We start from the raw sequence: 72,089 nt of genomic DNA, 5'->3' as shown, positions 1-72,089 counted from the left end.
TTTCAGACTGTACCACCTGACACATACAGTGTTCTCTGTTGCACTGTTTTGTCATATAAAATATTTGTATAAATACATGCACTGACCATTACACAATGTTAGCCCCTCCCATATTCTATGTTTGTGACAGACATGTAACCTGGAGTGGGATATATTGTGGCTAGGATCATGTATGTACCATACCATCAGAGTGTGTCTCTATATCAGCAAGTGACCTCAGCATTTACTGATTAGAGACTAAATTGCAGCTGCATGTAAGAGATGGCAGGCAGTACTCACTGCATTAGTGTGACACAGATATGGCTAGAGTAATCCTGCATTCTTCAAGCACTGCTAAGACAGATGCTGGAGTACTATGGAGGTGTCAGAGAGGAGAATATAATAAGGAATGGTGATGTCACAAAATACACGATGTACAGTATTGTAGTTGTATAGCCTATACTGAAGCTTGCCCACAGCTCTTCAGAATTGATGTCAGTTTGTGAAACCTCTGAGGAGTGTCAGAGTGGTGATTAGTTTCACTGTTGCTTATGTTATGTGACTACTCATGCTTGTTGAGTAAGGTATTCCCAGTGTTATTGACCCTTTTCATAGAAAGTCCAAGAGGACCACCAATAAAAATATGTTACATCCACACAGTGTAGGATAACATACAGACTTACACAGTAATGTCTGTGTACAGAAATCCTGTTAGGCATATATGGTTAAATTCACTTAAAATGTGTGGATACAAATACTGGCACACAGTGTACCATGTGACCCAGACTTCTGTTGTGCTCCTTTCCACAGCCTACTACTACTCAACAAATCTAGCATCTCATAAATGACATACTAGGAACTGGTGGGCCTTGTAGACATGTACGATATAAGGATCTTATTAGACCTCCTGTGCCTCGGCCATGCTTATATTTATAGCCTGGAAAATTTTTATAAGTATATAATTAGCTATAAGCATTATTTATTTTATTGATGATTTAATATTTATTTGTAAAGGTGTCATAGAATCTCTGGAATTATTTATAAGGTAATTGAGTAATTCTAGATTCATTTTAATTTTAAAGGGGGCATTTTTGAGAATAGAGTACATTTATTATTAATTGATAATATAGGTAAAATATGGAAACACGGGTATATAGAAAGCACATAGCTACTATGGGTTTTAGGTGGTAGTAGTTGTCATCCCTCTCATCTATTGACTGCTTTCCATAAGGGGAAGTTATGAGAATTAGGAAGTTGTGTAGTAATTAAGATACATTTTTTTGTATGAGGCTAGCCACACAATAAAAATGTTCCTTGATATGGGTTATAATCACAATGTGTGATTCATATATTAAAGTTCCGAGTATGAATAAGAATGAATTAAAAATAAAAGTTAAAGATGGTGAGTTAAAAGGAAGAAAATGATTAATAATAAAGAGTTATCTTTTGTTACTGAATGTAATAGTTACTGAATATAAGATCATAAGTGAAAAATAGTTGAAGCTATTTAGGGAACATTGGACATTCTTAAGAAGAGATGATTTTTTTAGTAAGAACTTATCCCCTTATTTTAGGGTTTCTTACATGAAAGGGAGATGTATCTATGATATGCTGATACATAGTCATTTTGTAAGACTGGTTGATAAATTTCCATAACATTTTTTTTTTTTCACAAAAGGGTACATCCCCCTGTGGTGCAAGCAGTCTTTGTAAATGTGTAGCTAATATATTTCCATTCATTAATTGTAGAAAATTTAGTACACACAAGACATAAAGTCATAGCAGTGAGGGTGTTATTTATGCCTTAAAATGCCCTTGTAATTTTTTTCTGTATTGGAGAGATGGCAAGAATGTTTCAGGTTAGATTCCAAGAACATGTCAAGATAGTAAGAACAAGACAATGGAAAGCTCACTTATTGTCCATTTTGTAAAGTATCATTGTAGTCAAGTTAGGGGTTTACGTGCTACTGTTCTGGAAAATGTTAATGTTGCTGAAAGAGATGATAAAAGTTTAAAAGGGATGCTATCATATAAGGAATCAGTCTACATTTTAAAGTTTGGGACTTTCATTCCATTTGGACTTAGTGCTGAATATAATTTGGAAATTAATTGTTTAATTAAGCAATTGAATTGTAATTGATTTATTATATATATATATATATATATATATATATATATAGAGAGAGAGAGAGAGAGAGAGACATAGACATGTTTTTCTTTGTTAGAACTCCTCTGAAGACTCTTTGTCAACTCACCAGATGGTTAATCAAGTGCTTACAGGTTTATTGTTTTGTTATTGTTTTCAAATATTTGATTTAATGCCAGCCCATTCCTCACACAGTCACTATAATGTTGTGATATAGATGTTTATTCACACTATCTGCCATATAACTTGCCCCACTCTGATCAGTGATAGTGTGGATCTGATGGAGGCATTTGTACAATTTACTTGTATGCAGCCTAGACAGTATGCTCAGTACACTGCACATGGATATTAGGTCCTATATATCTATTCATGCATTGCACAAACGTTTGAGTCACATACCAGAAATTGCATGTCATAAGTCAAAAATACACAGTAGACCACATTTTGGCTCCCCATTATAATTATTAACTTTGAATTATATCTGCTTTGTGGACAATTTGGAAATTGCACCACCAGAAACAATACATACATTAACACTGTTGTATCGTAGTCATGTGGTATTCAGTTTCGGAAGTTGTCTGCAAAAGTATATAAATCTATCTGTTTAGGTTTTTATACTTTAAGACAACCTTCTGTGCATCATTCGCATATTAATATAGTTTTACAAAAGGAAAAAAAAGATGCTGCCTGGAAAGTGATGCAGTCTGTGAAATTCTGTTCATAAAAAGGCTCCAGAAAAAACACCAAACTTAACATATCACAGGAATAAGTTTTTATACAGTAGGTCATATATTTTTATACAGTAGGTCGTATGTAGTGCTGTAGCACAGACCGAAGTATTAGTTATTAAGTAATTAAGTTAAACATTTAATGTCAAGGTTTGCATTTTGGTAAACTGTCATCAGCATTACTGCCCTAGCCCATCCTCAAATCCAAAAACCACTGTCTTTCAGCTGTCTGTAGAATATGGCAGGAGAAGCATTATACAATAAAAGGTTATTGGTATTCCAAAACTTGCACCCTGATTGGACAGTTCAGCAGTGTGCCTGTTATAAATCAAATATATACCAATAGAAAAATGTCCATCCACTGAACAACTGACCAGCCAGACTTTCTATTGGTGTATGTTGGGAATCAATGAAAAATATGAGAAAAATCAAGTATGTTCTGCAAAACTAAAGAACGGAAAACACTTGATTTTTCTCATATTTTGTTTTTTAAACAAAGAAAAAAGAAAACAATGTTGATTCTCTTTTCTTCATTGCTTCTCCTGTACTGCACTGATGTGCTCTGCATACAAGGGCATGCAAGTCCCATATGCATGCACAAATACATCAGCCTACAGAAGGCAATGCGGAAGAAGATTGAAGTACCATTACAAAAAGACATTATTTGAGACAGGGAAGCAATGTCTTCCTTAAATAATGTCATTGTATAATAGCAATACTCAACAACTCGGTGTGGGTGTATCATGATTTACCCATAGTTGGCTTTGTTTAATGACTTGGGCTATGTCCTCATGATCAAACCACACCAACCATGGGTGAATCTTGATATACCCACACCCCGATGTGGATTATTACTTAATGATACACTGATGAGGTTTTTACCTTTCACTGAACTGCGCCACACTGCACTCCACCCAGGAGAGAAATCTAATATATTCAAGTAATGAGTTTGATAGTTACACCAGATCACAGATAATTATTACTGGTGAAATATCAGTGTCATGGAAGTCCCATTTGAAAGAATGTCAATGGACATTGTAGGTTTGCCTATAAAAGGAAGTACGGGCCATCATTATATCCTAGTTATCACTGGTCATGCAAGAAAACTTCTTGAGACAGTACCCCTATGAAGAGTTAATACAAACTCCATACCAAAAGAACTAGAACAACTTTTGTTTTGGAGTAAGAATTTTCAGATCAAGGCACGCCATTCACTCTCAAAATAAAGCATGAACTTTGACATTTTTTAACTGAAACAGCCAAGGACATCTGTATACTATCCTTGAAAAGATGTTCTATTTGAAGTACTTTAATAAACTTTTAAAGTTTGTGTGACAAAAGGACATAACACTTATTAGAAGAAACTGGGGCAATTTGCTTCTATATCTTCTCTTTGATGTAAGAGAAGTACCATTAGGTGGATTCACACCATTTTAACTGCTATATGCCAGGCATGTTTGTGGCATGCTATATATAGCAAAAGAAACACAGAGGAGGAAATACTCCCTTTAAAAGTATGACATAGCTATTTAATGACGTGAAGGACAAGTTAAGAAGTATAGTGTCTGTAATAAAAAAACATGGAGAGAAAGCACAGAAACAAAACAGAAAGCGTATACCAAAAATGTTTGTCTCTGAAAATGTAAACCTAGGGATAAACTATTTGTGTTAGTACCAATTGCGCTAAAGACAAGCTCCTTGCAAAGTGATAAGGACATTTTGAAGTTCTAAAAAAAAGCAAGTGAAGTGAATTATAAAGGGGGACAACCAAGAAAAAGGAAATCAGACCAGTTATACCACATTAATGTTCTAAAGCCTTGATGAGAAATTGAAGTTTCTGTTGTAAATAGTTTGCAGAGGAAGTTAAGGCCCTCACAGCATGTCCTGAAGTCAAAACAGATGTGGCAAAGAAATTGTGAATGCAGAGAAAGTAAATTTGAAACTGCACCATTTACCAACATCTCAATATCAAGCAATTAAGAAAAAGTTACAGAGAGTGCTCAAAAGTTGGTCACAGAAGACTCCCAAAGAGGAATAGCTCCATTGTATTGGTCACCAAGCCTAGTATATCTTTAAGGTTTTGTTATAACTCCAGAAAATTAAACAACACATCTAAATCTGATTCATAAACCCATGCACCAAGTGGGCGAAGTGACTGAAAAGTGGGCAAGGCTAGGTTTCTGTCCACTTTAGATCTAACCAAAGCGTACTGGTAAATTCGATTAGCCCCAGAAACTAAAGAAAATGCTTTTTCCACACCAGAGGGACTCCTTCATTACAGAGAGACTGCAGAGAACACCGACAGTATTCCAGAGTCTGATGGATAACATTTTTAGATTCCACACCAGATCTTCAGCAGCCTACCTGAATGATGTATGTTTTCTGAAGACTGGGAAAGCCATCTACCTAAAGTTAATATTGTGTTAGATTCCCTCTTTCAAAAAGAGTTAACTGCTAACCCTGTTCAAGATGGGTATAGCATAAGCTGGCTATGTGGACTATGTAATAGACCAAAAGGGTAGTGAAACCATAGGCCAAGGAAACTGAAGTAGTTCAAAACTGACCCCACCAACCACTAAGAAGCAGGTTAAGGTTTTTCTATGCTTGGCTAGCTTATAATAACTGTATCCTTATTTTTGCTATTATTGCTTGTCCCATGATTGTCCTAGCCAAGGATAAGGCTTCCCTGAAAGTTAGGTGGACAGATGATGCAGAACAAACCTTTAAGCAACTTAAAGATATGCTGTTTTCAAAAGCAATGCTAATTGTTCCAGACCTTTTCAAGCAATTCAGAGTGCTTGCAGCTAGTGCTGAGGGGGGCATATGCGCATTTTTATCTCAGATTATAGATGTTAATAAACTTTCCTTTTATTAAATAAGTTGAAAACTCAGTAATACTAAGAAAAGTTATTCACCCATAGAAAGAGCTTGCCTTGTTATAAAGTGGGCCCTCACTACACTACAGTACTATTTAGTGGGTAGGGAATGTGTGTTAATTATTGACCAAACTCCTTTAAACTGGTTTTGTCATCAGAAGGCTTGTGACTCAAAACTAGTCAAATGGTTTTGACTCACCATTTTTATAATTTTAATATCCAGCAACCTCTAAGCCACAGTTACTTGAAAGTGGATGGACTATGTTGGTCTTATGTCTCATCCTATGATGCTAGAACCACTGGGTGGGTCTACTCTGAGGAAGGTCATGGCATAGTGGTTCTGAGCCTGGAAAGCACAGTGCTCATTAGTAAATTTTCATGACAGCTAACAGGGAGCAGCTGCCTCTAGCTGTATATCATGACCACAACCTCTTGAGGGAGTTATATTCCTGACCTCTGTGCCTTCAGAGGGTTATGAAAGGAATTTCCAAGGAGGTATATGTGAAAGATGAAGGCAAGGTATCACTGAAACCTCAGAAAGAGATAGATGTTGCTAAAGGGATTACTTTTGCCTCTATAGTAAAGCCTATTAAAGGTAAATTACTGTCATTGGTGGTTACTGATTGTTTTTTGTCTAGCTATGTAAGAACAAATAAAAACAGGATATTCAAATAAGAAGAAACACCAAAATTGTGTTAAGTTATTAATGTGCAAGAAAGCAGTTTTTTGTTCAACCCACCAGCCCCCATAAATAAACTTCAGCTTAATACTGGAAAGTTGTTTCCTCTGACTGTTTTGTGTCTACAAGCACAACAAATATATACAACAGGTTAAACAGATGAAATAAGTTTTACTTTTTTATATAAATTTTACATGTCTAGGCATTCTAAATAAATTGCCACATACTTAAAGCGTATTGTCACACTGGTAAATAACAAATCTTTAGTGAAAGGAGTAATATCCCTACTGTTAAAGTAGCAACATGTAAAATGTTTGATGCAAAAATGTGTTATTGTTGCAATTGATTTTGCTCATAAGGATGACCCCTTGAACATTTTCTTGAAGCTGAAAATTCTTGACATGACATCATGAAAGACTGAACCCATAATGCCTCACTACCTACATTAGTGTATTATGTACTATGTTTCCATGCTAAGTGCAGCAACAAGGGAATCTTTTATCCTATAAATACAAGTTGTCAGCTATGTGTCACAGTTGTAGCACCCTACACTGATGATTAAAACATGATGATTTATTAGTGAAACCATAGTGTAAATAAGTAGCTGTTCATCTAAATATGCATAATGGCATTTGATTGCCCAGATGTGGTTATAAGGAAAAAATGAGTTGACTCTGAAACTAAAACTTCAAGAACATGTCATAATCTTTGTTTTTTCTTTAAACTACTTGGAGCTTTAACATCAAGAGTATACCCAAAAATTAAATTAACTGCAAAATAGAGATAGAGTGGTTGTTTGGAGTTTGCATAAGTTTTTCTGAATGATAATGGTTGGTACTGGTATGAGAGAGAAGGGGGTAGTGTTATTTTGGGCCTTAGGGGTTTGTGGTGGGTTGTGAGTGTTTGTACTGTTTATGAGTTTAAGTATAGAGGTGGTAAAGTATTTGTTGAAGTTGGTGGCTATGTCTGAGTTTATACTGTCTATGCTGGGGGGGTTCTTACCAAGCTGGAGGATGTTGTTCTCTGCAGCCCAAAATTTTTGAGGGTTGGAGTTATGTTTACTTTGTAGGGAGATGTAGTGATGTTGCTTGTCAATCCTAATTTTTTTTGCCTTATTTCGTAGCTCAATGTAGATTTGCCTAGTTGTGGTATCTTGTGTTGTTACCAGATTTTCCAGGCATTGTCCCTGACTTTAAGTCTCTAGTGGATTTTTGTAGCCAGGGGCAGGATTACTATGTATCTTAATTGTTTTGATTGGGGCTAGGTTGCTGATGATGTTTAGAAATGTGGTGATAAAGTATTCAACTGCATTGTCAAGTGGGAGGTATTTGATGGGAGACCAGTTACAGGCTTTAAGGGCTTCTAAGAAATGAGCTGTGGGGAAGTTTTTCTGGGATTGGGTTTATAGTGTGGAGGGAGGGTTATTAGGTTTTAGTTTATGTCTAAGGATAAATGTGGGGTTGTGGTCACTGAGATAGTCAGGCAGTGTACCACACTGATGGGCAGTATTGGGTTGATTTGTGAGGATTCAGTCTAATATGGATTCTCTTTTGGAAGACTTATCAATGCGAGTAGGTGTATGTATGAGTTGGGTGAAGTTATAAAGGTTAATATGACTGGTAGGTGTTAGAGAGTATATAGAGTTCCAGTCAATATTGATGTCATCGAAGTCTATGGTTTCATGGGGAAAGGATTGGGAAGCCCAGTGTAAGATGGATTCCAGGATGGTTAGATTGTCAATTGGGGGTATGTAAATTCTGAGTATGTTTATATGCTTATGTTGGTTAAGGTGGAGTTTATCAAAAATTATTTCTGCATTTTTGGAGTCTGGGGAATTATATTGTTGAAGTTGAAGTTTTAAGCTGGTTTTGTAAAGTAGGGCAATACCACCACCTCTTTTGTTGGTTCTATCAGCGCTCAGAATGTTGTATCCAGGTGGGGTTATTTGGTTATCTTTGATATGTGCTTTAAGCCATGTCTCTGTAATGAGGATTAGATCAGAGTTATAGATGGAGATAGTGGAGTGAAGGTGGTCAGTTTTATTCATGATACTGTGAATATTTAAGTTAAGGATTAAAAAGTCAGTGGATTTATGTTTAAATGGGAGCTGGGAATTATGGATGTTTGTTGAAGTTGTTACTGAGCCAGGATTGGGCTGGATATCACTGCTTAGTAATAATTGGGCTGCTATGGTAGTGACTGGTAATAACACACTAAATAGCTATAGAATTACATACAAAAAAAACTATAAAAAGCAAGGAAAATATAATGCTTTATTAGACTACAAATATTTGAAGTTATACCATAAGTAATATGACAAAGACAAAAATGCCATTATGTAAGTACTAAATTCTGATATTTATATTAAAAATACAGTCATTCCCTTCAGCTTTATTTGTGAGAATGAATACTTTTTACAGTGGCAAAAAGCATTGAACAGAATGAGTTTACTGCTGCACTTAGAAGAGAACTGATGGCGTTTTGTTGTCCTTGACATTTTGAGGTATACCATTGTTAGGGTGTAGAATTTGAGACTAGGTTGTTGTTTGGATGTAGAGTCAAGGTAAATGGGTGTGGTGAGTTAAGTGGTGGATTGTTTGTAGGTGAATGGGGTTGGTCATAGGTGATTAGGAGGAAGAGTAGTGGAATGGGAAAGGGTTGGGGATTGTGGGTCATAGTAATGGGTGAGTGTGTGGTGATAAGAGGTTCTGATGGAGGCTATGAAGAGACCTGTAGATAGACAGACATTTGGGGAGTAAGGTGCAGTTGGTAGTGGAGGCATGGAGACATAATTGGAATAGTAGTGGTTTAAAACAGGGACTTATGTAATGGAGAGATATGTTGGGTGATTGGATGTGGAGGTAGAGTAGGATGAAAGAATAGTAAAGTGGGATGTACTGGGGATAAGAGTAAGTGGTAGATGGGTGAGTGATTAGCAAATTTTGTTGTGGTGTGGCTTAGAGAGTGTAGTGGGGGGAGTTATACTGAGAGTGGGGATTGGATGTTGGGTGTGGTTCTGGGGGCATGTGAATTGGGGTATGGATAAATGTATAAGTGGCTGGGGTGGGTGGGGAATTGGGGCAGGGTAGAGGAGTGGAGTGAGCCCAAGTGAGGATGAACGGAGTGGGGCTGAACCCACCAGGACCATTGGCACCCAAAACAATCAGTCCTGTTGAGGGAGACAACCAGGTGAGTTGGTTAAATCAATGACCAGCTCAAAGCTTAGGGAATTAGGTAGGTATTTTGTGCTCTTTTACTGAGCTTATTGTTTAATTGACCATTGTTCTGTTCAATTTAGTAGCTGTGGTCCAATTGAAGAGTGGTCTGGGAAGGGGAAGAGCAGGCAGAAAGGGTGGCATGGTTAGCATTGTTTCAGCAGTATCAGCAGTTTGGTTGTGATACCTGGGTATCTGCTGTCACCTACTGGTGAAATAATAGTACTTCAATACACTGGGGTTTCAAGTTAGGATAGTAGGCTGGAGCAAGTGGGATGTCTTACGAGTGTGCTCTCCTGTCCCTATTATACTACACAAACTTAGTCAATTAACGGGTTTTATTAGCATTCAGCTAGTAGAGCTGCAGTTAATGAAAACAGCACATGCACTGCCCTAAAACTGATGGTCCTGGACTGGCTAGGAGCTATTCAAGTGGTTGAGATGATTGTGTGTGGAGTAAGGACACTTGCTGACTGTTTGTGCAGGAGAGGGAGGCCGCTGCACCTTAGGGATTAGCTGTAAAACACAAGGGGTTAGGTTCATAGGTAGGTACTAGGCTATCAGCCCAAGGGCCTATGTAAGCCTAACCAACAAAGTTTCTTGGCTTACACCACCCAAGAAAGTAATTTTCCTGTGCCACTGTCGAGCAGAGACAAAGAAGTGATCCCCAGGGTGTATTTCCTATTTCCCATCCACTCATCAAGATTTTTCTTGAAGAGTGCTAATGAAGAACTTTGCTTGACATAGATGGGTAGCCTGTTCCAGAGTATGGGAAGTCTCTGGGATGGAAATCTATCCCTTCAGCATGTCCTGTTTATTGTGGTGACAAGGTTTAGGTCCCTAGAGCATGTAGCTTGGAGGGATTGGAATTTCTTTAGGTGTAGCATGTCCAACAGCTCTGGGTTTGGCATAGCTTTATATGTTAGGCAGAGATCACCTCAGAGTAGGCGATATGCTACGGAGTAAAGCTGGAGCTTTTTGAGGCGGTCAGTGTAGAGCATTTGTTTGAGGCCAGTAATCCTCTTTGTGAGGTACTTCTGTGGCCTTTCCAGCTGCTGCAGATGTCTTGTGAGGTACATTCCAAGGGCATTGTTCTCTATAATGGGTCTAATGAGTGTCGAGTAGAGGGGAACGATGACCTCTTTTTTCCTGGATGAGAACCCTTTTATGATGAGGTGTGCCATGTAGAAGGACTTCCTGACTACTGTGGTGATGTGACTATCAAAGGAGAGACTACTGTCCACCTGGGTCCCAAGGTCTCTTATCATGCATTCAGTGTTAAGTAGATTGCTGCCTATGTGGTAGTTCATGGGTACAGAGTTTTTACCAAAGGGGATGACACTGCACTTTTTGGCACTGAGCTTGAGGCCATGGATCTGACACCAGGCATCTGTCTCAGCGAGGCCATTCTGTAGGATGTCCACATCATTTGGGGACTTGACTATGGCTCCTAGTTTGCAGTCATCTGCAAACTTTGTTAGCAAGAGGCCTTCTGTGTTAGCCTGTACTTCAGAGAAGTAGATACCAAACAGGAGAGTTCCCAGGAAGGAACCCTGTGTTACTCCATTTGTCACTGCTGTGAGGTCAGATTTGGAGTCTGCAACTTTTACAGTGTGGGTTCTCTCAGTGAGCCAGTTGGCAACCCATCTTGTGACATAGGGATTTATACCTAGTTTAGTGAGTTTAGCTATAATTCCAGAATGAGGGATGGTGTCGAAAGCCTTGGCGAGGTCAAGATAGGCTGTTTGAACCACCTTACCCTCATCTACGGCTTTGGTGACTGCCTCAAAGAAGTCACTCAGGTTCAGGAGGCATGATCTGCCTTTCACAAACTCGAACTGGGTGGTATCCAGAGTTTGTAGGTTACCAATGTCTTTGTTTATGAGTTCCATGATGATACGTTCCATGGCCTTGCAGACCAAGCTTGTCAGGCTAATAGGTTGATAGTTCCTGGGATCAGTGTTGGCTCCCCTTTTGTGGAGTGGGATAACTGTTGCTGTGTGCCATTCGGTGGGCACAAAGCCTGATGTGAGGCTATTATTGAATATGGTGCTTAAGTGGGGAGCCAGTTCTTTCTGAAGTTCATGTAAAACGCAGCCTGGGATGTTGTCTGGTCCCATGGATGCTGTGTTTTTGGCTTTAGAGAGTGCAGCTTTTACCTGCGCAGTTGTGATTACAGGGAATCTGCATTCTTCCTGTATAGATATGGGCCCTTTAGGGGGTGAGAGTGGGGTAAAGTTAGCACTGAACCTATCTGCCAAGATGCTGGCAATATCAGTTGGCTCTGTAATTTTCTTGCCTTTGTGCTGTAACTCAGAGCAGATCTGGGTGTTGCCATTGAGATTCTTGACATAGCTATAGAATGCTTTGTGGTTGTCCTTGGAATTAGTGCCAATTTTGTTTTCATAGCTAGCTTTGGAGGATCTTATAAGGGATCTCAGCTTCATACTGAGGCTGACCAGGGAGCTCCTCCACTCATGAGATTTTACTCTCTTTTGCAACAGTTTCTTCCTTCTGTTGTACAGTTTGCTTATGGCAGGGGACCACCAGATTGGCTTCCTTTTTTAGGAGGATAGCATCTTGGTTCTGTTTGGGATAGCATGATCCATGCACTTGTGTAAGTGCTTATAGAGTGCATTTGTGTAGGATTCAGCAGTTCTAACTGTATTGTATTGTCCATTTGCATGGGTGTCATTAAGTTCACCAATTCTGTCTTAAGAAGCATGAAGTTGGCTTTGGAGAATTTTTTTACTGTGGTTTCCTTAATGGGGGGTGGGGGCGGAATGTGGATATCAAGGATGCTTAGCTTATGGTCGGATCAGACCAACGAGGAGTTGACTTCAGGTGTTGGTAATGACTAGGTCTAGGATATTGTTGCCCCTAGTGGGGGTGTGGATAAGTTGATCCAGGGCATTGGAGTTTATGAATTCCTGAAAGTGTTGAGTTAAGGAGTTGGTACACAAGTAGTTTTCCCAGTTAATGGTGGGGTTGTTGAAGTCGCCCATTATTAGGGTGTTTGGTTGAACCCTAATATTTTCCAGTACATCAAGAAAATAGGAGTGGGAATCCTGGGGCATGGCAGGGGATCTGTAGCAAGCTACAATTTGGATTGCAGTTTTGCCCAGAGTTAGTTGCACTTGGATAACCTCGGATGCATTATGCTGAGCAACTAGCCTGGAGGTGTGGATATCCTTAATGAATATGGACACACCTCCGCCTTTGGTGTTTTGGTCCAGGTTATATGGCTGAAAAGTGTGGTATGAGTTATAGCCTGGTAGTGCAGGGTTGCCCTCTGGAGCCTTGAACCAGGTCTCAGTCACTGCACAGATATCGATGTTCTCCATTTTAAGGAGTGCCTCGAGTGAGTGCATTTTGAGATTTAGACTTCTAGCATTGAGTAGCATTACCCTCAGTTTTTGCTTGTCTGTTTCTGTTATGGTGGTGAATTTGTTATTTGAACCTTGCCTAAAAAAGGCACTGTAGGGGCAGCAAGAGCCTTAGCCAGTATCCGGAATCCCAGGGGTGACAGGTGCAGGCCATCTGTGGCAAAGCATCGTGGTCTGTCAACCATGTCATCCCAAACAGACAGATACTGGATCCCCTTAGAATGACACCAGAAGCTTAGCCAATTGTTGAAGTCAATCATTTTGTCCTTGTACTGTGGTATCATTCTGGGCAATGGCATAATGATACCGCCTGGGCTACAGGATTGGAGAGCTCTTCCATGTCTCTTTTCATGTAGTCCAGGGAGGTACGTCCCAGGTCATTCACATGAACATGGACAATGGCAGAGTCATATTTGTACTTGTTGTGGAGTGACCTGAGTGCATGGGTTATGTGGCGGATCCTGGCACCCGACATGCAGCTGATAGTAACCTTCTCCTTGTTTAGCCTGGTGAGTGGGACATCAGTGTGCCTGACTATAGAGTCACCTATGTCTAGTGTGTTGGGTACATTGTTTTGCCTTATTGGCTGTGCTTGTGTGACACACTGAGTCTGTGGGCTGTGTGTCATTTGGGTTGTGTTGGGGGATGGAGGTTGCTTGCGTTTCTGCTTTGGAGATCTATGTTGCTTAGACAGATTATTACTGAGAGCCTCCGCAAATGATTTTGTGTCACTATGTGTGGATTTTGGTGGTGCAGATTTAGTGAGACTATGTGATGAGTGTGGTGTGGTGTAAATGTTTACCTTCTCCTCATGACTGTCAAGTTCAGTCTTGGTTGGAGAGAGCTTTACCTCCAGTTTGGCTAGATAAGTGCATCTCTCACAGGTTGTAGTGTTGGCTGGTAGAAGGAGAGGGTTGTCTGTGTACATGAGGCAATTTCTACATTGCCTCAAGATGCCCAGATTCATCAGATAGACAGGAAAGAACACTGGGAGCTGACCCTTGGACATGCCTGAATAAAAAAATATTTTCCTCTAGATAAGTGAGGAAAGTGAGTACAAGAGCTGTTTTTCTCTAAGCAAGTGAGAAAAGTAAGTACAAAAACTGTTTTCCTCTAGGTAATGTGGAAGATTGAGTGCTATAGTACTTAGTAGCTTATTTAGTGCTTACAAGTTCTGAACAAGTTCTGAGCATGAATAAGCAAATCTAAATGCTAAAACTAAGAATCTGTATCTGCACTTGATGAGTTACAGGACAGAAACAAGTGCAAATGCAGGCTTTCAAATCAGAAAGTTGAGAGAGATGGAAGAGATTGCCCAAACGGCCAATAACTACAATTTCTGGGCCAGAACCACTCCTTATGTGATAGACAGGTTACCTAGTGCTTACCACTTCCACTGATAAGCTAGAAGGCTTCCCTCCAACACAGAAAGGCTTGGGGGGCTCAGAAGCTTACATACAGTCCTGGATACAGCAAATCTGTATCTGGAACACTAGTTACAGAAAAGGTAGGAAACAGGCTTACATTTTTTTTTTACAGAAAAATATATAAAAAACTGTAGTAAAAACAGTTCACATGCAGTGCAAGCTAGCACACTTAAGTATGTAGCAATATTAGACCAAACACAGTTTAAAAAATGCAATTAAATTAAAAAGGAATAAAAGCAAGTGCAGAAAGAGTTTATTAGGTAGAATGTGGTAAAGAGATGGGACTGGGGGAGTGTCCCAGATCAAATCTACAGTGGGGCGGGCAACTGCAAAAGCCACCAAATTTAAACTTCAAACCAAAAATAGGGAGCATGGGTGAGACAAAACAGTTTCAACAGAGATGCCAAAAAATATACTCAGCTCTGTATATTTGAAGATCAGTCTCTCAGAACAGTGAGACAGCAGTTTAAACAGAGATCTAAGCAACAATTAACAAACTCTATAACCAAAAAAAGTATACTCAGCTCTGTATATTTGCAGATTGGTTCCAGCAATTAAATGCATGCTGTTACTAACAGGGTCAAATTAAGAAGTGATCCTTTAGATAACACACAAGCTGTAAAAAAAAAAAACAGTTAACTGAAGACATGGCAGAAAATGGGGGGGGTTTCAACAGAGAGAGATCTAAGCAACAATTAACAAACTCTATAACCAAAAAATATATACTCAGCTCTGTATATTTGCAGATAGTCTGGAAGGCAGTCTCTCAGAACTACAGCAGAGGATATTAGTAATGACACAAACTACTTTACATGGAAAAAACAAGTGTCGGAACTAGGCTAGTTCTAAAGGAAACCAGAAAGCAAGAGACTGGATTACATAGGTCTTAAATCAGTGGATCTGTTAACCAGTACGTTAATTTCTTATGCCCGGTTTCTTAAGTAACAACAAATACTGCTATGCACTGGGGTTTCAGACAGGTTTACAATGCATATAACAACCTAGCCGCTGAAACTCAAGTGTATGCCTTCTGTAGTGTGAGACTAGCACAGCAAGTAATTCTAGACCTCTCACACGAGTTTACAATGTATCTTACTGCTTAATTGCTGTTCATATGGGATTATGCCATTTACAGGTGGAGGCTAATTTAAACACTCTACCTGTCTACTACAGTTATTCAGTACAGAAACACATAAGAAGGCTAGGCTAATTCAAACACTCTGGTGGTCTACTAAAGTTGTTCAATACTGCAACACACAAGAAGGCTAGGCATTATATTTCTCAAACACATTACAAATATGTACTACTAGTTTGCATAGTGTTTCAGCCTTGCTAACAAAGCTACAGCTATTTATGCTAAGCATGTATAATATGCAGGGCACAATAAACATGAGATACAATTGTCAACTAAAGAAATATCATGTTGTGCAGCATGGCACAGATAGTGAATATTTCAACACATGTATGGGGATTATAATGCAGGGCTCCCCCAGATGTATCTAGGCACCAGAACCACAACTTGAGTGGCCCAAACACATGTTCTATGATACTTCCTGTTTGAGCGTGTGCCTCATTATAGTGGTCTTCAGTTGGTGTGTGTGTGTGTGTGTGTGTGTGTGTGTGTGTGTGTGTGTGTGTGTGTGTGTGTGTGTGTGTGTGTGTGTGTGTGTGCATTCTGATGGGTGTCATCAGTCACAGTTCCACTGCATAACCTGCATCCCCCAGTAAATGGCCCTGTCGGATAAACCCCTAGTAAACATCTCATACAGTTAGGAGTTGTGCCAGATATGTGAGTCATGGTTACTGCTTGGATTGTTGGCACACACATTCAGGATGATTTCATTAGTGTTGCACACAACCTGGCAGTTACTAGAGTGGTAGCCCTTTCTATTAATGTACACCCTTCCATGTTCCCTGGGTGGTGCTTTGATTTCTACATGTGTACAGTCTTATGGCACCCAGGACATCAGGGTAGTGTGCTACAGGATAGAACTTCTGCATAGTTCTGGTTCTGTCCTCAGGTATACAGGGAAAATGTATGCACTCACTGGCATATTGCAGCATAGCATTCAGGAATTGATGGAGAATCCTGGATGCTGATGCCTGTGGTAGCCTCAGCATGTCCCCTTTTGACTTTGGAAGATTCCTGTAGCTAATTCCTGTAGCTAAAATTCTAAGTGCTACACATACCTTAGTCTCCACTGGTACCAGTTCCCCTTGGTTTGCCCTTGCTCTCAGTTGAGGATGACAGATCTTGCAGAGTTCGTGCAATTTGACTATGTACCCTGTAACACTTTATAACTTCCACTTCATGCAGACTATGAATGGTTAAATGAGGTCTAAAAACCCTTCTCCTTCTTAACCATGATCTATTAGCACCAGCATAGACATGGGCCTGCAGTACACACACATGAAAAAGAGCAACAGTAGCCCCTAACATTCTTTCTGTGTAACCACCTTTCCATGGTTGTATTCCAATGGTTTTTAGAATTCGTAGGGAAAACCAGCACTGAGTCTACTTGTTTGCTTTATAACTTGCTGAATAGCCCCTCCATCTTGGGTTGGTTGATCAGCACACAGTTCAACTGCTTATGCTGTAATTACCATGCCACAATGTTTACCATGCTTGCGTGGTTCTACACAGAGTGTAGAGCTGCTTACTGAATACAAAATGGTGTGCTATTGTGTGCAAGATGTGCCACAAAGTGTACATGGTTTTAGTGGCCTGTGTAGGCTTTACTGAATCTGCACCCTGATCTTACTAACTGAAGCAGAGGGTGCTTAAGACTTGTTAAGATCGTGTCTCACACTTCAGAAGCACTTAACTGATTTATCTTTTTCTGGATATTGAAGTGTTATCTCTGTGCTCCATGTACTACACAGCAATTTAATAATTTCATATATATTTCCAGTTGTATAGTGGGTGTACATACTACCGGTCCTCTTTTGTATGCACAAACGTCAGTCTGAACAGTGTAAAGGCATTCTCCAATACACTGATCTAATGCATGCCTCACTTCCTGTATAATGGTATGTGTTTAATATCTGTGTCTAAGCACTCTGCATAAAATGGTTGTATAATACATGGAAAAAACATATGAAAACAACAGAGGCCTTCTGTTGTTTTAAGTGTTGTGTATACACAGGAATATGAGTTGCTCTAGCTGCCAGAAAAGTTTGCACTTCACGTCCCCATTTTTAAATTATAAACAACTGCCTTCAGAACACCAAGTGTGCCTTTCACAGATTTCTGCTTTACCCAACATTGGTAATAACACGCTAAATAGCTATAGAATTACATACAAAAAAACTATAAAAAGCAAGGAAAATATAATGCTTTATTAGACTACAAATATTTGAAGTTATACCATAAGTAATATGACAAAGACAAAAATGCCATTATTTAAGTACTAAATTCTGATATTTATATTAAAAATACAGTCATTCCCTTCAGCTTTATTTGTGAGAATGAATACTTTTTACAGTGGCAAAAAGCATTGAACAGGATGAGTTTACTGCTGCACTTAGAAGAGAACTGATGGCATTTTGTTGTCCTTGACATTTTGTCCTTTCTAGTCATTTTGCATTCTATCACCCTTTATTAAAGCATTTATTGCACATCTGTCCTCGAGTTGTGGTACTCTTTTTTTTTTTTATGAAAGTCTTGCTCACAGTTTCGCCGTTTTTTTTTTTTCTAGCTGATACTGTTGTTACTGCCAAGAATTCTTTGAGCACTCTGGTCTTTTTTATTCTTTCTGTGAAGGAGACAAAACAGTGCAAGTTAAAAATTTGTTACACACATCTTGTTTAAAAAAAATCCCATTCCCGTAGGTTGTTAGAAGTTTCACTGTGTACAGTATGTGTAGATTGCTTAAACAATAAGTGTTGCCATTTCAGTATGGAATCAATGACAACATTAATTAAAGGCACATCACTGTGTATTTAAAATTAGAGAAGAATATTATGTCGTATTCTAAAGTAATATTAAAGAAATGTTATATGGAAGACAATATTCTACTTTTTTACAAGCTCTGCTGCTCTTGATATCCTGCCACAAACTGGAGTTTTCTTGAGTAACTAACAGCAGTTAAAATAGTATAATGAACAAAAATGTTGTTTGGTTTTCACATTTTTTATGTCAACCTGTTGGTATAGAGGAAAGATTCCATTTTGTTGTGGAAGACTCAGAACCTGGTTGTAGCCCAAGGTTAGATTGGAAGAAGGGTATTGCAGCATTTGATATTTTTCTCTTCCTTGATTTATAATGCTAATAACACATGCTGCATGCGTGCTCTGAGATGAGCACTAGAGTGAAAAGCAGAACGTGGTCTTCACCATACCTGGCATGCATGTAAGCATGCTTCTCACAGTGACATCATAGCATGGGCATGCCCACTGGCAGTTTGGTACAGGAAGTGAATGCTGTGAGCTGCTAGTGAGCTTTTTCATGTAGTTCTCCTTTTAATTTCTTCAGTTTTTACTTGCAAACTGGTTGATGGTAAACAAGTCACTGAACTAGATGGTGTTCGTGGATCACTCCAGAGAAGGGGCACTTAGGTCTATCAGGATTACCTGGTTAATAAAAATTAAAAAAAAAGGAATGTAGCTGTTTCTTCTTGTGTCCATTTCAAGGGTAAAGCATTAAAGAATAAAAATCACCAAAGATAACAAGAGTGTGGCAACACCTAGCAGTTCGTAAGGTCAACATTCACTCTCCTTCAGGTGGGATTCAAATGAGTCACATAAGAGGATCGTAAGGGATGTTTGATAGCAAAACTAAGCACCTGATGTTAGCATTTCTAGAGGCTAAAAACAATTCAACAAAAAACGTCTTGATGCACAACTAATGCAAATTATAAACGGTATCTTTTATAATGTATGTAACAAACATTTTATTGATATGATCCAGAAACTGGATCCTCTTCATAATTATTATAATTAAGGTTAGCTTTGTATGCAATTCAGCCATATTGAGGGATTCACATATTTTGAATACAGAAAAATTAATGAGATGAAAATGGAAATACACTTCAAACAATCCCAACATGACAAAAACTAACAACTTTGAATTATTTTTCAGTACCCTTAAGGACTGCATTACTAATTACATCCTAATCAATACAAATATGGTGAGGGATTCAAGAATAAACCATAATAATGGTCCCATAAAATAAACTATACAGAAAAAAAAAAAAAAGAAAAAGTTACCTCCAAGTATAAAGCATTTCTCTGTATGGCCACTATAAAGTCACGCTTAATATATAAAAAAAAACTTTCAAAAACAATTAATGAAACTATGGCCTCCTGCCAGTTCTAGACTCTGTCAGTTAGCATAAGAGATTATGACTGTAAGCTGCTTCTGGGGTTTGAGCTTGTTAGCCTCTAGTCACTTACTGTGTGACTCTGTTTAGGCCACTTAATCAGACAGTGCCATCAAGTTACTCCTTGTGTCCAGTGGGCTTACCTAGTTAACAAAAAAAACAAACAAACAAAAAAACATTAAAGATAACAATAAATCTTTTCCAGGATCTAATACCCTTGATTTCAATGGGGCAGTATAGTCTGAATTCCAGTATATTGCCAATATCCATCTGCAAGTAAATTTAGTGCAAATTTTAGTAGACCAATAAGTACAGTTATTATCCCTGCTACAGCATCCATATTGTGATCTTCCTTAGAACACCCAGGACCAGACTCAGGTAGATTTAGCTTACGTTAAAAACACCAGAACCATGGCCCTGGACAGTTTTGTTGGCTGCTTTCCCAGCAGTACTGAACAGAATCACACAGATCCACTGTACATCCTCCTGAACCAAAGCATCACCAATGGTTTTGATCCATGACAGCAGGCCACTGTTCTCATCCACTACAGTGGAGCCGCAGCTGATCCAGGAATCTATGGATCGATTCATCAACCTAAACAGCATTATTGACAAACTTATGGAGATGAAACACATGCAACAAATTCAGAAGCATATTGGTAAGTTACTTCTCCTAGACATGTATCGCTATGGGTTGGTTAAGGGAAGGTTATAATGACTAAACCTGATCTCCTTCTTCATGAGCTTTACATATAGTCTAGACAAGGAACTACAGATACTTACAGCTTGCTAAAGCATTCAGTGCTTTTCTCCCACATACATAAAGATCATAAATAAACACAAAGAGCTCAGAGTTAATACTTATTTGAAGCAGTAGGTAGCCAGATGCCTCTAGAAATAATCAAAGTATGGTAGCCCCTTGGTCACACCAGTAAAAGTTACCATCAGGGTATTGCAAGATTCATAAGTCAGTCCTCTAGTTTCCGACATCTTTTTCTCAGATGCATGGGTTGGTACAGCAAACTGAATGACCAAGTTGGTTGATGATGCAAATAAGGAATGATTGTGAAAGAGGCTGAACATCCTACACAGTAATCAATAAGGTCGGAGTATGTTATGGGTATGGAAGACAGTTTTTGGAACAGAACTTCCTCAAAAAGAAAAAAAAAAGAGTATGCAAATGTAAACAGAAAGACAGCCAAGGTAAGCAACTAGTGAGGAAATGGATTTTGAGAACAAATAGGCCACTCTGATTGTTGACAGTTTGCACATGATCATTAAACTAGGAAAAAGTGTTTTAATGAATTCCACCATGACTTTTAGTAATTTTTTACTGAGAAGTGCAACTTTATACTGTTACAAAGTAAGTTTAAATTTGTTTTTTCCTAACTAAAATGTGTGTTAAATTACTTTTGGGAGCTGGGCAAGTATTTAAAGTGCTTTTGGCTGTGTTTTTTGGTGGAAAATCTATCTTTTTAATTCTTAACAATTTCACTGACTACTGCTGTTAGACTTTCCCGAGCTTCAGGCATAATATTCAACTTCACTGTGGAACAACCTACTGGTTCCTTTGTCCAGTTACAAAAGACGACAGTTTCCAAGCAGCCCCTTCAGCAGGCTACAAATCTGCCTCAGCCACAGATGGGTGACTCTGTTGCAGCCAGTTCTGGTTTCTCAGGCAATTCACCTTTTTCTTTGGCTCCCTCTGGTGTAGTCCCTACAGCCACTATAGACTGGGGTTAGACATGTCATCTGTGGCTGTTGAAGTACCCTTCAGGACAAGGAAGAACCACTCATCAGTCTCAGGGGAAGAAGCAGGGAGGAACTATCTGCTTAGCCAACTGAGATGCCTGTCACCAAGGAGTATTTGCACGGATTTGCCTGTCAGATGTCAGAAACTCCTGTCAAAAAGAAAAAGATTAGACATATTCATCCCCCCTGTCTCTTTTACTTTGGAGAGGAGTGATTTATTGGGCTTGGCTCAGGGTTTATTTCAGGCTCTTGACCCATCCAGTTCTGGTATTAATAGTAAGAGAAAAATTCTTCACTGTCTGAAGGTTTTCAGGTTTTTGTAGAAGAAAATTACTGTGAGAGGGCAATTTATGTGCTCTGTCTTTGGGTAGTTGATTATGGCTCTGAGAAGAGTGTTTCTTCTGCTAGTCCCTTAGAGTGTTTTTTAAACCATATCCAGAATTAATAAGTTGTTTCAGTAGAAACATAATGGTATTCCATTGTCTTTACAGAAATATTATGGATTATTATAACTGGAATTTCCTGAACCTATTCCAGTTCCTCCTGTTGTTCTAGCATTGGAAAATGTTTTTATTATAGCCTGTGACTTGCCTGATAGCCAGCCTGCTGACCATAAGAAAGCAGATAGATCGCATAAAGTTTCTCAGTCTTATAAATATTTATTTTCTAACTCCAGATCTGACCAAGGAGTGATTTCCTTGTGAACTCTGCTATTGCTAAACATCTGACAAATGCTAATCCCTCTCCCTCTTATTAGGATGGGAAAGCCTTTGAAAGATTTGGTAAAACGTGTATTCTTCTGCAACATGTATTTTTAGAAGTCTTAATTGTCAAGTTCATGCATTAAAGTTTGTGGTTGCATCTTTTGAGAATATGAGGAACATTCTAGCTTATTTTCCCTCTTCAGAGGAAAACTCATCTTTGTATAATCTTATTGGTTCTGTGTCTCAAGTGACTAAACACTTTTTAAAATATGCTTATGATTCAGCTGATCCTTCTTCCTGAGCTGACATTGCTGGAATGTTATACGACTTTTTGTTCGCTTGCATGCAAAAAAACGAATTGAGGATGAGAAAGCTGAAATTTAAAATTCTCCTTTGGACAAAAAGGGTATGTTTGGATCATCTGCTGAGGAGGTCCTGAAAAAACTTGATGAGAGGAAAGCGGAGACCAGGTTTCTAAGATTTTTCTGCCTTCTTTCTCCAAATTTCTTGCTGACAAACAGACTTTAAAAAAAACAGTAGCAAGGAGGCTCCAGAAAAAAAGCAGCTGCTCTTCAGAAATGAAGATAGTTCACCAGGTATGAATGACTATTCACAGAATGTCTTCCCCTTCTTACCCTGGCAAGCCTTTAAATCTTCCACAATATCTGGCTCTCAATTTCTCTCTTTGGCAACAGATATTCTAAGACAAATGGGTTCTGAGAATGATTCACAGGGAATCTCTCCCTCCTTGTCAGGGATTTCTCCTCATCCACCAGATCTAATTTCTTTTTTCTCTCCTGTCATTCAGTATCTGCTAATTCAGGGGAGTGATAGAAGCTGTCCCTCCTTCTTGAATAGAGAAAGGTTTTTATTAAAAAAATGTTTCTAGTAACAAAGAAAGAAACTTCATTGAGACCAGTTTTAGATTCTTTTTTTCTAAAGCAGTTTGTGAAAAGTTCCACATTTCTTAGGTTATTAGGTTTCATGGCATCCATGATTCTCATGATTCCTCTGGTCAGACTCCACATGAGTAAAGTTAAAATGGTACCTAAACTCTATATGGTCCCAACACCATTAGCCCATGACATTCCAAATCGTGTTTTGGGGATTTATAAAAATGGAACTCCTTTTGTGAGTGGACCATTTTTATCTGAATCCAGGTCTCCCATTTTTTCCTCTAACTACAGCACAATCTGTAATTAAAGATGCCTCGGACTTTGATTAGAGAGCAGTGTCTATGCAAGTAAAAGTCCAGGGTCTATGGAATAAAAAGGGCAGGCCAAAATACATAATTGTCAAAGCAATGGCAGTAATACATGCCCTCCAGTCTATGACTCATCTATGGTCCCCAGGATCATTACAAGTGATTACAGACAACACCACAGTAGTGTGGTACATAAACAAACAGGGTGGAATCAGAGCTTAACCTCTATGCAGACTAACTATGGCAGCCGGAGATATAACTTTTTGGGACAGTCTCACTCTACATGTATCCTACATCCCATCAAATGAATTGTTTTGTGGCAGACTTTCTGAGGAGGACCAGAACAGACCCTCACAAATGGAATTTGAATGGATGGGGGGTCTTCTAGGAATCCAGCTGTGGGGAATGCCTCAGATAGATCTCTTTGCTTCCATTTAAAGCAAACAATTGGCAAAATTCTGCTCCAAGACTCCTTGCAGGAAGGCCTGGAAAACAGATGCACATTAATTTCCTCGGACAGGAGTGCTTCTTTATCCTTTGCCAACCTTTCCACTGATATCCAGGGTCATTCTGAACATTCAGAAAAAATCTCCAAAGATAATTGTTGTGAATTCCTTTTTGGCCCAGGCAACAATTTTCTCCTTTCTTTTGGAAATGCCCAAGGACAATTACCTCAAGCTTCCCCAGAGACTGAACCTACTCACACGGGACAGGCATTGTTTCATACACCCCAACTTGAAACAACTTTAAATAACTGCCTGGATGGCAGAGCTTTAATTTCTTTCAGACACATATTTTCTCAGGATGTGCAGCAAATATTAAAGGAGGCAAAGATATCTGCTACTAGAAAATCATATATCAGCAAATGGAAAATATTTTCTAGTTGGTGCCAAGATAAGATGAATGACTCTTTTAAGGTTACTATTTCTCTGGTTCTGCAATATCTATGTGAGCTATTGTCCTCTGGCCTTTCTTATTCTTCTGTCAAGGTACACTTGTCAGCCATTTCAGCATGTCTGCCAATGGACCTTCCCCCATTTCAATGCATTGTCATGTAAAAATATTTTTGAAACAGGTGTTGCATACCAGGCGTCCTAGAAAACAGATGGCTCCTCCCTGGCATATTAACCTGTTTCAGAAAAATTAACACTTGCTCCAGTTGAACCAACTCATTAGGCTGATTTCAGGTTCTTAACATGGAAAAACAATGGTATTAATGGTTTTGATTTCTGCAAGAAGAGTGTATGAGTTGCACTTCTTATGGTGGGCCAGCCTTATCTCATTTCACACAAATATAGGGTTGCTTTGAGAATTAATCCTTCATTTATGGTTAAAGTGGTACCTTAGTTTACTTTAGCCAAGCTATCCATTTCCCTAAAAATGAGGAGGAGAGGATTCTCCATACTCTGGGTGTCCATAGACAGTTTGTTTACTATCTTGACAGGACTAAAACTTTCAGAAAATTTGAGCAGGTATCCTGGTAAGAAAAAGGAACAAACTGTGTCAAAGCAGATTATCTTCAAATGGTTGTCTTATGCTATTACCTTTTGTGATTCTCACTAAAATAAAGCTATTCTAGGTATGGTCAAGTCTCATTCTACCAGGGCCTTGGCTTTATCTGTGGAATTTTGGAAAGGGATTGATTCTATAAGTATTCTAGAAGCAGCAACTTGGTCCTTTGAACATACCTTTATAAAAAGCACTACAAACTGCATTCTTTCTCTAAATCTAGAGCAGGCTTTGCAAGGATGATTCTACAAGTGCTTCTGGACCCTCATCCTTCCACCACCTTCTCCTCCTCCCAGTCAATATAAGCTATGGTAGTCTGCCTACATAGGTAAGGCCACAGCATCAGTAATTAAATGATGAACATAGTATAGTAATTAAATGATGAACATAGTATACTTTTGTAAGTAAATGTACCATAACAGTAGATGTTCGAATGATAGCTGCTGCATTAGCCACTCCATTTCTCCCTCCAGCCCCCTTATTTTTGCATATTTTTATTGCCAGGGTGGGGACTTTAATTTTTATTTTCCTAGCACTGACATCTTTGAGGGCTGTAGCCTCCCTGTCTCAGTTGTCATAAAAGATCTGAAGGCCTTTCCATCCAAACCATTGCTTTTTCAGCTCTGGTAATTCTCATAATGGTTTGGGCTTGTAGAAGGTTCTAATAAACTTTAGAAGCTGATCGACTATTATTTACTTGGCAGAATATAATCCATACAGATAAGGCAACTGCAGCAGTGATAATTTGAACATCTACTGTTATGGTAAGTTTAATTCCACCATTATACTTTCGCCAAGCTTCCTGCAGGCCACTAGAACAAAAGCTGGACATAAATTATGTTCTTGTAGCCATGTAACTAAACAAAGCAATGCTGAGTATCACAAAGGTGAAATATTGATAAGACATTTATTTGCAAGTGTTCTTAGAAAACTATATTAGAATCCTCTTGCCAGCAAGATTCTCAATGAAAATTTAAAGTTTCTGTAGAATGCCATTAAAACAAAATGAAACATTATCTGTCTCATGTCTTTCTGTGATAAGGATGTGTAATGCTGAAAAATACAGCTTCAGGTACCCTATTGTCACCTACAAACTTTAATTATATGATATCGTCATCATATTTGTTATATAGATCAACTATTAATTAGTGCTTAGTTTATACTTAACATTGTGTTCACTGGATGTTTTTGTAAGCAACTTTCACACACAAAATAAAGTATTGTTATATTTGAAAATGTTTCATAATATTTTATTTTAAGCCAGTACTTAATTTCTGCTGGTGTTAGAAAAACTGCCTTGCATTCTTATTCATTGTAACATAAACACAAGGAGATCTCGAGGAATGTTGTTTTAATTTCTTTGGAAAGTGTTTTGTGTACATTTATTTAATCATGTTTATATTTCTAATTGCATAGGGACATCAATCATGTAAAATGAGCCTTGTTAAATGATCAGTGCCCCTGATTAATTATAAAATTTAACATAATGCAATTAATAGGGACTTAAAACAATGGTCCCATAGAATGTATTGATTAATTATAAAATGAAACATAATGTAAAGAATTAAGGAATAAACCACAAGTGGATGTAGATATTTCAGAATTTACCCATGACTGGCATGGTTTGTCCGAGTGACTGAACAAAGCCAACAGTGGGCAAATCCTGATACATCCACACAAACAAATGGGTTATTGCTGCTATACAGTGACATTATTTAAGAAAGAAATTGCTTACCTTTTTAAATAATGTCTGTGTGTAATGGCACTGTAGTGTTCCCCTGCCTTCTTCCTTGTTTACTGATCTAATGTGCATGTAAGGGGCTTATGTCCCCACGCTTACACAGTACATAAGTAGAATGCAGGAAAAGCGTTGGAGAAAAGACACTCTCCTGTTACTGTTGTTTTTTTTTTTTTTTCCTGATGAGATTTTACAAGGGACAGCATAGAAAGAGAAGGAAAATCAGGTATATTTCTGTTTCTTTATTTTGAGAACGTACCTGACTTTTCTTAAATTTTGCACTGTCCCTCATTATATTCCAATAGAAAAGTCTGACCACTCAATGGTACTCTAGCAGCTAGAGTTTATTCTATTGGTAAATGCTCTATTCACAGCAGGCATGCTGGTTGGGTTGTCCAATCAGTGTGCTCATTTTAGAATACAAATGAGTTTTCATTGTATAATTAAGCAATAACCCACATCTGGGTGTGGGTAATGCTAGATTTACCCACGGTTGGTGTGGTTTGGTCATGAGGGTGAAGCTCGAGTGACCAGACAAAGATGCCCATGGGTAAATCTAGCATTACCCACACCCAGATGTGGGTTATTGCTATTATACAATGATATTATTTAAGAAAAAAAAATACTTACTTTTCTTAAATAATGCCTTTCTATAATACCTGTGTGTTGCCCATCCACAGTTTTCCACTATCCTGGGGCTTTTTCTGATGTACTGTGCATGCGTATGTTTATGCAGTACATTAGAGCTGTGTAGAGGAAGCAACAGAGAAAGGAAGATCTCCATTGCTTTTTTAAAGCTGTCTTACTATGTTAAACGAGTTTAACATAGCGAGATATCTTTAAAAAAGCAACGGAGAAAGGAGGATCTCAGTTGCTTTTTTTTTTTGAAGCTATCTCGCTATGTTAAATGTATAACATAGTAAGATTACAGCAATGGAGATCTTCCATTCTCCGTTGCTACCTAACACAAATAAAAAAAATCAAGACTTATACTAATGGAAAAAGTCCGGGCGACCGGACCTTTTTCGGTTAGTATATGTCGGATTTACAACGGTCACGCTGGTTAGACTGGCCAATCAGCATGCACATTTTGGAATACTAATCGGCAGTCATTGTATTATAAGGAATATAAAACACCATCCCATAGAGTATAATAGATCTTAACCCTAGGATTTTCCTAAATTTATGTCATAATGCATAAAAGCATAAGATATTGTTTTACCAGCAGTAGCAGATGCAGCTGTCAAGAGTTTACTTAAAATATGATTTTTACAGAATGATTTTAATAATGGCACTTTAATATTTAGGTGAAAATTACACAAAACAGTATTCAAGAAGCATAGTCACTGCATGATATGGTATACCTCAGAAACTTGGATTGTCTCTTTAAAAAGCTTTGAGCATATATACAAAAATATGTGAGTCTATATTGTATGCTCGAAGGTTTAAAACTTTGACTCTCATATGATCAACAACATATGAGCAAAGTTTCAAAACTTCCAACACATAATAAAAAATAAAAAAAAAAATAAAAAACTTACCTGAACGCTCCGGTCAGGTGGGCAAGACCCCTGCACCCTCTACACCCCCCCCCCGCTACTAAAATATACCAACTCTGAGATCGCACTACTTTGAAGTAAAGGGAAATATTCCCTATGGTGATCTCCGTTGAAACTTGTGAGCTTTCAAAAGTTCGCTCATATGGTGTCGACCATATGAGGCTCAAAGTTTTGAATGTTTGAGATTTCTAATGGAACCCAAATATGTGGCAGTCTAAACACATGATGTGGACCTTCCAAGACTTAATCTGACAGCAGTGCATCTTACTCCTGCAGCTTTCTCTGGGAGGGCTAACTAAAGCTCTGGAAGTCATTTTTATCTACAGAACAATATTAAATGCTTCTAACTGTTTGGAAGTGTGAGCATGAGATGGCCAATGGCTAAACTGCAAACCCAAAAATGATATGCAGTACGTGTACTAATGAATAATGTGTTAGACTAACTTAAAGACACCCAATGGCTTGGTGTTGGATATGTGTTTGTTATATGGATTCTCAAGCAGTTTTGAAAATAAATATTCTAAGTTTTGACACTTGGCTTTTTACAAAGACACAGTGAATAGTTACATACATTGCTAAATTAATAAATGGACTGCTGTTGCTGCTGCTTAAACATATCATGGCCTGAGTTTGCTAATTAAAAATGTAGTCCCTGATGCACAGTGTTTCAGTGCTTGCTTATTCATTTTTTGTATGCTATCTATGTGTGGTAAATTTGCCTGACCTTCTCATTTTATTAAGTTGCTGTGATTTCTCCTTGCAAATTCTCCTATGGCAGGATAATCAGGACTCCCATAAATTGGACCAAGGACTAAAAATTGATTAAATATGATCGGGCCTGGTGAGAGAGACTGAAAGAGAGTTTTCATCTTTAAGATTGCATTTTGCTTCCTGCACACCATCCAGTCTGTAGGCAGGTTAGGATATAGGCAGACAGAGATGCTCTAACAATGGGATATGAATGAGCACATTCTTAATCATATTTCCTGCTCAATGTATTGCTTTATAGAGAAATGTTATACTTGTGTATATCTGTATGCTATTAATTGTACACCTCTCACACTCTGTATGCTATTAATTGTACACTTCTCGCACTCTGTATGCTATTCATCGTACACCTCTCACTCTCTGTATGCTGTTCATTGTACACCTCCCACTCTCTGTATACTATTCATTGTAAACCCTTCACTCTCTGTAGGCTATAAATTGTACACCTTTCATTCGCTGTATGCCATTCATTGTACACTTCCCACTCTCTGTATGCTATTCATTGTACACCTCTCACTCTCAGCATGCTATTGTCTGTACACCTCCCACTCTCTGTATGCTATTAATTGTACACCTCCCACTCTCTGTATGCTAGTGTTTGTACACCTCCCACTCTCTGTATGCTATTGTTTGTACACCTTTCACTGTCTGTATGCTATTCTTTGTACACCTCCCTCTCTGTATGCTATTCATTGTACACATCCCACTCCCTGTATGCTATTCGCTGTACACCTTTCACTCTCTGTATGCTATTGTTTGTACACCTTTCACTCTCTGTATGCTATTCATTGTACACCTCCCACTCTTTGTATGCTATTCATTGTAAACCTCTCACTCTCTGTATGCTATTCATTATACACCTCTCACTCTCTGTATGCTATTCATTGTAAACCTCTCACTCTCTGTATGCTATCCATTGTACACCTCTCACTCTCTGTATGCTATTCATTGTATAAGTCCCACTGTCTGTATGCTATTCATTGTACACCCCCCACTCTCTCTATGCTATTCATTGTACACCTCTCACTCTCTGTATGCTATAAATTGTACATCTTTTATTCTCTGTATGCTGTTCATTGTACACTTCCTACTCTCTGTATGCTATTCATTGTACACCTTTCACTCTCTGTATGTTTTTCATTGGACATCTCTTACTCTCTGTATGCTATTCATTGTATAATTCCCACTGTCTGTATGCTATTCATTGTACACCTCTCACTCTGTGTATGCTATTAATTGTACACCTTTCACTCTCTGTATGCTATTCATTGTATACTTTCCACTCTCTGTATGCTATTCATTGTACACCTTTCACTCTCTGCATGCTATTCATTGTACAACTTTCACTCCACACTTGCCATACCATGACATTTTTGACTCACATCTCTGTTGACTGTACTAGAATCCACCATCTTCATGAGTCTCCACAAAGGAAATAAGGATGGCATCATTTCTGTTTCTTTAGTTCAGTCATATTGATGATTGTACGGTGGTGATTCATAGATTCACCTACAGCTAGTTTAAAAAATCACCCAAGATGACTTCTAGGCATTCGCCGTACTAACAACAGCTGAAGCCTATTGTATGGTGCTTCAGATCTCAGATATGTAAATTTAATATTTACATGTCTGTTTTTATGCCTTTATCTGGTGGGTTACTGTAGCTCATGTATGGGAGCAAATTTGTAGGGAAACTGTCAACACATAAACTTACAAACAAGAAGATCTGGGTGCTTTTGGAGTTCCAGCAGTGACAGCATTCTGGATATGGTGAAAGTGGGACTGGGGCTTTTACCTGTGATGGACTTGACTCTTCTGGAATGACAGAGTACATCTAGCCTCTTCTAGCATGAATCTAAATGTTATAGCAGTAGCCCTAGGCGATATCAGTGACTGCTTTCACACATCAGTCATCTGACCTTCACTGTCAGGGCATTAACATTTTTGTTTTCAGAATCTAAATAAAAGACTGATCTCAAAGGAGTTTTGAATTGCACAGAGTGCAGGTTATAGAAGCAGTGCCATAAGAATTCCTTCTCAGACACAAAAACCTATTAACATAATGGATTAAAGATAAAAAAAAACAAGGTTGAAGTATTAATGTTCAGATTCCGGGTTCACCAGAAAATGTAGAGGGGTGCAAAATGGCTTTATTTCTTTAAAAACACCTACCATAAGCAATAAATAGATCTGGCCTGCATGTCTGTATCATACAGAGGGCATGTCAGTCAATGAGACTTTCTGAACATGGGCTATAATAACTAGATTTATGAACCATCCCCAAAAGTAATAGATGCTGAATGTAACTTGGACACCTGCTACATTTACATATCAGGATCAAAATATTTGTTTTATCAGTCATCTTTCTACTGCAGTGCCCCACCATTAAAGTGACTCTGCAAGAATTGTGTACCTTTCTAAAGTGCATGGAACAGAGGTAAATAATTCCTATGAGAAATTAAGACTCTCCATTTCAACATTCTCACTGTTTCAATTTTAAACCTACTGAATTGTCTACTTTCATTATTAGCTATAGTGTTTAAACATTCACTACTCAGCTGCTGCATCACAGATGTGGTTCTGTGAATGAAAGAATATGCTTTAGAGTCCTTTAGTTTGTTAGCCATGTTTCTGATAAGTAAAGTTTAACTACACTCTTGTTGTAGACTTGCAGTGTGGCATGAAGTTTGGTGATTATTTTTTGGTGTGGTGTGCATGCCATCTTTAAGAGTATGGGCATGCCAGTTGTTATAAAGCTGGGAGATTCATAGGATCATAGGAAGTTACTAGGCTAATGGCCCTAAGGACCTTACAAGCCTAACCAAATTCTTACCCTTATTTCCGCAATCAGCACCTATTGCCTCTGTCCAAGAGAGACACAGAGAGACACAGGTGAACCCCGGGTTGAATTTATGGTCACCCATCCAATTGTCTATATTGCATTTGAAAAGGGCCAACGAGCTGCACTGTTTGACATGAAGTGGGAGTTTGTTCCAAAAGTGTGGTAACCTCTGGGGGACAAATCTGTCCCTCCAGCAGGTTTTATTAATGTCACATACTAGGCTAAGGTCTTTAGAGTGAATAACCTATGTACCATTTGAGTAACGGATATGCAGCATTTCCAGTAAAGCAGGGTCAGAGACTGCCTTGTATGCAAGGCAGAGATCACCTCTGAGGAGACTGTATGAAACAGAATAAAATGACAGTGATTTCAGATAATCTCCATTGGACAGATGCTGAAGACCTTGAATTTCCTTATGAGGAACCTTTGTGGTTTCTCCAGTTGCTGCAGGTGCTTGGAAAGGTACATACCAAAAGGGGCATTGTACTCAATTATTGGCCTGAGGAGGGAAGAGTACAGGGAGGTTATAACTTCTTTTTTTCTGGAGGCAATGCCCTTACTTATGAGATGAGCAATACGGAATGCCCTTCTTACCACTGTGGAGGCATGGTGGTCAAAGGTTAGGTTGCTGTCAATCTGTGTGCCCAGGTCTCTCAGCACTGAGTGCACACTTAAGGTGTTGCTATTGATGTGGTATTTTGCAGGAATATTACTTATACTGAAAGAAATTATAATATATTTTTGCATTGAATTTAAGGCCATGACTTTGGCACCAATCATTTGTTTGTGTAAGACCCTCTTGTAGGATGTTGACATCGTTTGGAGATTCTATGACTGCACCCAGTTTGCAGTCATCAGCAAACTTTGTCAACCACAGACCTTTAGTTTTTACTTGTATTTTGGAGAAATAAATTCCAAACAGTACAGGTCCCAGCACTGAAAAAAATATATTTTGTGTGTGTGTGACTCTCTCTCCCATAGCAAGCAGAGTCTCAAAACAGAAGTGTCATTGTTAGAGTGGAACAATGCCAATCTAGTAAGACATCACAGCTGCCTCAGTTTAAACGTGTCACTAATGCTTTTATTACTGACATGCACACACACACACACACACACACACACACACACACACACACACACACACACACACACACACACACACAAACAAAACTACTGACCATTAGCCACTATTCCTTCAAATTAAATGTCTGCTTGTTCTTCTGGTGCTAGGGATGAGACCTGTCTGTCATTATCCAAGCAGCTACGGTGAGTGTACATGTCTTGGGACAGTATTACTGCATACTGTAACAACTGTCTCAGCAGGGTAATAGTCATACAGTGGGTTGATCTGTCTCACTTTCTTAGAATGACTTCCTCCAGTACCTAGGCCTCTAATAAGTTACAGGTCATCTGGGCTGCAGTCAGAGCTTTATCCTTGCACACCACAGAGCTGGAACTTGGATTTCTCAAATGTTAAAATAGTTTTAACATCATAGAGTATGTGTTTGCCTTGAACAGTTTAAAATTATCTTACAATTGTCTTCTGTTGATGTGCCTTTTCTTCCTTTTTTCCCTTTTGCTTTTGGCTGGCCAGTGCCCTGATTATTTGGCATTTTAGGTATTTTGCCTTTGGGAGTCAAAAGTATAAGGGGCAGCATATAATTCATCAGTGATGCTGGGCTTTCATTTTTATTAACTAGGCAAAATGATTACATGGGAATTGGTGAATGTTATTTATGATTTTTTTATTTGTTTCATGGTATATAGCTGGAACCGGAAATCTTATTTAAAGGGACAGGCTGTTGCAATACTTTAGGGCCTCCTGCCTTAATGTCAAATGTTTATAAGCAATCCATCTGGATACTGATGAGTACTGGAAGTTATGTGGGGTTCGGTATCATGTAACAGAGTTATCTTTTTCTGAGCAATGGCAATAAAAAGGTATGATAGTTTTAGATCATGCGGCTATTTTGTGGTAACTTGCATCCTTAGGATTAGTCATGCATTTAAAGATGGATGGAGGTGGGTTGTAATGTATGTAATATCTACCTGACATTGCTTACATGTTATTTGTATCATAGCTATCCCCCAAATAAAATATAGGGGTTGCTTGATTGAATTTGAGGCAACTTTCAGGTGGACTGATTCTTATATGGGATTTTTAATGTGATTTCATTAGCAATTAGCCCAGGGTTAGTATTAAAAACAGATGTATTGATGTGGATTTAGTGTGCAATCAGTAGGGCATATGGAAGAAATAATGATTATGCATTATTCAGCCTGGCATGATTCTATGGCCTAAGCAGGCTGTATTTAGGTGTCACTGGAGCTGCTGTCATGTTGCTTACCTTTTAATAGTTACAGCTTCCCGATAATAAAAGAAGCTCCTTGCTACAGATTATGAAATCTCCTTGCTACAGTTTCATTTCTGAAGCAGTTGAAACAAGCACAAGGAAATTTCTTAAACTGGGGAAAGGACTGGAACTTTTTGCTATAGTTAATAAAAGATACACTATGCCCTTGTCATCTAAGCAGCTACATTCATGATTGGCAATTGCAGCTGCTTAAATGCTTTTACTACTACGAGATAGAGCAAAAGTAATTTGGTGCTTACATAAATGTCCATTTCACCTTTAACTGCTTGGGCCTAGGATAGCCAGCCATCTCACACCACCTTTAATATGACACTTTATGAGTCACTTATACTTGCCTTTTTCAGAAAAAGGAGTTAAGAGTGCTTTGCATAATTTCTAGAGCAGAGCTGTAGCAAGCGTGGGATTTAGTAGGCAGCTGCTGTGGACATAATCTGTTAGGGGTGATAATCAGCACTGTGCAATAGGTGCAGATTGGTCCCTGCACGTAGTCTCCTTAATTACACAAGCATTTAAGGTTGCAGTGGTGTCTGCTTAAATGATACTCCATAAATGGTACTGCTACTGTAACGGGACACATTTAGTGCTGCATAGTTGATGATTGATATTTGGCTTGCAAGGCCGTAACAGTACCACATAGCTCTCTGAAAATGTGGAAGGCATGGTACAGTAAACAGCTGCTTTTTAGATATATAACAGCTCCTTGATTAGCTTGAAGGCCCAACGACCTTTACGTTTTCCTTTTTTTTTTTTTTTTTTTTTTTTTAAACTTGGCTTAGGATGGAGGTGCCAGTTGGTATTGCTCAGGCTACCATTTGGCTTAAGAACAGCTCTGCCATGAGGAATGGGAACACAGTGTGATGGGATGGAATATACTAGTGAAGTTTATGAAGTACTCCCTCAGCTAATTCTGTCTAGATTGCTAGAGATGATGAACTTCTGTAACCACAGGGGACACAGACAATTCACTAAATGGCCCAGTAGAGGCTGATGGGATATATGCAAATAAACCCTTAAGCTTGCAGGCACCCTAATGTTTATGGACATCAGGCTTGGGTTTAAGCTCTGTGTTTTTAAAGTACAGCCAAACAATCCCCTTATGCTGTAATGATGAGGTCAGAAAATGGCTGAAACATGCCATGTTTATAGCTAGTGGGGGTTGGCTTTATTGGCCTGAATGTACCCATAAAGACTTAAAAAGTAAAAAGTCATGGGCATTCAGAAGTTATGTACCTGAAGCACTGATATGTCCTTAATGACTCATTTGCAAGTATCTCATGGGCCTCCACTACAGGAGGTTTAAGGTTTTTAACACTCTAGCTTGGCTGGCTCCTTGTTGCAGTTTTTATTCATGCTTATGCTTATTGGTAGGATATTCATGTGCATTTACTTTGTGGTGAAACCCTTGTTATACTGTCCCATGGAAACAGAAGAAGTGGGGAACACTCCATTTTCTCTATAGCCCTGTTACAATGGAAGTGTATATGCTGAGGTATAGCCAGGTAATCTCTAAATGATTCATGCATATTTGGACAACCTTGCTGGCTGTCAAGGGTTTTACTTCTTCATCTCCAATGAAAAAGACCAGATTGTGCCATATACACTTGTCTGCCAGACTGAAGGATATTCTAGAAGTGATCAGTATGAAAAGGCTGACTTTTAAAGAAAATAGTTCCAGACTTACACAGTAGCGCATTCTGTAGCCTACTGTCTACATCTCATATAATAATATAAGACAGTAGTAGTAGTAGTTGGAGTGAAGAATATACGGTGGGCATATATATCTTTAAGAGGAAAGAGAGAACCTGCAATGCTCTGTTAACTGAGTTTCAAACATTAGTTATAAAAGGTTTGTGGAAAAAACATAATGCTGCTTGGTTTTGTAAATATGTAAGGCCCCGAATGATATGAGGAATTTTTACCTCATTAGTTTTGGGAGAAGTTGGTAATGCCAAAGGTATTGAACTAAGCGGCTTGGACTGCAATCTCTGCCTTATGATGCCTGCTTATATATCCACATCCATGTGTCCATGCAGTTATAGTTCTTTTCATGCTGTACATTGCATATCCTATTGCTTGTACTACACCTTCTCTGTAAGATGTTTTTGTGTCAGTCTCAAGGTTGACAGAGATGCTTTCCTTAAGAGGGAGATGTGTGTTTGTTGTGGCTAAAGGTAGATAAGCGCTTTGATTTAATAGTGAGCTGTTGAGAAGAGAAGCGGTCTTACTGTATTCTTAACCGCTAGACTAATACACAGTATTCCTATAATCATTGATGCACAGTGATTATTTAGAACATTGGACATTGTGTAACTGTGGGTCCAGATACCTAGTGATGCAGTTACACAAGCTCTAATGTTCTGCATAATTGCTGATTCCTGTGCTACACTGCTGTAGAAACTACACTGTCTGCAGTAAACGAAGTGACCATGTTGGCATTTTTAACAGAGGAAGTAGCAGCTTGTTCTTTTAGTTCCATTTGTAAGGGGAGCTGCCACCCCCTTACTGAGGAGTGTGGGAGGTGAACGGGTATGGAAAAAACCCTCTTCCAAACTGAATTACCAAAAAAAACCACAAGAATCCATTAGAATATTACTATGGCAGTGGTTGTCAAACTATGCTACTGCTGCAACATTCTAGAAGCTCTGGTAATGCAGTGGCAATATCTACTGCTCTGAATTAACACCTGATGTACTTAAGTAATTTTGCTTCAATCCATGCACATCCTAGTCTCAGCTGGGATACTTTAGCCATGGTATGACCAGGTTCATCAGACTGCTATGCTTGCTAAAATGAACACCGGTTTTAGTGTCAATGGAGAGCTATCTGCCTAAGAATAAGCTTAGTGTTGAGGATCATTATTCACGTTATCACGCAGAAATTTCCCTTAAGAAGGCATAGTCCTTGTTTAGGAAGATATTTTTTGCTTTGAGCTTACTGGCTTTTTGACATGGTAGACAGGCTGTACACTTCCAGTCTGTTATGCATGGCAGACATTTTCAATGGTGAACTCATTAGGCAGAAAGCTCTCATCTACCTCCATAGGACTTTGAGGTGTTTCTCTATGGCTTCCTCTTCAATTTTCATCGCACACATTTTATTATGTAGACTACTTGTGTGTCATGATTCTGATCTTATGCATGTATCCATGTACTTGTGAGGTGGACCCAGGTCCAACCAAGTCAGTTAAATCCTGACTGTATGTATTCATTCCAGTAAGCTATTCCCTAGATTGTTTGTATTTCTCTAAGACCAGGGAAGTTTGCATAATCAAAAAGAGACATTAAGTAACTTTGTTCTAAAGAAGCCAACATTTCACCATTATAATCCCAAGACGTGCACCCTATTTCAAACCTACCTTCTGTAGCAAGTTTATTAAGAAGCTCGTTGTAGTGCGGCTCAAATCATATTTAGCGCCTCATTATCTCACTGATCGATTTCAGTACTGCATAATACAGAGATCGCTTTTTTTACACTTAGAAATGTTCTCCTGGTCATAAGTGATCATTGCTGTGAGTTTTGGTCTTGCTTGACTTGTCAGATGGTTTCAGCAGTGTGGATCATAGAATCCTACTGAAGTGGTTGACTGTGGCCTACTATTGTTTGTGTTCTGCAGTCCGTGAGTAGTTTGCCCACTCCTTGTCAGAGTGCAGGTGGATGGAGATACCAGGAATGAACTAACACTTAAGCCACCTGCTACTGTGGGGGCCTCCTCAGGTTTCATTTCTCGTCCACCATTGTTAGTTATGGTTTGTATGCTGTTACTTGGTGAAGTCATTCAGGGGATGTTTGAGTAATTAGTACTATGGAAAGGTTACTCAACTTTATCTTTCTTCCCTCAGGGAAAGATATCAGCCGTGTTAACATTAGTTGACAGTGTGGGCACCACCTTAAATAAATTAAAAACATTTGGGCTGTGCCATGGTGTAGTGGTTAGTATTATTGCCTCATAGCAAGAGGCTCTCTGGTTCAATTCTCAGCTGGGTGCCTCCTGTGTGGAGTCTGCATGTCCTTTGTGCATTCACATGGGTTTCCTCTGGGTGCTCCGGTTTCCTCTGTTAACTGAGTTTCAAACATTAGTTATGAAAGGTTTGTGGAAAAAACATAATGCTGCTTGGTTTTGGGTCTGGAGCCTTCCTCTCCTGGCTTCCATTGCGCTCTGTCTCAGTCAGACTTTCCTGGTAAACAAATATTAAATAAATAAATAAAAAAATTTGGGTAATGTTCATCATGTGCAAAATGCATGTTATGGCTACTCCTGCCACCTTTAAGCCTTTTGTAATGCGATATATTTCCCTCTTGGTTTTGGTGAAGGGTTAAAATGAGTTGGGCCTTGAGTGTACAGTCTGGACTTTGCTCTTAATAACTGACTTACATTAAGGGAACCAGGTGCTTGCTGAAGTTACTTAATTTTTCACCATCCAAGTAACATCGCCCAAGTAAGACACATGATTTCACTAAAGGATCTTTTTTAAGACTGCATTCTTTAGTCTCACTGCTGTTGGATTACTACATAGCCTTTAACTTTAGGCTAGAAACTGGAAATCTTCATCTGCAAATAGTACAGAACTCTGTGACATATTTGTTAGATGCAAAAATCTCTTGGTCATAGAGCATTGGTTGCAGTACTTTGGAGATTGTTCAACAAAACAGCATGTAGTGGTGCTGGTGGTCCATGCCGAAGACATGCATGCCTTGCTGTATTCTACTTGTAATCAACACCAGAACATAGTATCACTCATGATTTCCTCCCTGCATTATTAACCTGGGCTGCATAAATGATCTAAATTCCTGTTGTGGGGCATTATCTCTTCTTCCTTACTCCACACTGCAATCTGTAAGAAATAAAATATGCAGGCCTATTCTTGGGAAGGGTGGCAGCCATTTGGTATCATGTAAAGAAGAGTAGCAAAAGGTCTTAAAAGGAAACAGTCTCTGCGAATAATCTCATGTATATAACATTCGATTTTATTTATCTTACCTGCATCTGAAGTGCCATACAATGAGGCTGATGACGATAATAATGACGGTAAGAGACACAGAAACTCCAATAGCGATATACACTGGATTTGGGCCTGCTGGTGGTGGTGTTTCTGTAAACAAAACATAATATGGATGTCAGAGTTTTTAAGTTAATAGAATAAAAAATGTTTGTTGTAAATTTGTAATGTCATTTTTCCACATATCTTCCAGAAATCACAAAATAGTTTATATATTGGGCTCACATTCTTCTAAGGTTCAATGAACATCGCAAGTGCCATTTCGGGGCACTGAGCTTATGTCATTTAAAACTGGATCAAGTACGGAACGACTTCCTCAAGATCATACATATTTTTCTAAAGTACATTACATTTATACAAGTCAGGCAATTTGTAACTGAAAAGGGTTAAAATTAAATGTCAGAAAAATGCAGTATTGCCACATTTGGTAAACAGCTATCATTCTCAGCTTACAGTATAGCCAGTGCCCCACTCCAAACTGGTAATAATGGTCGGAAATTTGGCACCTTTGTCAACAATTTTCTCTCCTTTGACTACCATGTAGCTTCAGTGGTCAGGAAATCCTATTTAGCATAACTGATATCTAAAGTATCTCATTCAATTCAGAAGCAGTTACCACTCTTCTGTAGGCTTCCTGATGAGATCAGTTATCAAGTATCATGACCCATTTAGCATATACCTATCTTGACCAATCATACAGCTAGGAAACCTCCAATAGTTCCAAACTAAAAAGATTGCTGTTCTAAAAATTATTGGCTACTAGGACTGGCTTGTTTATATACTCTTACTTAGAAATATGTGTCTTGCATTTTCCCATTAAGGACCCAACCTTCCTTTATCTCTTGTATTTCTGCAAGACAAACCGCTGTACAAACAACAGAACTAAGGATTTGAATATCTACAAACATATAAATAAAACATGCTGGAGGGACAGATTTATTACCTGACATTTACCCTATCCCTGGAATAAATTGCTTTACATGTTAAACTCATTGACACCTTTGCATCCTCCAAGATGAACCTTGATAACTGGATGGGCATTCCCAATTTCATCCCTTTTTTCTATTCTAGAGGCAGGAAGTACATCATGAGTGTAGGTATTAGCAAGGCAAAAAAGGTCTAACAGCTTACTGACTTTGTTGTCCGTATTGATCTGCTCTGATTCCGAGATGCTATGATCCTAAACAAGCCACTTTACCAGGGTTGCCTTTAAAAGCAAGTAATCACCCTTAAGGGGGGGTCTTAAATTGGTTAATGAAATAGAATAAGTAAATAAAACTTGTTTCTCAGTAATAATGTCACATTTGCATTATAAGGCACAAACATGTAATTGGGCTCTGCAACAGAGGAATACATGTGTATTTTTGCAGGAGCACATCTTTACTATCTAGACTACTCTACACACATATATATATATATATATATATATATATATATATATATATATATATATATATATATATATATATATATATAGATACACACACACACACATATATATATATATATATATATATATATATATATATACACATATATATATATGGGTCTATGTTTCTTGATCGAAATTTCACAATCTTGAACAAGAAATATCGAGACCCATTAAAGCAAAAGTGCACTACATTGAAAGTGCACTTTCGCAAAAGCCGGTTCTCCGAACCAGGAAAAAAATGAATAAAAAGCTACTTTAAAAAGTATTTTGCAGGGAGGCAAGCCCCCCTGCACATACTAACTCCGACTTCGCACTACAGTGGGGAAAAGGATATATTTCCATATCCCCAGTGTAATGTGCTTCGAAGAACTGGCTTTTGCGAAAGTGCACTTTTGACTTAGTGCACTTTCGCTTAAATGGGTTCCATCTTTTGGTTGTTGAACAAGTGTGATTTCGACAATCAGAAGTAGACACACACATATATATATATATATATATATATATATATATATATATATATATATATATACACACACACACACACACACACACACACACACACACACACACACACACACACAAACACACACACACACACGTCAGAAGATTTCCTAGTAGCCAAAATACTTTCTTTCTAGTGCAGTCATAGTTTTGTGGACTTTTTAATTTTTCTACTGCATTGCTCAATAATATCACTGGAAGGATAGTGTGAGGGTGCATCCCACAAACTTTAATGGATGAGTCACCAAGCACACACTGTGGTTTGTCCAACAAATTCTGTGGATGCATCTGTATGCTGTCCCCACTTTGATAACAGCAAGGGTAAAGGTCAATGAACTTTCCATGGATGTCATGTAAAGAACCATACTATTTTACAAAGGTTTTAATTTTAAGCATCATCTTCTACAGCAAGCGCAAGTGGGATGAAAAGGCAGCATGGTACAGGAGGTACTACATGCCATGGTAGGTAGATACAGTACAACACTGTGACAGAACACTTTAAATATATAGCCGAGATGTCTGGCCAAGATGCTCTATCTAAAGATGCATTTGTGACTCACCTGTAAGTGAAAATGAAAGCATGCAATCCTTTATGACTACAAGGAATGACTGGATTACCTGCTTCCTTTATGTTTTCACATGTATTTCCCACATATGGCTCTTGACATTCACAGATAAAGCTAAAAGTGCTGTTAGCACTGTCTGATATCTCCTTGCATAATCCATCATTTTCACATGGATCCCCAAGACAAGGGCCAGCTGAAAAACAAACAAACAAAAAAAAAACAGGCAAAAAATGTCCATTAAAAAGATAAGTAAATGTCCAGTGAACTATACATTTTTTTCTTTTATCAAACTACCATTTTGATAGAACAGCTGTCCCTTTTCTCAAAGATCATTTCATGTAACAGGTGTAATTTTTAGATTTAATTTGTGTTTTAGTTTACCAGACGAACAATGTTTGCTGTGATACAATTTATATAAAAGAATGTCTCATAGAGAAGTAATTTAAGTAATTTCAATTTCCCAAAATATTCAGTGACTGTAGATTTACTGTACAACTAAAGTGTTTTTCTGGCATTCCTACAGGGTATAGAAGCATCTTTCAAGTTCCACGAAGCATGGCTGTCCTTTTCATTTCTTATTTATTTGGGCTATTTTCTTTTAAATAATAAAATCATTTTTTAACTAAACCATAGCTCAAATAACGTTAGTGTACCTTTAACTGATGTCACCCTAGGGATCATGTTGGATTGCATCCATAGACTTTAATTGATAGGCACCCACACATGAGCAGTGGTGCATACGTTACAGTTATGGATCGATCACCATGCTACTTAATATGCTCAAATCATAGGGATAAAGGTTAAGTGAATCCCTTATGTCATCACTTGAGAAAACTTATTTTTATAAAGGAAATTATAAATAAAAGAGGCATGTATCATGGAAGACAATAGAGGAGAAAATGTATAACAACACTAGAGGAACTGCATACCATCGGAGCAAAACACAGGACAAATATCAATAAATCACTTAGTTATAGTTCCAACTATACCAAAAGCTGAAAGCTAACTTACTGTAAATTTTCCCAGTTTTTTTCCTACCTGCTTCTTGATGCTTTTGATAATGTACATTTTTGAACTACCTGACCAAGGAGTAAGGAAACCTTTTTATTCTTTGCCTACTACATAGTATGTTTTCTTTGAGTGCTTGGCAGACTTACAGTACAATTTACAGAAGGCATGTTGGAGTGCCAGTTTGTTGTAGCCAGGTGGTCAAAATGGCACTCAAGCAAGTCAAAAGACATTTTAAAACAGCTTTTTTCTGTAGAGAATTTTACTCTGACACTTCCCTTTCAAGGGTAGATACCAGTCATTCCAGCTTCACGTGAACTCATCTTGGGGAAAAGAGCAGTTTCCAAATTTAGCTTTGACCAACCAAGAGTGAGAAGTTTCAGACGATGTCCAAAAGTATGGATATTGTCTGCAGGACTAAGTATGAGACTATTTCGTCTATACCTTGTGAGTTTCTGTTGTCAAATTAGCATGTTACTATATAGCAAACCCACGCCGGTGTGGTGTATTATGGGCTACCCGGTTGTGTTGGTCCCCGAGCAAAGCCGAGGGATAAGCAAAAACAAGCAACCGTGAATAAAACCCACCATTACCATAGTTATTGCTATTGACATTATTTAAGAAAAGAAATAATTACTTTTCTTAAATAATGTATTCTGCGGCGTTTCTGATGTACTGCGCATGCTCATACATCAGATCAGTCTGTGGGCAACGGAGAACGCAAAGATTCCGATTTTTTTTTTTTTTTCGCTATCAATTTATAAAGTTTAATATAGCGAGACAGCTAAAAAAAATAAGCAATGGATATTGCTGCTTTTAAAGCTGTCTCGTGTTTACTTTCTGTTTTAATTTTGCCTGCTTTGTGTGGAATCTTTTTTCCATCTCAGGTTTCTACTACAAAGGGATAGCCATGTTCCCCCATAACTATTCAGACAGTAATATGGAAATTAATAAATAAATAAATAGAACTACTAATAGTTGAAATGTGCAGCACAGACATTTTCAGTATATACAGTGGATATAAAAAGTTTACACACCCCTGTTAAAATGCCAGGTTTTTGTGATATAAAAAAACGAGACCACAATAAATTATGTCAAAACATTTCCCACCTTTAAACTGACCTATATCCTGTACAATTCAACTGAAAAACAAACAAATCTCTTAGGCGAAAAAATATAAAAAATAAAAAAACATACAATAAGCTGGTTGCATAAGTGTGCACACTCTTAAACTAATACTTTGTTGAAGAACCTTTTGATTTAATTACAGCAATCAGTTTTCTTGGGTAGGAGTCTATCAGCATGGCACATCTTGACTTGCCAATATTTGCCCACTCTTCCTTGCAAAAGTGCTCCAAATCTGTCAGATTGTGAGGGCATCTCTTGTGCACAGCCCTCTTCAGGTCACCCGAAAGATTTTCTATTGGATTTAAATCTGGGCTCTGGCTGTGGCATTCCAAAACTTTAATTTTCTTTTGATGAAGCCATTCTTTTGTTGATTTGGATGTGTGCTTGGGGTCATTGTTGTGTTGAAAGGTGAAATTCCTCTTCATCTTCATCTGTATCTTCTAGCATCTTCATCTTCATCTGGCACCACCACGCTTCGCCATGGGGATGTTGTTCTTTTGGTGATGCGAAGTGTTGTTTTTGCGTCAAACGTACCTTTTGGAATCGTGGCCAAAAAGTTCATCTTTGGTCTCATCAGACCAAAACACATTTTCCCGGGTATATATTATAACAATGAATGATCAGATGATCGAACGTTGTTATATCGACCCCTAAATGTGGAATATACAAAACAGCGAACAACTCGAATAGCGATTTTTTTTCCCCAGGGGAAAAAAAAAATCGCTGTTCCCAAATAAAAAACAACCCCCCCCAAAAAAAACCCCACTAAACACTAAATAAAGTGGGGGGCTTCACCCACCACACCCCCCCATGCCCCATGTGAGGGGCTCTGCCCCCCACCCCCCCTACTTAAATATTCCAACTCCGAAATCGCACTACAGTGGAGGAAATGGCACAACCCAGATGGCCAGCCCAGTGATTTCTTTCCCTGGGAAAAAAATTTGCTGTTCCGGTCATTTGCTATTTTGCCGGTTTGACATGTAGTGTTCGAACTAACAGTGTTCGATCATCTGATCATTCTCTGTTCTAAAGTAGACCCTATTTTCCCACATGCTTTTAGGAGACTTCATGTATTGTTTTGCAAATTTTAGCCAGGCCTAGATGTTTTTCTTTTTAAGAAAAGGCTTCTGTCTTGCAACCCTACCACATTGCCCAGACATATGGAGAATACTGGAGATTGTTGTTACATGTAGTACACAACCAGTACTTGCCAGAAATTCCTGCAGCATGTTCAGTGTTGCTGTAGGTCTGTTGGCAGCCTCCCTGACCAGTTTTCATCTTGTCTTTTCATTAATTTTGGAAGGATGTCCAGTTATTTGCAATGTCACTGCTGTTCCATATTTTTTCCACTTTGTTAACTGTCTTCACTGTGTTCCAAGGTATATCCAATGCTGTGGAAAGTTTTTTGTACCATTCTGCTGACTGATACCTTTCAACAATGAGATCCTTTTGATGCTTTGTAACCTCTCATTGAACCATGGCTTTTGCTGTAGCAGGCAACTGAGTAAATGTCAGGAAAATCCTACTAGAACAGCTGAACTTTATTTGGGGTTAATCAGAGTCTCTTTAATTGATGGCTGGTGTGTACCCAAGAAGACTGAATGTTGTAATTAATTCAAAAGGTGCTTCAACAAAGTTTTAGTTTAAGGGTGTGTACACTTATGCAACCAGCTTATTGTATGTTTTTATTTTTTATATTTTTCCCCTAACAGATTTGTTTGTTTTTCAATTGAATTGTACAGGTTATAGGTCACATTAAAGGTGGGAAAAGATTTGTTGTGGTCTCATTTTTTTATATCACAAAAAAACTGGCATTTTAACAGGGGAGTGTAAACTTTTTATATCCACTGTAGATACTCATATGAAACCTTACATGTACAGCTTTTCATATAAAACTGATCTATGTTTCCAAAAGTCTTAGCACCTGTGGATGGCCAATTTGTCGAATATTTCTGAATTCATATACTTGCTAGAGATTGTTGTATACCATATTACCAGGCCTTGAAAAATGTTTGAAATATTTGGAAAAGCACCTTGCACTAATTGCTGGCTGTCAGCAGTAAATAATATGCATACTAACCCACTAGAATGCATTAATTTTTGCAGTGGCCTGAGGTACCTGCAGATAATGCAGGCAGACTGCAGTTTGTCCTTAAGTCATATTCGCTGAAGAATTCCAGAGGTGTAACAGTACTGGTGGAAGAAGTTTGAACTCTCGTGCTTCAACTGCCCAAGCACCAACTCACCAATAGTTGGAGATCCACCATAAGAAATCACTTTCAGTGAGTTGTGCTGTGATTTCTTTTGGGAGAAATGTACTTCTTTTTTAAGTAACTGCATCCTTGGTGTTGGTATATATAAGTTGGGGGGTTTGCCTCCCTGCAAAAACACTTTAAAAGGTGTTTTTGGCAAGATGTTTTCAACAAATGCAGTTTGGGGATTCTGATCCTCAGCGCATTCACTTTTGTCCACTCATAGTGGAAGCTTCCAGAGGACTGCGATATAAGGACTGCTGATCCAGCACAAACTGCCCCTCTGTGATTCAGTATGATCCATAGGAAGAGAATTAGCTATATACAAATGACTGTGAGATATGGGGGTAGTAAGCTGCTGTATGACCTTATAGTCTAGCTGTTCTTCCCATTCCTAATGTTGCTATTTTATTCTCTCTCCATATCTATCTATTTTTACCTATCCTGCTCTATTATATTATTTAGGTTGGCATGGTAAGTTTAGTGAAATATATGATGCCAAATTTTTATTACCACAACAAGCTTTTAGCATATCTGCCTCTACTGTGCATGCCATTGGGCGTGTAGAAATGCACTCCCTCGCAAGCATGTCATTTTTATGAACAGGCTTGCTGCAGACAGACACTTCAAAGTATCTTCTGACTGTTTGTATCATTTATTAATGCATATAAGTGTTAAGGTATAGACACAATAGTTAAGGAAGAGTTCAACCTGTAGGCAAAATTTTTTTTCTCTTTCTTTAGGTATAAAAGCAGCAAAACCTGTGAGAGAAACTGAAAACAAAATGAACAATGGAATTTCATGCTGGTGCAAACTCAGTACAGTGATTGTGGGAATAATTTATGAAGGATAAGTTAAGACCATAAGGAAGTTTTTCTATACTTAAGAAACTAATTAGTCTGCATTCTACTCCACCACCCAAAAAATATTTCAGCAAAGCAGCAGATATCAGTTTGAGTGACAGCCATTTATAGATAACACACAACTGGCTGGCACATCATCTGCATGAACAAGCTCACTGTTGCTGCACTCATTTTGTAACTGTGATAACAGATATATACATAAAAATATGTAACTCTTTTCATGCGGTCTGTTTATTTTTACTGTTATTATCATTGTAATTTTATTTTATTTATTTGCTATCCATATAAACCTACACGGTACAATGGCCTGTTTTTCAGTGGTGACATAACTCTTAACTGGCAGATATTGAAAATAGGTACAGAGGCTCTTGAAAAGTAGGCACAAGCAGTTAAAAATCTGGACACCTAATTAGCATAAAATGTGGCTCCCTAATAACACACAGTCCCTCCTACTTATACTAGGACTTTGAGATAGTAGTCAGAAAATCAAGTTTAAAAATCTGAGCGTGAGTAAAATATGTATAATATCGATGACACAGTGTAAAATCTGGAGACTTTAATAAATGATATGTCAGAAAGCTACCTTAGACATTCATTTATTTTTGTTTCTAAAAAGGGAGCTGTAAAGAGCAGTTATATAAGTAAAACTTACCATACCAGTAGATGTTAAAATCTAAGTGGATTACTCGCAGGTGTAATCCACCACTTAGATTTATACCTAGTAGACTCCGGTCACCAAGGCTCCTCTTTACTCGCCAGGTGGTTCATTGCAGTTCCTACGAATTGTAACTCTTCTACTGGCATCACCCATTGACTCTGGACTCTGCACAGAACTGTCAACACTATGGCAACCCACACCTGCAAGTAATCCTCCACTTAGGATATACCTAGGAGACTCCGGTCACAAAGAATCCTCTTTACTCACCAGGCAGTTCATTGCAGTCACCACAAATTGTATAACCGTAGATGTTCAAATGATCACTGCTGCAGTAACCTAAGCTATGAGGGATATGTCCTGCCAAGATTATGACAGCTGGCCAGCTTCCAAATCTTTAGGGCACCTTTCACAGTCCCAAACTGTCATGCAGCTCAAGCTGAGTTGACTAAAAAACAAGTTTGGGAGCAAAGCTCTTCAGAGCTTTCCTGCCAGCAGAGATAGGGAGGCTGATCCATGAAAGGACAATGCTTGGAAACATAAAAAAAAATTTCCACACCAAAAAACAAGAGGGGGGGGTGGAGGGAGGATGTGGCTACTGCAGCAGTGATCTTTCAAACATATACTGTTATGGTAAGTTTAGTTTGCAGAACTGTACTATGTTCATCATATTGATCACTTCTGCAGTAACCTTAGCTATATGGGTAAAATACCTTAGCTAACTATAATTGGGAGGTGGATGGAGAAGAGTCCAGGAGCCCCTGTAGAATTGTTCTAGTAAAGCTAGATCTGGACCTACAGAAGGAATCAAGCTTATAGTGCTTTGCAAAAGTATGTACAGTACCAGCTTCTAGAAAACTACTAGAATACAACCCTTTCAAGAAAGACACAGAGGAAACTAAGGCCTTGCTAGACTGGGCCTTGATCCTGCCTGGTACAGTTTTATTATGGTGAATATAAAAACCGCAATAGCCTTAGACAACCATTTGGAATAGTCTGTTTTGACACAGATTGTCCCTTTTTCTTACCTTCTCAAGGAATGAACAATTGAATGGAAGATCTGAAAGATTTAGTTCTATCAAGATAGTGTCTGAGTTGTTTGTGGGCATAGAAGATGTGGAGTATCCTTTATTTTTTAGGTTCAGAAAAGAAAATGGGGAAATGGATAAATTAGTTTAAAGTAAACTTGGATACCACTTTAGGCATAAAAGAAGGATTGGATTTCAAAGAAACCTTGTCCCTGTGGAAAAATGAGGTAGTGTTGACTCACCATAAGAGCTTGCAAGGCAGATACCCTTCTTGCAGAGACTATAGCAACCAGTAAAACTGTTTTCCATGTTAAGAACCTCAAGTCAGCTAGATAAGCTGGTTCAAATGATGCATGTTTTAGCTTCACTAACACAAATGAGGGGACACCAGTTTTTTTGGAAGCCTCTTATGCAAAACCCATTACAACAGCATTTTGAGATGAGGCTGCATTGAAAGGGGAGGATCCATGGGCAGACATGCTGAAATGGCCAATAAATGAACTTTGACAGAGGAATAAGAAAGGCCATAGGATAGTAACTCAAACAAATATTTCAGAACCAGAGAACAACTGTCCCCAAATGCGTGTTGGTTATATTATTGGAACTGACATGCAAACCTTTTCCATTTGCTAATATATGATTTTCTAGTAGCAGGCTTTGTTGCCTCCATTAGAACTTGCTGCACATTCTCAGCAAACAGGTGCATAAAAGGCATTAAGACCCTATCATCCAGGCAGTCAAATGACATTGACTGATGTCAAAGTATATCAAACACCTTTGTTCTTTTGTGAGTAGATCCACTCTGTGAAGGAGCTTGTGGTAATTCCCTTGACAATTTCCAAAAGAAGAAAGAACCATGGTTGCCTGGGCCAAAAGGAAGTCATCACAATGATTTTGGGGGATTCCTTCTGAATCTACAGAAATACCACTGGATATCAGTGTAACAGGTCGAAAAGCATAAAGAAACATCCCAGTCCAGGGAAAAGAAAATGCATTTGTCTTCCAGGCCTTCTTGCTTGGAGTCTGGGAACTGAAATTCACCAGTTGATTGTTCAGAGATGATGGAAGGAGGTTTACTTCAGGAACTCCCCACAGACAGATCAAATCTTGAAGACCCTCTGATCTCGTTTCCATTCATGAGGGTCTGCCCTGGTCCTGCTTAGCTTGTCTGCTACACAGTTTTGCTTTGACAGAATGCAGGATGCCTGCAGAGTAAAATGGTGCTGTTAAGTTATATTCCAAGCTAACATGGCTGGTCTGCAAAGGGGGCACAGCGTGGTTCCTCTCTTGCTCGTCAATGCACCACATGACTATCCTTTTGCCTATAACCACTTGAAGAGTTCACAGGGACCAAAGTTTGTAGAGAGTTGAGTGCCTTAATCAGGGTAAGCATCTCCATGATATTTATGTACTTGCATCTGTCCTTGGTATCCCAACCACCTGCACTGTTATCCCTCCTGAAACTGCTCACCAAGCAAAGTTTGAAGAATCTGTAGTAACTAACCACTTTGGAGCATGGATGAAGAAGAGAAACCTGGATTTAAGGATATCTGTTGTATCCACCAAAAGATTGTTTGATGAATTCCAGCACCTGAAATTGAAAAGATAATGAGTGTTGATGCTGAGACCAAAGAGATTTCAGATACCACTGTATCCTTCTCTTGTGGAGTCTTGCCACGGGTATCATGAGAATCATAGAAACCACGAGACCCAAAATCTTGAGGTATTCTCTCACAGTGACCAAAGTTTTAGTGGAAAACCTTAGAAATAGATCTAGATAAAGATCTATTTTTCCTGTGGAAGAAAAACTCTTTGAGCTGAGGTGTCTAGTTAACATCTCAGGAACACAAGATTTTTAAATATTCTCTTGAAATCCCAGCTTGTGTAAAAGACCCCTCGCTGAAGAGAGACATTTCTGACACTTTGAAAAAGACTCTGCAGTTATAAGTAAGTTGTCTAAATATGGAAAAATGTGGATGTCCCCTAGATTGAAATGAGCAATAACTGGAGCTAGATACGTTTTAAACACTTTTGGTGCAATGGATAGTCCAAAGGGTAAGGCAGAGAACTAATAATGTGATCCAGACACAAAAAACCTTAAAAAATGTCTGAAGTCTGACTGAATAGGGATATGATCATAAGCATCTTTCTCCAAGAATTTTCTTTCTTTGGCACTATGGACATCCATGAATAAAAACCCTTCCCCACATGGGAAGGAGGAACTGGTTCTATCACTCCTTGGGACAGCATATCATGAAGAACCAGTGGAAACAAAAGACTCTGATCTGGAGGATGAGGAATGATGTCCTGGAAAGGAGGAATTTTCTCCCACTGCCATCTGTAACCTTGATGAAACATTTTCAGAACCTATTTGTCTATAATTGTCATTTACCAAAGACAGAAATGGAGATTCAGACTTTCTGGGAAAAAATGGGGTCAGGGTGGGAGGGAGGCACAAGGTCTCTGAAAAGTAATTCAGACTTATTGGACTGTCCTTGGTTTTGGGAGGTTTGAGACTTCTTTTTGGAACCCCCATGCCATTTCTTCTTAAATGCCTATTTATTCTTTTTTTTTTTTTTTTTTGCCAAAATTGGATGAGGAGATAGCAACTTCCATGGAAAATTTGTAAAAGGAGGTCTAAAAAATCTTAAGAGATTTCTTGGATCAAGTTGCCCCTTTCATCACACTTTTTTATCAACTTTGCAGCAGAGGGGCCAAACACGAAATCTTTATCCAAGGAAGAATTTAAAATCTTATTTTTAGCATCAAATATGTAGCCTTACAAATTTCCTAAAAACAGTACCAGTGGCCACAGACCTGGAAGAAGTATCAACAGACTCATACACACACACTGTACACAATGCATAGTGAACTGTGTAACAGAACAAGCTTAAGTTATTTAAAGCAGATTTTTTCCCCCACAGGAAGAAACTGCTGATAAAATATTCCTCAAACTTTCACAGTTTGTCAGAACAAACTTTAATATATCAGCCTGACAATTCAAAATTCTGAAAATCAAAGTTGCAGAAGTTTACACTTTTTCGAAACATATCAATAATTTTCCCGACTTATCAGAAAGAGTAGGCGTGGAACTGACTAAGCTATAACTACTGAGTGAGGTTTGGGAAAATTGTATAAAAATTAAAATGACTTAGGAATTCTATACATCCTATCTACCTTTTTAGAGGCAGCTGTGCAATTATCAAGAAGGTTGATGCAGTAACACACATCCTGTAAAGCAGACAAAACAGGAGGAATGGGTATAGGTTCTAGAAAATCCTTCTGTAGCACATCATGGTATTTTTTGATGGCCTGAGAAACCAGTGTTCCTAATGAAAGTGCTGGTACATTCTAGCAATAGTCTCAGAGAATGAGAAACTCCCACTAGGAGAATGAGAAACTGAAGTCTCCACTGAGTCTGAATCAAGCCTTTTGGCTTAGATCTATAAATTTGAGGAAAAAAAATGTATCCATTTTTGCATCTTCCTGCCAGATTAAGTATCTTGAAACTCTTCAGGAAAAGAGGAATCCCTCTTTCTTTTATTAGAAACTACGTTAGAAAAAGAATCAATAGCCTGACTTAAACAGTGAACTAGACACAGTAAACTACCATTATCCAAAGATTTTATTTTTTATTTTTTGACAGGAAAAATAGACCAAACATGTTAGTAATGACAGCAGCAGCTTCCTCAAGGATGGGCACAGCATTCTGACACATTAGGGTAGAGGTGTCCAACAGGTGGCCCTACAGTCACAATCTGGTCCATCAAAGCATTTTATCTGTCCCTCAGACTATCCGGGAGCAGACTTTTGAGTGGACATATACAGATTGGTCATGGTAATGTGACCCCCCCAAAACCTTGTCAAGTATGGTAAGTGTCCCTTTTACTTTATAGTAAGTGGCCCCTGAGCAAAAAAGGTTGGACTTCCCTATAACTCTCCCATGACTGAAAAGCGTGGCTCTCCCCTGGCCACATAGGGGACCCCAACACCCGCACAGGACATTTTATTTTGCCCCTACTATGTACCACCTTAGGTCTGTCCCCTAACTTCATTTTGATGTTATTATCAAAACATATTTGCCATGTTCTATTCATCGCTTCTGTTAAGGGTAAGCTTAAACTATTGAATTTTAAAATGAACACATCAGAACTTTCTTTTGTATTAGCTGTTTCTAACTTTGCCCCTGATGTCAAAATAGGTTGAAAGGATGTGGATCTCTTCTGCATAACTTCCTGTCTTGTGTTTAATAGTAGTTTTAGTGGGTAGCCCCTTTCTAGAAACATCCCCACCATATGGTACATTTCTTTGAGGAACATTTCATTATCACTTACCAACCTTGCCAGTCTCACCATTTGACCTTTTACTATGCTTTTACGCTGCTGGTAAGGTTGACAACTATCAAAGTGCAATAATGAGTTTGAATACGTCTTCTTCCTGTAAATACTGCTTCGCAAGTTAGTGTTGTTTTTCTCTAGATGAATATCCAAAAAATCTATCTCTGTTGCATGCCAAGTATGTGTAAATTGCAGGAAGGTAGTTGTATTATTTAAGTATTCCAAAAACTCATTAATTTCATGTCTCTCACCTTTCCACAAAATCAAAATGTCGTCCAAAAATCTATTGTACGACAACATTTTTTCATTAAATGTAGTTTGAAAAATAAACATTCTTTCCCAGTAGAGTAGGACCAAGTTTGCATATACCGGGGCACATCTCGCACCCATGGCCACTCCTGTCACTTGATGAAATAATTCCCCCTCGAAACTCAAGTAATTCTTTTTGAGAATAATTTCCATACGTTCTACTAGTGTGTTTATTTTAGTCTTGTTGATCTTGTCACTCATGAGTAAGGATTCCCTAAAAAGGTTTAGTCCATCTTCGTGAGGTATAACTGTAAATAAATTGACTATATCAGTACTAAGAAAGGTGTATTTAGTCTGTGTATCTAGTAGTTTGAGTCTCTCAAGACAGTGCCATGAATCTCTTAGTATATGTTCTGCTTCTTTAACCACCATTTGAGTACCCAAATCCACAAATGCTGCCAAGGGTTCTGTTTTCAAGCCCTTGGCTGTGACTATAGGTCTAAATGGTGGGTTATTAATGTTTTTATGGATCTTTGGAATCCCAAAGATCACTGGTGTTATTGGATCATTAACGTTCAAAAATTTTATATTGTTAACATTTAAAGCCCCTTGGTACAAAGCATCTGATAAATATAGGTCCGCTTTCTTATAGGCTCTATTCATTTTGTGTCTTGACACTCTTTCACATGTTGTTGTATCGTTTAAGATGTCATGCATTTTGGATACATAGTCAACGTAACTCATAATGACTATGCCCCTCCCCTTGTCTGGCTTCATACATCTCAACTCTTTATTGTTAGCCATGTCAATGAGTGTAAGCCTTTCATCTTGGCTTAAATTATTGATTTTGGGAAAATGTTTTTTGTTTTGTACAATTCTTCTAAATTCTGTCTCACACAACCTTTCAAAAATATCCACTTCTTTATAACTAGGGGGCACAAACAAACTCTTTCTTTTTATTTTTAAGTTATTCATGGTGTTTCTAATACTGTTGTTGTGGTCATTAAAAAATAATCTTAGATTAAGTTGTCTAGTATATAATTTAAGGCTAACGAGAACATCAGCTATGTCTATTGTAAAAGACGGAACAAACGTTAGTCCCTTACTAAGTAACTTGAAATGCACTTCATGTATTTCTAAATTACTAAAATTGTAAATACAAAAACCATGCTTTTTCAATACTTCACACATCATATCATCAGTTTGTTCAGTACAATTAACAAAATTAAAATTGTCATTTTAGAAGTCCAAGTCACTTTGCGTCACTTCCAAAGCTTGACCTCGGCCCTTGGCACCTCCTGTTGTAATCATTTTTGCTCTGGTAATAACCATTGCTCTGGTTCCAAGAACCCCCTTCCCTCTTGTTTTTTAACCGCTTCACCCTCCTCACTTGAGGTTGTAGTTCCAAAAAATGGTCTTGATTAAAGTGACTGGTACCTTGGTCATTTTCTATGTCCATGTTTTGTCCATTGTTATTGTAGTAAACCTGTGCACCCTGCTCATTGTCATTGTTTTTAGACATATTTCCAGTTTTATCAACTTCATACACACAGTTCATTCTATAATCATTTTTATCCCTCATTAATTTTTTTCTGTTTAGTGATAGCATTTTGTTTAACAAAGTCCTCTACATTTTCCAACAACTTTTGGTAGCTGGTCATATACTGAGGAAATATAAGGTCATTAACAATGTTTGTATTCAGAGTAGTTATTTCTTTCTCCAAAATAGCTAACTTACTTGTGTTTTTCTGGATGAGTATATCAATCATCTCCAGTCCTGTTTTGTCAAATAAGTTAGTTAATTCACGATAAGCAGTCGTGTCCTTTTCGATGCCAAATAGTAATTTCTAGATACGTAAGCCCTTCGGCACTTGTTTGAATGATAAAGATTTGCTGAGAAATAAGTTGTACTTAATACAGGTTTTTTTCAAAATGTTCAAGTTGTTTTTTTAATGTTGGTCTATCTTCCATATTCGGATTCAAGTTCGTGTCTGCCAAACTGATTTCTGGTATACGGAGCCATTCCTTTATGTCCTTTTCTCTCTGTGTATCATTGGTAGCTCCTTCGTTGTCTACATTTCCTTCATCCAAAACCGGAGAATGTAGAGTAAAAAGCTCAGCCTGAGCACTTGTCAGCTTAGGTATGGAATGCCCCCCTGTTTCTTCTCTTGTCAGCAATGCAGTCAACCTGTGGACTGAGGCAGTGAGTTCAACTATCGCTGCCTCCATAGAATTCCAAATAATAAGGCAACAATTAGTGGATAATAAAAGGCGGAGTTGTAATTCAGCAGGTGCGGGACAAACAAATTGGCACGAAACACAAACAAACCCAACCAGGGTGTCACTAGGAAAAAATGACAAAAGAATCCCGACAACGAGCAAAAATCACACTCCGACTTTTATTTTGTACATACACTGTCCAACAACTAAGCGCTTTTGCTAACAATTTGGCTACTTCAGAGTCATTGGACCATAAATGCTGACAGTTTAAATAGTCCCATCAATCAGTCTTAGACCAATTATACTCTCCGAGTTTAAAGATAAGCTTGTGGGCAATGGTGAGTTGTAGGTAACTGAGGTAATTGGGTAGTTCAAGCCAGTTGAGGGTGAGGAGAGAGTGGCAGTGGTGGGATGAGTTTTTTTAACTGATTGCAAATTTGGAGATCTTGTGGTAGCAGAATTCAAGTTTGGACCAAAAGCCAAGATGGAGATTGGTGAAAAGGGGGTCACCATATATGAGGGAGGGGAGTAGGAGGTGGATGCAAGAGTTTGTCAGGTAGAGGGGCTTAGGAAACAGTTGTGTCTTTAGAGGAGACCTACCTTTTGGTGGGTTTTCTTGATTGTAGAGCAGATGTGGGTGTCAAATTTTAGTTCTTCATCACCAAGAAGGTTGGTGTTGGGAACAATTTCAAGGAGGGTATTGTTTTGGCTCTGTATGGTGAATGTGGATTTGTCAATGGAGTTTTTGGTAGGGGAAATACACATTAGTTTGGTTTTATTTGCATTTAGTGCCAGATGGTTAGACTGCATCCAGGGTTGTGTTTTTGAGAAGGCTAGTTGGGTTTTTGCTAGGTGCTCGGAGGGTGAGAAGGCTAAGCAGATGATTGTGGTGTCATCTGCATATTGGATGATAGATGAGTCTGGGATGGATTGGTGATAGTTGTTCATGAATAGGTTGAAGAGAAGAGGGCCAAGTACAGAACCTTGTGGGAGACCTGTGGGTGTAGGAAGGAAGGGGGAGGTTGAAGTTTTCCATTGGACAGCTTGTTGGCTGTTGGACAAGTAGCTGGAAAACCAGGCAATGGTGGTGGGAGAGAGGTGTAGGGTGGAGAGTTGGGATATACGTAGGATGTGGGAGATGGTGTCAAAGGCCTTTGACAGATCTAGGAATAGTGTGGATATGAACTTGCCTGAGTCGCATTCCAGGTTTATGGTTTCAAGAAAGAAAAGAAGGACAGTCATGGTGCTGTGGTCAGGGTGGAAGCCGTGTTGGGTAGGGGATAGGAGATTGGTTAGTGTTAGGTGTGCCATGAGTTGTGCTTGTATTGTTTTCTTTCGTATTTTAGAAAGAGGGGAAAGGATGGCAATAGGCCTGAAGTTGGTGGTATAAGTATTTTTACCACCTTTGTGGGGGGTGATGTAAGCATGGTGCCAGATAGAAGGGATGTATGATTCTTGTATGAATTTATTTATAAGAATAGAGACTGGATAGGCAATGCCATCTGCAGATTGTTTGAGGAAGGTGGGTGAAAGGTTGTTGGGTGCATTGCAACAGGGTTTGAGTTTGAGGAGAAGTCTTTTTATAGTGCTTGTGTAGATGGGCTTGAGGCAGAAGGATGTGGAGGAAGGTTGATGACTGGGGTGGTGGTTGCGGCAGGAGTGGGTGCTGGTGGAGGAGGGGGGTGGGAAGGAGGCTGATAGTTTAGCTATGCAGTCTATGAAGAATGAGTTGAACTGTCTGGCTCTTTCAAGGTTGGAGAGGTTGGGGTCTGGGCAGGGGTTTTCTTTGTTGCTAGGATGCAGCATGGATGAGATGGAGTCCCAAAATTTTTTGGGATTTGTTGAGTTTAAGGAATGGAGTTTGGAGTAGTGGGCTTTTCCATCTTTAATTATTATTTTTTTGTGGAGTTTTGTAGTTGCTTATAGTCTAGGAGAATGTTAGGGTTTTTATGTTTTTGATATTGTTTCCATTTTTTGTCCCTTTGGTGCAATGCTAGTTTAGTATCTTTTGATATCCATGGACAGGGATTGGTTTTGATGCGCTTGGTTCAATGGGGGACTTGCTGATTGAGAATGGTTAGGAATGAGTGGTTAAAGTAGGAAACGGCATCATCTAGAAGAAGGGTTTTTAGAGGGAACCAGTCAATATGCTTTAAGCATTTGGAGAAGGTTAGAGGGTTGAAAGAGGAGAGGTTGCAGGTTTGGATGTAGTGGTGTTGTTTATGCAGTGGAGATGGAGGTGGTCAGAGAAGGCTGGTATGTGATCGCTGAGAGGATCAGGTAATGTTCTGGCTTTGGTGATAAGGTTTGGGTGAGTTATTAGGATTCAGTCAATGATGGTACCAGAAGTACCATCTTTATTTGGTCTGGTTGGAGATTGTATTAGTTGGGAGAAGTTGTACAGGTTGATTGTGTGGGATGGGCTTCAGAGTTAATAGTATTCCAGTTGATGTTGGTATCACCGGGTATATAAGTTTAATTTTTAGATTGGAGGAGAACCAGGATAGGATGTTTCAAGAGTTTTGATATTATCACCAGGGGGGATATAGAGGGCAGCGATACATATGGACTTGTGGTTGTTTATTTTTAGTAAACCTATTATAATTTCAGCATTGGCAAAGATTGGTATTTTACTGGACTACGGAGTTATGGTATGGGAGGTGGGATAGATTATTGCTACTCCACCTCCTTTTTGGTGGGCTCTGTCATTGCGAATTATTTGGAAACCCGGTGGTAAGATTTCACTATCTTTTATATTGGTTTTCATCCAGGTTTCAGAAATGGCAGTAATGTCAGGGTGGTTATGGGAGAGCCAGGCATGGAGGTTAGGGATTTTGTTTTTTAGGCTTTGTGCATTAAGTGTTGTAAGGCGAATGGACTTTGAGTTTGTGGGTTGAGTGGAGGGTTGGGTGAGATTGATGTTAGGGATGGGTCCGGGGTTGGGGTGGATGTTGCTGGCTAGTGAGAGAGACGGACATGGTGGAGTAGAAGAGTGAGGCAGTGTGTTGGGCAAGGGTAGCTTGGGTTGTATGAGAGTAGTGATTTTCTGGTACCAAATTTAAGAGGGGAGTACAGGAGGGTTGGGTTGAGAGTAGGTTTGGTTTGAAAAAATAGATTGGGTTAGAGGTAAAGAGTTCATGTGAGATGGATGGGTAGGATGGGAATGAGGTTGATGGTAAGATGTAGTGGAGTGTGTGTGAGAGTTATGACAAGGGTTGGGAAAAAGTGTGAGATAGTAAGAGAAGAGAGAGAGAGAGATTAGTAGGGCAAATGGGGTTATAGGGAGAGATGATATGTAGAGCATTGTAGGAGGGGTGGATGTTTGGGGTGATGTAGATCTACAGGTGGGTGGGGTTTGCCTTAGGTGCATTGTGATTGGAGAGGTGTTGGGTGGGGAGGACTCGGGGGATGCATAAAAGTAGAGCTAGTGGGTGCGGGTGAGATTTGGGGGCAGTGTAGGGAAGCGGAGTGCACCCAAAGGGTGAACAGAACGGGGTTACACCTTCCGGGAGGAGCAGCAGTCATCAAACAGAAAACAATCATTGAGAAGGTTAGACAACTACAGAAATAGAGCAGCCTATCATTTTGGTTTAAATGTTACCTTTCTGTTTGTTTTTATTATTTATGCACCAATGGGGAGCTGCAGTTCACTGAGACATAGGAAAATAATGTAGTTATGACAGGGGGTTTAGAAAGGGACATGCAGTAAATTATGACTCAATAGATTACTAATTAAAAAAGAATGGAATATGGTGTAAGCGAGTACACTACTGGGGATTCCTATGAAGCAAGGGCAGAAAAGCTAAGTCAAAAGATGGTGCCTTTCTACATCAGGTTTTTTGATTCAATATGTAAGTAAAATCATAAGTACAAATGGTACTTACAGTTGTGCACACTACTGAGGGATGCCCTTGGGACAGACAGAAATAGAGTGTAGTCAGGCAGAGGTTTTTAGTATTTAAAGATGGTGCCACAGCTTAAGAGAGGAATAAGTAAACTTTTGTTTGTATGTGGGTTCCGCTCTCCGTGTTCTTGTATGCAGGCAGCTCCTTCAGGTTTTTTTTTTTTTGGACCTTTGAATGTATTTAAGGGAAATTGTGCACACTACTGAGGGATGCCCATAGGACAGACAGAAACAGAAACTTGGCTAACCTCCTGTCTATAGTGACTACAGGTGGTACACCAGAGGAATCCGGGGCAAAAGATGAGTGGTCTGAGATACAACAAATAGCCACGGCTAAGTCATCCACCTGCAGCTGATGCAAATTGCTAGCCTGCTGTGGTGCCAATGGATGTTCACTTAATTTTTTTTTTTTTTTTTTTTTATCGGTGGAAGAGGGACCAACCATGGGACCAGTAGCATTTTCTATGGACAAGCCAAAAATGGGGCCTCTTTCCTGGGGATGACAAACAGCAATTAACAGTAAACACTACCAGTCCACAAAAGTTGCTTTTTTGACAGAATAACACAGTAAAAACACTTTGAAACACTATGGAGTCCACACAAAAGTAAAATAAACACAATTTCTCTACAGAAAAAAATACTTTCAGTAACTTTGCACCACTTTTAAACTGACAGAAAAAAAATAAATGTTCTGTTTAAAAGTGCATTACAGTCTCAAAGTAGTTCCTTAAAATGCAACACTCCTAGCTCTAAAATAACTTTCCTGAAGAAGAAGGTAAAGAAACATTAACAAAATCAAGACAAATGGAAGTTTTTGCCCCCAAAGGGAACTTATCTGTCCAGCAATAGAACACACAAGCTGACCGTCTATTCTTTAAAGCCTCAGAGGAGCGTACTCTTTGGCTGCAGTAAAGCTCTAAAATGTTTTGCATCCAAACGTCATTTAGTTAGCTCAGTTTGAGTTGCCTGACAGTTTGGGTGAGTAGAAATTGTCCTGTAGCTTTGGAAACTGGCCAGCTGTTATATCCTTGGCAGGATATGACTCATATAGCCTGCAGCAATGATCGACATGATAAACATTGTATGTGCCCTCTTTCTTTAAATTATTGGTGGCACTAGTATTTTAGTATTTTGGAGATGTAGCCTGGTTTCCTATGTTATAAACAGTTTCAAAATTGTGTGTTTGGTTAAAGGACTTTGAGAGGTCTGAGTGCTGCCCGGAGAGTACTGTTTGGTTAAAGGACTTTGAGAGGTCTGAGTGCTGCCCGGGGAGTACTGTTTGGTTAAAGGACTTTGAGAGGTCTGAGTGCTGCCCGGGGAGTACTGTTTGGTTAAAGGACTTTGAGAGTTCTGAGTGCTGCCCGGGGAGTACTGTTTGGTTAAAGGACTTTGAGAGGTCTGAGTGCTGCCCGGGGAGTACTGTTTGGTTAAAGGACTTTGAGAGGTCTGAGTGCTGCCCAGGGAGTACTGTTTGGTTAAAGGACTTTGAGAGGTCTAAGTGCTGCCCGGGGAGTACTGTTTGGTTAAAGGACTTTGAGAGGTCTGAGTGCTGCCCGGGGAGTACTGTTTGGTTAAAGGACTTTGAGAGGTCTGAGTGCTGCCCGGGAGTACTGTTTGGTTAAAGGACTTTGAGAGGTCTGAGTGCTGCCCGGGGAGTACTGTTTGGTTAAAGGACTTTGAGAGGTCTGAGTGCTGCCCGGGGAGTACTGTTTGGTTAAAGGACTTTGAGAGGTCTAAGTGCTGCCCGGGGAGTACTGTTTGGTTAAAGGACTTTGAGAGGTCTGAGTGCTGCCCGGGGAGTACTGTTTGGTTAAAGGACTTTGAGAGGTCTGAGTGCTGCCCGGGGAGTACTGTTTGGTTAGAGGACTTTGAGAGGTCTGAGTGCTGCCCGGGGAGTACTGTTTGGTTAAAGGACATTGAGAGGTCTGAGTGCTGCCCGGGGAGTACTGTTTGGTTAAAGGACTTTGAGAGGTCTGAGTGCTGCCCGGGGAGTACTGTTTGGTTAAAGGACTTTGAGAGGTCTGAGTGCTGCCTGGGGAGTACTGTTTGGTTAAAGGACTTTGAGAGGTCTGAGTGCTGCCCGGGGAGTACTGTTTGGTTAAAGGACTTTGAGAGGTCTGAGTGCTGCCCGGGGAGTACTGTTTGGTTAAAGGACTTGTTCAGAATAGCCAAGGGAAGAGTGAGAGAATCAGAACAAAGACTATAGAATGAAGCTCAGTAGCAATTCATAGCCTTAATCCTATCTGCAAAATTACTAGTCTGACAAAAAAAAAAACACTCAAGGAAATATAGACCAATGTTAAGATTTAGTAAAGGTGAACGCTTTTGTTCTTCACAATATTGGGAAGTTTGTCAAAACTAGCAAGATAAAAAAATTATTTAAATGCTCAAAAGGCACATGCACATGACACAAGAAAACCAATGGCAATACCATTACAAGTGTATACCTTCAGCTGAAGAATAAATATAAAAATTTAAATATTAAAACATTTTATTTCCTGGCTGACAATGATTTAAAAAAATAATTAAAATTAACATGATCATTTAGACCATGGAAAAAGTAAGACCTGAAATAAAGCTGCCAACATAATTCTTTAACTCCAAACAGACTATTGTAGTCACCACCCCTCAGCGATGGAATCACACTTTCTAAGGCAATAAACTGGAACTTGTTAAAAGTATGAACTAAAAATGCTGACCAGTAAGATGAAAAAATATTTTATTAAAATAAATAGGCCACTGAAATACCTTACAAAGAAAATCCATAGCCTCCAACACCTGTCCTATGCAGACAGGCTCAACTCACTATCACTCTACTTGGTATCATACAGATTGCTCAGGGGTGATCTGTGTCTCACCTACAAGACAATCTCGGACACTGCCCAGCTAGAGATGCTACATATCTGTAAGTCTAACTCCTCACACGCTACCTACTCAAAAGGCCTGAATCTAATATGCAACATCAACAAAACCTGCTGAAGAGACAGGTTTGTCTCCCAGAGGCTGCCCCGTCTCTGGATTAGATTTCCCATACATGTCAAACAGAGCACCTCTCTGACCCTCTTCAACGCAACCTTGATGAGTGGATGGCAAACCACAAATTTGTCCCAGGGGTTCCACCTCTGTCTCTTAGTGATAGGGGCGACAGGTGCTGACTACGGTTTCTTTTTTGAGGAAAAACTCTTGGCTAGGCTTGTAAGGGCCCCAGGGCCATTAGCCTAGTAATCTCCTATGATCCTATGAAATACATAAAAAGTTAAGTGCTTTCATTCATTCTATATTGAACTTTATCAGAACACAATATACAACAAAATTCCCATTATAAAACCTAGTCATTACATAATTAACCAATCAATCAAAGACAGCATCTAATAAATATTCATGAATAGTTTTTGCGCATACAAGTCAGTGTTTTTAGTTCAAAGTTTTATTGGTGCACGCTGGTGTGGAGTTTAGTGGTTCACTTGTTAACATTATTACAGCCCTCACTATGTCTAAAGACAGCATTTTGGTCTACTTGTTTCTAATGGATGAACAGTAGTGTTCCTATATTCATTTGTTCACAAGGCTTTCTAATACTTTTCCTATATGAAAACATGAACAACTAGAACGCTGTGCAGTGTACACTAAACATTTACTCTGACAAGTAAAATATCCTTTAATGTATATGGTATATAAATGGAAGATAGTTTTGGAGAATTTTAAACATTTTATAAAATTGTAGGCAAACTCCCTAGTTTCACCTATAAAAGAAAAATCACTTTAAAGACCATCATTGGCTTTATTTAGATAATCATAACTTTAATAGGCTTGTTAAAACCTTATCTGTAAAAGGTGTTTACCCTTGTACTTTATTGTAAATAGTGTAAGTTTATTAATATTGCAGCATTCATAATGTTGCCTCATTAATAAAACCATATACAATAAAATATATTTTACTTGTTAGAGTAAATGTTTAGAATGAAAGTGCCTGTATTGCCTTTTTGTTTTTTGTTGGTCAAGTTTTAGTGTTTTTACACTTGGCAGCCATTTGGTGGTTTGGGGTTTTCAAACCTACCAGTATTTGGGCGTCACTTCCACATAAAAAAAAAAAACAAAAAAACGTGGTTATTAATTAGGTATGAATTCTGGTCTGAAAGCTTATTTTTGAGGAAACAGCGTTTGTATATTATTTTTTTTAAGTATTAGCTTGCACCCATGCAGACAAATTTGGGCACAGGGTGGTTTCTAGAGAATGTTGTGCCATCTATCATCGTAGCATTCCAGTAACTTGCCTGCTTGTTTTGCAAGAAGAGATACACATTTAGCAAGTCTACAGTGTTGTGCTTTGCTCCCTCTGCTTCACTATTGTATGCTGTTGCTCAGTTTTGAAGCATGTACTGGTGATACTGAAGAGTTGAGACACTTGCATGCACGGTGTAAATTCCCTTCATATGTGCAAATATTTTATGACACTGTTCTTGTTCTGAACATCCTATCATTTCTGAGTTATCACAGAAATAACACAGGATTTCCTACAGGAATGTACAAATGTGTGGGATATTACTGTTGAATCAGCCAAATCATTATATCAGATAGCCATACTGACAGCCATTGAGGTACATTTAAAAAAAAACAGCCTTAGCTAAACACATCAAAAATTATTTAGTGTGTACGACTACTTCACAGAATGTCCTGCAGAGGTGTTTGTCAATGGAAACAATATAGCAGTATGCCATTTCTGGGCTTCGTCCTCCTGCCCCTCCCCCCAAAAAAAACACGAATAAACCAACACTATTACCGACACCCAGACATGGATTATTGCTATTATACGATGCAGATTATTTTTAAAAATTGCCCTTTAAAATGATTGCATTGTATTTATAACCTTATTTCCGGTCTCACATTTTCACCCACCCTAAACTCTCCAGTGATGTCTTAGTAATATATTGTGCATGTAAATGCTTGAGCCAGTACATCAGTATTAATGCTGTTGGCGCACTTTTTTCCTTTATACATTAATAGTGAACATATTTCCAATTGTTTGCTTGTGGACGCTTAATTATAAATTTGATTCGATGAATAATCTTATTGAGTTCTTAATTTTATTTTCATTCTAATGTGAGGGGGAACTGGTGTTCATCTAGGAAGACTTTTGTAATCTAAAGTTATCTGCATTGGTGTTTTGTTTTTCTATTAAGTGGTGCAGAGAATATGGTTCACAACTTTTTTATATGCATCTTAGTTTCAGTGAATAAATAGTAGATATTAATTTATTGCAACGATTATGATTTATAGTAAACAGTTGGTTTATAATTGTTTGTCCCCAGATTGTTGTGCACTTTATTGCAGTTACCAGAATTGATGGTTTGAATAATGCTCAGTTTATCATGAACACGTTGATTGTTTTGTCTAATGAGGACGCATATTTCTGACTATAATTTGATGACCATTATTTAATTATTGCTACAAAGCAAGCAATCCTGAAGAGCCAAGGAATACCTGTAAAATGACACTGAATAATTTCTTCCACAAGAGAAAAAGAATGCTCGGTTTCCTGATATAGAAATTATACAATGATGCATGATGTTGCCAGGTATGGAAAAACAACTGCGGCAGGGCTAGCCACCCAGTGGTGTGAACAGTGGCGCTATATGACTGTCGGTGTCAAATTGACACCATGACCCCTTGTTTAAAAATGGGAAAAAGGAATTGTGGATGGGTCAATCAATATATATATATATATATATATATATATATATATATATATATATATATATATACACATGTATAATAGATTGATTTCCTTCTTCTCTTTCGGCTGTTCCTGTTAGCGGGTCGCCACAGCGGATCATCTGTTTCCATTTCTTCCGGTCCTCTGCATATTGCTCTGTCACACCAACCACCTGCATGTCCTCTCTCACCACATCCATAAACCTTATCTTAGGCCTTCCTCTTTTCCTCTTACCTGGCAGCTCCATTCTTAGCATTCTTTTCCCAAAATACCCAGCATCCCTCCTCAGCACATGTCCAAACCAATGCAATCTCACCTCTCTGACTTTGTCTTCAAACCATCCAACCTGAGCTGACCCTCTAATATACTGATTCCTAATCCTGTCTATCCTTGTCACACCCAGTGCAAATCTTTTAACATCTTTAACTCTGCCACGTCAAGCTCTGACTCCTCCCTTTTTGTCAGTGCCACTGGTTCCAACCCATATAACATAGCTGGTCTCACTTCCCTCTTGTAGCCCTTCCCTTTCACTCTTACTGGTACCAGTCTGTCACAAATCACTCCTGACACTCTTCTCCACCCACTCCACCCTGCCTGTACTCTCTTCTTCACCTCTCTTCCACATTCACCATTACTCTGAACTGTTGATCGCAAGTACTTAAACTCATCTACCTTCACCATCTCTACTCCCTGCATCCTCACCATTCCTCTATCCTTCATCTCATTCACACACACATATTCTTAGTCCTGCTGAACTTCATTCCTCTCCTCTCTATCTCCACCTCTCCAGGGTCTCCTCAGCCTGGTCCCTACTCTCACTACAGATCACGTCATCTGCAAACATCATAATCCATGGGGCCTCCTGTCTGAACTCATCTGTCAACCTGTCCATCACCATTGCAAATAAGAAAGGTCTCAGAGCTGATCCTTGATGCAATCCCACCTCCAACTTAATCACATCTGTCACTCCCACTGCAGACTTCAACACTGTCACACTGCCCTTGTACATATCCCGTACCACGCTTACATACTTCTCTGCCACTCCTGATTTTCATATACAATATCACAACTCCTCTCTAGGCACCCTATCATATGCTTTCTCCAAGTCCACAAAGACACAATGCAACTCCTTCTGACCTTCTCTATATTTCTCCATCAACACTCTCAGAGCAAACATCGCATCTGTAGTGCTTTTTCCCGGCATGAAACCATACTGCTGATCAATAATCATCGCCTCCCTTCTTAACATAGCTTACACTACTCTTTCCCATAACTTAAAGTTGTGACTGATCAGTTTTATCCCTCTGTAGTTACTACAGCTCTGCACATCACTCTTATTTTTAAAAATAGGCACCAAAACACTTTTTCTCCACTCCCCAGGCATCCTCTGACTTTCCAAGATTTCATTAAACAATCTGGCTAAAAACTCCACTGCCATTTCTCCTAAGCACCTTCAAGCTTCCACTGGTATGTCATCTGGACCAACAGCCTTTCCATTCTTCATCCTCTGCATAGCTATCCTTACTTCCTCCTTGCTAATCTACTTCATTTCCTGATTCACTATCCCCACATCATCCAACCTTCTCTCTCTCTCATTCTCTTCATTCATCAGCCCTTCAAAGTACTCTTTCATCTACTCAACACACTCTCCTCACTAGTGAGTACATTTCCCTCACTGTCCTTTATCACCCTTACCTGCTGCACATCTTTCCCAGCTCGATAGATTGATAGATACATGGAAATATTGAAGCACACACATATTGAACTGCTAAGCATCAATTCAGAAAGAGTGAAAGCCAAAAGAATGAAATATTAAACACAAACATCTCCTGCTAATTATATATACCAACTCCAAGTTCATTGTAGAGTGGGGAAAGGGAAATTCACAGATCCCACTGTTCACAGTCTCACACAGACTTAATGCTAGCAGAAGCAATCATATGAGCCATAATCACTTCTACTGGCTTAAAAAATGTTCAGCATTTATGAATGTTTGATTATATGTATGCTTCCTATATATATATATATATATATATATATATATATATATATATATATATATATATGTGTGTGTGTGTGTGTGTGTGTGTGTGTGTGTATATATATATATATATATATATATATATACATATATATATATATATATATATATATATATATGTATATCTGTGTGTGGGGGTTATGTAGAAATAAGGGTTAATTTAGCACTGCTACAGTTAAGGTGGGATTCATTGACTACAACAGCATAATGGAGAATGGTTGCACTACAAGTGATTGAGTGCCTAGAGCTTGAACACCTCTGTCTCCAAGATAGGGCCACAAGCAGCTTGTAGCTCACACAGGAGCTTGAACACCTCTGTCTTCAAGATAGGGACACAAGCAGCTTGTAGCTCACACAGGATGCAGCTCATAGTCGAACTCAAATATGAGTTTAGACAAGCATCTGTCACAGTTTATCAGAACACACTATTTGAGTCTGAGCAAGGTAAGTGCAGCACTCTTAGACTAGGGAGTGAGAAGGGAGATGTAGGTGTAAAAAGTGGTAGGAGGGTTAAGGAGTTAGGTTTAGGGAGGAGGTTAGAGCTTAGGGTTAGAGAACAATCAAGGAATTTCTGTTTAGGGAGGGGGGTCAGAGTTTTAGATTTAGGGAACGATTGAGGATTTTAGTTTTAGGGATTGAGAGTGGACTTTTAGAGTAAAAGAAGGAGGAATTTGGTTAGGACCTGGTTGGAAGCTTTAGGATTACAGTTATGGTTCTGGAAGGGCTATACAGTTGAATAGGGTCAGGTGTTGGGAGGACTAAATAGTTAAGGAAGATTGAGCTAATGGGAGTTATAGCAGTTGCCTTTTTGATCAAGTCAGCAAGAAAGTGCATTGTGAGATACTAGCGCATGAACACTTGCAGCTGACCCATGCAGAATTCACTCTGGTCATGGTTGTGCAACCATAAAATTGGTATATTTAAGTTACAATATATTTTCTTTTTCTTTTCTTTGGGAAATGTGTGTGTGTGACACATCAAGTTTCGGATAGTCAAAGTTCAGTCCATTCTCCCTCTCACTTTTCTGGGCAAGGACAACTGGATGGGCTTGACAGATCTTCAGGATGCATACTATCACATAAAGATGAACAGATGATCTAGAAGGTACTTAAGCTTCTTGCTGGGAGCCAGTCATTATCAGTTCAGATCACTGCCCTTTGGTCTCACCACATCCCCCAGGGTGTTCACCAAATGTATGGCAGTAGTAGCAGCTCACTTAAGACTGCAGGGATTCTGGGTATTTCCATATCTAGATGACTGGCTCATTATTGCCCTGACCAGGCATCAATTGATATGGGCAAGAGATCAGGTTCTCCAGACTTTTCATCTGGGAATAACCATAAATTACAACAAGTTTCAATTGGAACCATCTCAAAATTTGGAATTCATAGGAGCAGTTTTCAGCACAAAGTCAATGAGAGCTTCAATGCCTCCCTCAAGGGTTCAATCTATAAGATCACAGGTCAGGAAAATAATTTGCAGTACCAAGATTTCAGCCCACTTGGTCCTTCAAGATCTAGGATCAATGTCCGCAGCGATAACATTCATACCTTTAGCCAGATTTTACATGAGGGTTTTCCAATGAATGTTAGCAACAAAATGGTCAGATCAGGTATTATAAGGCTGCCCGTTCACTCCCCCACAGCCCAAGGCCATAGTGGCCATGGACGCTTCCCTGTTGGTGTGGGGGGTGGGGCATTTTCTGGGGAACACAGTCCAAGGCACTTGGTCCCCCGAAGAAGTCAACTTGCATATCAATATCCTAGAGATGAGAGCAGTGCTTTAAGCATTGCAGACCTTCCAATATGCTCTCCCTTTGGGGATGATTGCAATTCAAATGGACAATACGTCAGTAGTTTGGTACATCAACAAACAAGGAGGGACCAGATCCTACCCCTTGTGTTGAGAAGTACTCAGAGTGTGGCAATGGGTGATCTCGTCCAACTGCTTTCTCATAGCAATGCACATTCCAGAGAAGTCCAATGTGATGGCAGACAAACTGAGAAGGAGCATTCTTCTACCTCATGACTGGTCTTTCAACAAGAACATGACGGAAATGATTTTTCATCAATGGGGCCAGCCTTGCTGCAATCTTTTTGCCTCTCCCCTAAACAAAAAATGCAGCAACCTTGCCCTAATCTCCCCACAGGGAGAATCACCAAGGAATGCTCTACATCAAGACTGGCCCCCTGGTCTACTTTATGTCTACCCACCAATCTTGTTAATTCCAACATTTCTCCAGAAAGCTGTCAGGTTGAAGAGCAAAGTCATCCTCATTGCACCATACTGGCCTTGACAGATTTGGTTTCCATTCCTCTAACCTCACTTTCTTCACCAACCTTGGATCTTGGATCCAACTTCAGACCTCCTGTCTTACCCAATGGGCATGATCCATCCTGACATCTCAAATCTCAGGCCTGGTTTCTCCAGTTCTGTTAACAGCTATACAACTGATGCTGTCTTCCCCTGTACAATATATTATTTTATCTTCTAATAAACATTCAGCAAGAAAACTTTATACAAGTAAATGGAAAAAATTTGTTTACTGTGCACAACAAAATCATGTCAAGCTTTTTTCAGCAGTGTTACATAACATACTCAAGTTTTTAGCCTTATTTTTAAAGAAGCTGCTAGTTCCTCAACCATTAAAGTTCATTTAGCAGCAATATCACATTTTTATATTGGATTTGAAGGTTCTTTAGTAGTCTCCCATAAATTGTACAGAGCTTTCTTGTGACACACTCTACTTTTGAGACCTCCATTTTAAGGACACTACTTCCACATGGGATCTCAATTTAGTACTGGTAATACGGTGAAATGCATCCCCCTTTCAACCAGCAGCTAAATGTGACCTTAAGTATCTTACTTGGAAAATTGTTTTTCTGGTACCTCTGCTAGATGAATTTCAGAAATTCAAGCCTTGTCTTCAAAGCCTCCATACTTGATCTTTCACAAGGATAGAGTGACACTATGAACTAATGCCTCCTTCCCAAGGTGCTGTCAGAATCTAATATCAATCAATCCATTAATTTGCCAGTATTCTTTCCTAATTTTGCAAACAAGGGTAAATACATGTTACATTTATTGGATGTTCACAGACAATTATGTTTTTACCTGCATAGAACAAACGACAACAGAAAAACAGAGCAGTTATTTGTTTCCTTTGCAGAACTGAAATTGGGCAAACCAGTTGCAAAGGTAACTTTAGCCAGATGGCTAACTGATCATATTTCATTTGTCTATAGAAAATTGGGTATTACCTTATCACAACTGGTACTAGCTCATTCAACTAATTCTATGGCAACTTCTTTAGTTTTCCTATCTAGAGCATCCATGGATGACATGTGCAGCAGGAACTTGGGTTACCCCCACCATACTTTTGTTGCTCATTACATATTGGATCTGGTCTCCAAGGGCAAAGCATCCTTTGGTTCAGTTGTGCTCAGGAATATCCTTCCTTAGAGTCCACCCAGTATTATAGGTAGCTGAGGACTCTGTCCCATTAGTTGAGGATAGAATGAAAGTTGACAACATCAGATAAAGAAGTTACGTACCTACCAGAACACCAGAACGTTCCATCTGTGTTATCCATTTTCATTCTTCCTCAACTTCTCGAGCACCAACCCCCATTCTTTATGTTCACAAACTTCTGGATGAATGAGCTGTTAGAGGGACATCATTGTCCTTGATATTGAGCTCCAGGTGTAGTTTTCTTTCTGTACTGAGCATGTGCATTTTAACATCTCCTATATTTATGCATGTTAAACATTTCTTTTCTGGTAAAAAGTCAGCAAACAAGATCTAAGGTAACTTGGGGTTGGTGAATTATGGGTAAGGGAGATGCTCAAGATGTTTTGGTTTCCACGAGCTTTAGTAACGGCCAAGTTAGATCCAAGGATCAGATGTGAATCCACCAGTTGAGGAAGAATGAAAATGAACAATACAGAAGGAATGTTATGGTAGGTACATAACTTCTTTTTTGGCACATTGATTTCTTTTGGAAATTCTTTAACTTTTGTCAGTTGTAAAATAATTCTGAACACAATTCATATATTTTTTTGAGATAATAGCACAATCTGGCAGAATTTAGTTGTGTGGGGGCATACTTATTACTAGAAACTTTGCTTTTTGTGATGCATTATTCAGTACTGTCAGGTTAATATTTTGGCTTATGTTCTCTGCCCTGACTTAATAAGAAAAAGACGTCTTGGGCTGAGAGTATATTCACCTTTAATTGTGGAAAAAAGATACAAAAGACAGATAAAAACAGGTTAGTGCTTTAGTGATTTCCCACTTCATCAGACCTTAATAAAATAACTGATCGTGATTAAAGGTTTAAATACCAAAAACAAACAATAAAAACAGTCATAGTTAATGAGGCAAACCCCTTTTTTTCAGAAGGGGTTTTAAAGACATAGCACTGTTCAAGCCTGGTGGAACATAGGCTTTAAAGTCAACAATACTTGACACTGTAAAACTCTACTGCCAGTCATGAGTGGACAGGTGATCCGCTGTGGCAACCCCTAACTGGGAAAAGCCGAAAGAAGAAGAAGATACTCTATCTCATTACATAAATCTCCTTCTCTAAGACTCTCATTAACTTTCTGTAAAACCAAATATTTAAAATTATGATCCACACCAGCCTCAGATGCATGTTTAGCTAATGCATTCATCAATTTACTGTTGCGTATGTCATTTTGATGTTCTATGCCCTGACTTGACGGATCCTAACCCCCCCCCCAAATGAAAAAAATCTAAATAAAAATATGTCACAGCCTATGGTTAGTGATTCTGTTTGGACTACTCCTCAGCCTGCAGACCACTTACTTTTTACCCCATCTTCCTTTTGTGTAGATTTGCCAGCCACTATGGGATGGGGGTTAGACACATCCTCATGGGTTGTTCCAGTATCTGACGCAGGTATGGGAGAATCAAACTCTGTAGATGCAGGAGTAGTCTGGAATAAGAGACTCCTTGCCAGACACAAT

General features: G+C 38.8%; 1 long non-coding RNA gene across 1 annotated transcript; it reads right to left on the bottom strand.

Moving 5' to 3' along the window:
• Positions 1-18,038: 18,038 nt before the first annotated feature.
• On the bottom strand, positions 18,039-41,892 carry LOC122801377. The gene is made up of 3 exons (XR_006364697.1): positions 41,756-41,892; positions 39,186-39,297; positions 18,039-18,191 (listed from the first exon to the last, which is right to left on the bottom strand). It is a non-coding gene; the product is annotated as an uncharacterized LOC122801377 (long non-coding RNA).
• Positions 41,893-72,089: the final 30,197 nt, after the last annotated feature.

Source organism: Protopterus annectens, chromosome 4.part1, assembly GCF_019279795.1.
Source record: "Protopterus annectens isolate FY-2018-M chromosome 4.part1, PAN1.0, whole genome shotgun sequence".
Classification (NCBI taxonomy): domain Eukaryota; kingdom Metazoa; phylum Chordata; order Ceratodontiformes; family Protopteridae; genus Protopterus; species Protopterus annectens.
The sequence above is the reverse complement of the archived record's forward strand: the minus strand, read 5'-3'. Positions and strand labels throughout refer to the sequence as shown.